Below are 72,089 nucleotides of genomic sequence, written 5' to 3'. Positions count from 1 at the left end.
AATAATTAAATTCATTAACATTGTAAAGTAATCTATTTCTTTTTTCATTCAATCAACAGGTTTTTTTAGTTCTAATAAAGTACTAATCACTACCTTAGTTTTAATTCCAAATAAAGTGTCGAAAGTTGTTAAAAGACGTTCAATGGAAAAAAAAAAGTAAAATGACAAAGTTTTCAAAGGTAATACAATGTGTAATATAGGGTAAAAAGTTAAATTTCCAGTAGCCAACCTAGAGTTATGTTCATCATATCATTCTAAAATTCACATCACCTTATATTTTACGTAAGAAAATCCTACATTGAAATTCACTCTAATTTATCACATTACGTTGAAACTACATAATCTTAAGCTTTTGTGTGTCTGTTCGTTTCATAGCAGAAGAAATTCTTGTGACGTTGTCAGTGCAGGATGTGAACTAGAATTAAACAAGCCTCATATGCCAAAAACCCTGGGAATGATACGATTCTACCACTGTGGATGCAAAGCATGTTAATATATTCCTCTCTCACCCACCATATGGCACATTATAATCTATAGAAGCCAAAAAAATATCAGGAATACATTCTAGAAATTTTTCCTTTGTTTTCCAAGACATCACCCAATTATACCATTTCATTGGTCATATAAATGTGAGTCCGGTCAATTTCAATGTATTTTTAAAAACATTTGTATTTTGAAAATACATCTTAAATTGGTTTATATGATGTTCTACATATTTCTTACACTACCTAAATATCTGCAACTAACTGGCAAGCCAATGGTTTTGGTATTCTGGGATAAAATAAACAAGGTGAAGATATTGTGTTGAATACCTCTGGATAAGGATAAAAAATTTGAAATCCTTCTTCTTCATCCCCCATAGTGATCTTTTTATTCGATAAATTCATTTCTCACAGTGGTGTTGCTTTATTCTAATTTAAAGTGGGGATACAAGTAAGAATTTTTGAGGAACTTAGAAATTATAGTTGGTGGTATATGAAAGGTGTAAGCACTTGTGAAGTGTGAGCAGTGTTTCTTTTGACTGAGAATGTTATTACATCATTTTTCAATACCTAGAAAAAGAGTTAGTGGACTACATTTTTGGTAATTAACCACAATACCCAGGTTTTTCCATAACCACTATCAGGGTCTATTAATTTCTCTTCTAAACCATGTCTGTTTGGTAATCTCCACTCTTACACTGGCATTTTGTCAGTCCAATGATTGTAGGACATTACCTAATAATTTTTTTATCTTAGCTGATAAAATGTCCTTTAATTACTGAACAGACTTAAACATCCTTAACTAAATTATTTCCAACAGTTTAAAATAAGACCAGGTTATAAATAACAGCACAGTGGAGAGGGTGTTAAATTATTTATATAAATTTAGACAACATATTATAGAATGCATGTGTACTGATACTGTGATTTAAAATTTTGAAAATATCTTTCCCATTTCATAAATCAGATCATTAAATTAAAAATATTTTAGTTTTTAAATACTTAAAACAAATAATTAAATCTGATTTGATTATTTGGTTCATGATTAATTTGATTAATTTAATTTAATGTGATTAAATTAAGTTCAATTTCTTTAATATATTTAGAAAATATTGATTTAAAATAAAAAATACTTTTGTAGTTAAAAAGTACATTTTGTATGTGGTAGGGTATATTTCCTGTAGTAGGAATATTGATATGCCCCTGTCTTTCATATAAAATTTTAATTATAGATTTTTATTTTGAATTAACTGCAACATTTGTCAGATGTTTCCATCAAAAAACACCTATTGGCAAAGAGTGAATTTGCATCCTGTAGAAATTCTTTCCCACCTCACCCCTGCCTCAGGCTTATATGAATGAGAATAATCAGAGGAAACACCTGCATATAAGGCAAGTTGTGAATTTGTGTGATATCATAAGTTACCTATTTATTTTCACTGTGCACTCAAAATTCTAGTAAAATATCATTTTTCAGAAAAGTGTTGAAAGCTTGTCTGGGAGATTCATATATTTCAGAGACATGAGGTATAGGCAATTACATTCAAGCAGCAATGAATTAAACTGACCGATGTGATAATTAGGTAATTGGAATAACCTTTCCCTTTTGATCTATGAGTGAGATAACTGATATTCACGTTTGATAGTGGGATGTCCTCATTGACCATGGCTATGTTGGGAAGTGTTGGGCAGATGGTTCTCCCATTTTCTATTGCAAAGATTCTCAAGTACAGCTCCCAAGAACTGGGGTGAGTGCTTGACTGGCTTTTATCTAACACTCAGACATGTAAGAAAAATACAGACACATTAGTGTATTTATTTTTTAACACAAAAAGGATTTATCGTTTGTATTATAAGATGATATCCTTTAAATTTGTGGGGGTTACAATGACCTTTTCATTTGACAAAGTAAAAAGTTATTCTATGTTAGTGAGAAAAAGTTTTGCTTTAAATTTTGCTCAACCAGGAAGTTTGAAAGTCTGGCAAACCCTCGTGTGTTGCATACTTAGTATGCAAGGAAAGGCGTGCTTTGCTTCCAGACAAAAGGGAAGTAATGAATGAAAGTTGGCAGAGGGTGATAGATACAAGAGAAATAGTGGTGTACCTATGTCTCCTCTGATCTTGAAATGACACTGGAGCTTCCAGTGAATGACTGAAGAGAAAAAAAGTCAAAGGAGCTTTCTTTAATGAGAAGAATCACAGCCATTTACTTCTGAGGTGACAAAGCACCGCACTGCATGGGAGGGGAGGATAATTTCTTTATCTCTAGTTTTAACTTGGCCCTTCTTGGGTATCTAGTGGGTTGGAAACTTCATGACATAGCACCCTGGGTATGTACAAGAGCATCCTTACAAGAAAATGGAGCTCCAGAAGTAAATAAATGAGAAGTGAACATTAACATTGGGCTATGAGATTGAAAAAGAAAGACCATAACTGTTTGCTGGAGAGAATATATAACAATGGTTTGTGATATACATTAAAAGTGGATTTAGGAAATGTCAAAGACAACTGAATTGGGAGCTGGAAAGTAATCATGAAGATTTTGCATGAATATTTCAATTTCATGCTACTTTACCACAAGTTTACTGATGTTCCCGGAATGGTGATAGCAGGTGACATTTGCATTAATAAATAGAATAAATCCTAAATATACTTGTATTCATCTGATTTCACACCACTATAAAGAAATACCCAAGACTGGGTAATGTATAAAGGAAAGAGGCTTAATTGACTCACAGTTCGATATGGCTGGGGAGGCCTCAGGAAACTTACAATCATAGCAGAAGGCGAAGGAGAAGCAATCACCTTCTTCATGAGGTGACAGGAAAACGAGAGAGAGAGAGAAAGGGAAACCACCATTCTAAAAACCATCAGATCTCATGAGAACTCCCTCACTACCACAAGAAGAGCAAGGGGTGCCGCCATGATTCAATAACCTCGCACCACGTCTCTCCCTCAGCAGAGGGAGATTAGAGTTTGAGATGAGATTTGGGTGGGGACACAACACCAAAACATATCAATACGATCTACACTTAAGTGATCAAAATTAGATCTACACTGAATAAAATAAAATAAAAATAAAATAAAATAAAATAAAATTTTATTTTATTTTTATAAAATAAAAAAAACATTCTATTTTTATAAAATAAAAAAACTATTATATTTCCCTATTCCTGTTCTCAGTTACTGGTACTAGCTTTAGTTCAGAAAAGGTAACTAGAAATCTCCAAAATATATTTAGTCTAACTATTTTCCTTATCTCAGTCTCAATATACTCACTTAAAGACCAAATTTAATCACTGTTACCCTTGCAAAACATTTTATTTATACCTTTTCGGTTTTTTTCTTCATGTCAGGGTTCTATAATATTCTTCCTAAACTATTTCAAGTAGTTTAAATTTGTGTAATATTTTTCCAATTCACCAGCAAAGCAAGCAAACTCTACAGATTAACTCATATTTAATTGTTTTTTAATTTTTTGTTTTAGTTCTGGAGTACATGTGCAGGATGTGTGGTTTTGTTACATAGATAAACGTGTGCCACGGTGGTTTGCTGCACCTATCAACCCAGCACCTTGGTTTTAAGCCCAGCATTTATTAGCTATTTTTATTAATGCTTTCCTTCTTCCCACCCAACCCCTGACAGGCCTCAGTATGTGATTCTCCCCTCCCTATGTCCATGTGTTCTCAATCTTTAGCTCCCTCTTACAAGTGAGAACATGTGGTGTTTGGTTTTCTGTTCCTGCATTACTTTGCTGAAGACAATGGCTTCCAGCTTCATCTATGGTGGTGCAAAGGACATGATCTCATTCCTTTTTATGGCTGCATAGCATTCCATGGTGTATATGCATTGCATTTTCTTTATCCAGTCTATTGTGATGGTCATTTGGGTTGAGTCCATCTCTTTGCTATTGTGAATAGTGCTGCAATAAACATATGTGTGCATGCATCTTTGTGATGTAATTATTTATATTCTTTGGTTATATACCCAGTAATGGGGTCACTGGTTCTAAAAACTGTTATTCCTGGTTCTTGATCTTTGAGGAATTGCCACAGTGTCTTCCACAACGGTTAAACTAATTTACATTCCCACCAACAATGTAAAAGTGTTCCTATTTCTCTGAAACCTCAATAGCATCTGTTGTTTCTTGATTTTTTAAAAAAGGCTATTCTGACTGGCATGAGATGGTATCTCATAGTGATTTGATTTGTGTTTCTCTAACGATCAGTGATACTGAGCTTGTTTTTATATAATTGTTGGCTGCATAAATGTCTTCCTTTTTTTTTTTTTCTTGAGATAGAGCGTCACTCTGTCGCCCAGCCTGCAAGCTCCACTTCCCAGGTTCACGCCATTCTCCTGCCTCAGCCTCCTGAGTAGCTGGAATTACAGGTGCCCACCACCACACCCAGATAATTTTTTTCTGTACTTTTTAGTAGCAGACACAGGGTTTCACCGTGTTAGTCAGGATGGTCTTGATCTCATGATCTCATGATCTGCCTGCCTCAGCCTCCCAGAATGGTGGGATTATAGGTGTAAACCACCGTGCCCAGCCCCTGTACAAATGTCTTCTTTTGAGAAGTTACTGTTTATGTCCTTTGCCCACATTTTAATGGGGCTGTTTTTTTCTTGTAAATTTGTTTGAGTTCCTTGTGGATTCTGGATATTAGACCTTTTTCAGATAGATAGATTGCAAAAATTTTCTCCCACTCTGCAGGTTGCTTGTTCATTCTGATAGTTCCTTTTGCTGTGCAGAACCTATTTAGTTTAGTTAGATCCCATTTGTCAATTTTTGTTTTTGTTGCAATTGCTTTTGATGATTTCATCATGAAATATTTGCCCATGCCTATGTCCTGAGTGGTATTGCCTAGATTTTCTTCAAGGGATTTTATAGTTTGGGATTTTACATGTAAGTCTTTAATTCATCTTGAGTTAATTTTTGTATAAGGTTTGAGGAGGTGGTCTAGTTTCAATTTTCTGCAAATGAATAGACAATTTTTCCAGTACCATTTATTAAATAAGAAATCCTTTCCCCATTGTTTGTTATTGACAGATTTGTTGAAGATCAGATGGTTGTAGATGTGTGCTTTCATTTCTGAGTTCTCTATTTGTTCCATTGGTCTTTGTGTCTGTTTTTATACAAGTACCATGCTGTTTTGTTATTGTAGCCTTATAATATAGTTTGAGGTCTGGTATCATGAGGCCTCCAGTTTTATTCTTTTTGCTAAGGATTGACTTGGCTTTAGGGCTCTTTTTTGGTTCCATATGAATTTTAAAATAGTTTTTTCTAATTCTGTGAAGAATGTCAATACTAGTTTAATGGGAATAGCATCGAATCTATACATTACTTTGGGGAGTATGGCCATTTTCATTATATTAATTACTCCTATTCATGAGGATGGAATGTTTTTCCATTTGTTTGTGTCATCTCTTATTTCTTTCAGCAGTTGTTTGTAGTTCTCTTGAAGAGGTCCTTCACATTCCTTGTTAGCTATATTCTTAGGTACTGTATTCCTTTTGTAGCAACTGTGAATGGGAGTTAATTTATGATTTGGCTCTATGCTAGTCTATTGTTAGGCTATAGGAATGCTTGTGATTTTTGCACATTGATTTTGTATCCTGAGACTTTGCTGAAGGTGATTATCAACTTGAGAAGCTTTTGGGCTAAGACAGTGGGGTTTTCTAGATATAAGATTATGTCATCTGCAAGCAAATATTTTTGACTTCCTCTCTTTCTATTTGAATACCTTTATTTCTTTCTCGGCCTGATTGCTCTGGCCAGAACTTCCAATACTGTGTTGAATAGAAGTCGTGAGAGAAGGCATCCTTGTCTTGTGCCAGTTTTCAAAAGGAATGTTTCCAGCTTTTGCCTATTCAGTATGATACTGTCTGTGGGTTTGTCATAAATGGCTCTTATTAGTTTGACATATGTTCCATCAATACCTAGTTTATTGAGAGTTTATAACATGAAGCTGTGTTGGACTTTACTAAAGGCCTTTTCTTTGTCTATTGAGATAATCATGTGACTTTTGGCTTTAAATCTGTTTATGTGATGAACTACATTTATTGATTTGCACATGTTGAACCAGGCTTACGTCCAAGGAATGAATCCAAGTTGATAGTGGTGTATAAGGTTTTTGAGATGCTGCTGAATTTGGTTTGCCAGTATTTTATTGAGAATTTTTGCACTGATGTTCATCAGATATATTGGTATGAAGTTTTCTTCTTTTGTTCTATCTCTGCCAGGTTTCGTTATCATTATGATAGTGGCCTCACAGAATGAGTTAGGAAGGAGTCCCTCCTTTTTAATTGTTTGGAATAGTTTCAGAAGAAATGGTATTAGCTTCTCTTTGCATTTCTGTAAAATTCAGCTGTAATTCCATCTGGGCCTGGGCTTTTTGTTAGTTAGTAGGCTATTTATAACTGCCTCAGTTTTAGAATACTTTATTGGTCTAGTCAGGGATTCAACTTCTTCCTGGTTCAGTCTTCAGTCTTGGGAGGCTGGATGTGTCCAGCAATTTATTCACTTCCTCTAGATATTCTAGTTTATTTGCATAGAGCTGTTTATAGTATACTCTGATGGTAGTTTGAATTTCTGTGAAGTCAGTGGTCCCTTTTATCATTTTTTATTGTATCTTTTTGATTCTTCTCTATTTTCTTCTTTATTAGTCTAGCTAGCAGTCTATCTATTTTGTTAATTTTTTTTTTTAATAAAACCAGCTCCTGGATTCATTGATTTTTTTGAAGGGCTTTTCATGCCTCTAGCTCCTTCAGTTCTGCTCTGATCTTAGATATATCTTGTCTTCTGCTAGCTTTTGGATTAGCTTGCTCTTGCCTCTCTAGCTCTTTTAATTGTGATATTAGAGTGTCAATTTGAGATCTTTCTAGCTTTCTGATGTGGGCATTTAGTGATATAAATTTTACTCTTAATACTGTTATAGCTGCATCCCAGAAATTCTGGTACATTGTCTCTGCTTTCATTGATTTCAAATAACTTCTTTATTTCTGCCTTAATTTCTTTATTTACCCAGGAGCAGGCTGCTAATTTTCCATGTAGTTGTGTGGTTTTGAGTGAGTTTTTTTTTTCTTTTTTTTTTTTTTTGACATGGTTTTTTGACACGAAGTCTCTCTCTGTCGCCCAGGCTGGAGTGCAGTGGCGCGATCTCGGCTCACTGCAAACTCCTCCTCCCGGGTTCACGCCATTCTCCTGCCTCAGCCTCCCACTGAGTTTTTTAATCTTGAGTTCTAATTTGTGGTCTGAGAGACTGCTATGATTTCAGTTCTTTTGCATTTATTGAGGAGTAATTCACTTCCAATTATGTGATCAATTTTAGAGTAAGTGCCATGTGGCACCGAAAAGTATGTATATTCTTTTTGCGGCGGGGAGTGTGGAAAGATGTGTAGATATCTGTCAGGTCCGCTTGATCCAGAGTTGAGTTCAAGTCCTTAATATCTTTGTTAATTTTCAGTGTCAATGATTTCTCTAATATTGACAGTGCGGTGTTCTCACACTATTATTGTACGGGAGTCTACATCTCTTTGTAGTCTCTAAGAACTTGTTTTCTTAGTCTAGGTGCTCCTGTATTGGGTGCATATATGTTTAGGATAGTTAGCTCTTCTTGTTTAATTGACCCCTTTACCTATATGTAATGTCCTTCTTTATCTTTTTTGATCTGTATTTCCTTAAAGTAGATTTTGTCAGAAGCTGGGATTCCAACCTGTTTTTTTCTGTTTTCAATTTGCTTGGTACATTTTCATCCATCTTTTTATTTTGAGTCTATGTGTGTCTTTGAATGTAAGATGGGTCTCTTGAACACAACACACTGATGTATTTTGACACTTTATGTAGCTTGCCATTCTGTGTCTTTTAATTGGGACATTTAGCCCATTTACATTTAAGTTTAATATTGTTATGTGTGAATTTGGTCCTGACATCATGATGCTAGTTGGTTATTTTGCAGACTTGTTTATGTATTTGCTTCATAGTGACAATAGTCTGTGTACCTCAGTGTGTTTTTTGTAGTGGCTGGTAATGGTTTGTCCTTTCTATATTTAGTGCTTCCTTCAAGAGCTCTTGCAAGGCAGGCCTAACAGTGACGAATTCCCTCAGCATTTTTTTGTCTGAAAAATATTTTATTTCTTCTTCACTTATGAAGCTTAGTTTGGTGGATATGAAATTCTAGGTTGAAAATTATTTTATTTAAGAATGTTGAATACTGGCCCCCATCTCCTCTGGCTTGTACGGTTTCTACTGAGAGGTCTGCTGCTAGTCTGATGGGCTTTCTTTCATAGGTAACTTGGTCGTTCTCTTTGACTGCCCTTAACATTTTTTCCTTTGTATCGACCTTGGAGAACATGATGATTATTTGTCTTGTGGTTGATCTTCTTGTGAAGTATTTTACTGTGGTTCTCTGGATTTCCTGAATTTGAATGTTGGCCTGTGTTGCTAGGCTAGGGAAGTTCTCCTGGACGATATCCTGAAGTGTGTTTTCCAACGTGGTTCCCTTCTCCCCATCTCTTTTAGGTACCCCTATCAGTTGCAGGTTTGGTTTTTTAATATAATCCAAATTCTTGGAGGTTTGTTTGTTCATTTTCATTATTTTTTCTCTAATCTTGTCTGCCTGTCTTATTTCAGTAAGATAGTCTTCAAGCTCTGATATCCTTTCTTCCACTTGGTCTATTTAGCTATTGATTCTTGTGTTTGCATTATGAGGTTCTCGTGTTGTGTTTTTCAGCTCCATCAGATCATTTATTTTCCTTTCTAAACTGGTTATTCTGGTTAACAGCTCTTATGTTTATCATGGTTCTTAGCTTCTTTTCAGTGTGATAGAATATAATCCTTTAGCTCAGTGACATTCATTATTACCCATCTTCTGAAGCCTACTTCTGTCAATTCATCCATCTCAGCCTCAGTCCAGTTCTGTGCCCTTTCTGGAGACACGTTGTGATCTTTTAGAGGAGAAGAGGAACTCTGGCTTTTGGAGATTTCACCATGTTTGCATTGATTCTTTCTCATCTTTTTGGGTTTATCTACCTTCGATCTTTGAGGCTGCTGACTTTTGGATGAGGTTTTTTGTGGGATCTTTTTGTTGATGTTGTTGCTTTCTGTTTGTTTTTCTTTTAGTAGTCAGGCCCCTCTTCTGCAGGGCTGCTTCAGTTCTCTTGAGGTCCACTCCAGCCCCTGTTTGCCTGGGTCCTTCCTTTCCCTGGAGTTATCACCAGTGGAAGCTGCAGACCAGAAAAGATGGCAGCCTGCTCCTTCCTCTGGGAGATCTGTCCCAAAGGGGCACTGACCCGATGCTGGCTGGAGCTCTCCTCTATGAGGTGTCTGTGGACTCCCGTTGGGAGGTCTCAGTCAGGAGGAGTAGGGTCAAAGACCAACTTAAATAAACAGACTGGGCTTGGTGTGGCGGCTCATGCCTATAATCCTAGTACTTTGGGAGGCCAAAGTGGGTGGATCACTTGGGTCAGAAGTTTGAGACCAGCCTGGCCAACATGGAGAAACCCTGTCTCTATTAAAAATACAAAAATTAGCCAAGTGTGGTGGTATGTGTCTGTAATCCCAGCTACTTGAGAAGTTGAGGTGGGAGAATCTCTTGACCTGGGAGGCGGAGGTTGCAGTAAGCTGAAATCATGCGACTGAACTCCACCCTGGGTGATAGAGTGAGATTCTGCCTCAAAAATTAATAAATAAATAAGCAGACTATCTACTCTTTGGCAGTGTGGGTGCACTGGTTGGGGGGAATCCCCATCATCTAGGCTGCCCTGACCCTCCAGAGTCAGCAGGCAGAAAAGACTAAGATTGCTGATCCATGATACCACAGCCACCCCTCCTCCTCGGGGTTCCTCTTAGGATTATCAGTGTACTGTCCATAAACCCCTGGCTGGAGATGCTGAGATTCCCACAGGGAGGCCCCACCCAGTAAGGAGGAGTGGATCTCGTCCTGCTTAAAGAAGCAGTCTGGCCACAAAGTGGTCCAGCCATTGTGCTGCAGTGTGGGGAACTGCTGTTGGTCCAGACCCTGCCTGGCTGACACTGGCTGAAAGGGAAAGCAACTGACTGTCTCAGCCTCCACAGATGCTAGGATTAGAGGCATGAGCCACTGCACCCAATTCGAGTTATGATTCTTTTAATTTGCTGTTGAATTTGGTTTCCTAGTATTTTGTTGAGGATTTTCGCACCTATGTTCACTAAGACTGTGAGCTTGTAGTTTTTGTTTGTTTAGTTTTTCTTTTTCATTGCAGTGTTACAGTCTGAATATGATTTCAATATAATGCTGGCTTCATAAAATGAGTTTGGAAATGTTCCCTAATCTTCCATTTCTTGGAAAAATTTGAAAAGTATTGGGTTTAATTCTTCTTTAAATGTTCTGTTAATATTTGCTTCATATACTTAGGTGCTCTGATGTTCAGTGCATATATATTTACAATTATTACATTCTCTTGATGATTTCCCTCTTTTCTCATTATGTAATGACTTCTGTGCCTCTTTAAGAATTTTTTTTTTTTTTTTTTTTTTTGAGACGGAGTCTCGCTCTGTCGCCCAGGCTGGAGTGCAGTGGCCACATCTCAGCTCACTGCAAGCTCCGCCTCCCAGGTTTACACCATTCTCCTGCCTCAGCCTCCCGAGTAGCTGGGACTACAGGCGCCCGCCACCTCACCCGGCTAGTTTTTTGTATTTTTTAGTAGAGACGGGGTTTCACCGTGTTAGTCAGGATGGTCTCGATCTCCTGACCTCGTGATCCGCCCGTCTCGGCCTCCCAAAGTGCTGGGATTACAGGCGTGAGCCACCGCGCCCGGCTCTTTAAGAATTTTTTAAAAGTCTGCTTTGTTTTATATTTACATAGTCATCCTTGGTTTCCATTTGCATGAAATATCTTTTTCCATCCCTTCACTTTTAGACTATTTGAATCTCTGAAGGTAAATTTTGTCTTTTACAGGCAACATATAGTTAGATTTTTAAAAATTCAACCATACTTTGTCTTTTGATTAAAATATTTAATTCATTTACATTTACAATTATTATTCAGAACTTAAATTTGCCATTTTGTGTATTGTTTTCTGTCTGTTTGGTAGTTTCTTCCTTTCTTTTTTTCTCTCTTGCTACTTCCCTTAGTGACGTGATGATTTTATGTCATGATTTTACTTTTAATAATATTTTGTGTATCTATTACGGGACTTTTCTTTGTAATTATATTTTAAGCTAGTCACAACTTAACTTCAATAGCATACAAAAACTCTACACATTTACTTTCTTGCACCCCACACATTACACTATTAATGCCATTATTTATGTCTTTTTATTAAGTGCACACATTGAAATTATTGTAACTATACTTATTGTTAGTATTCTCATCTTTTAACTTTCATACTGCTATTAAATGTGACTTACACACCACTATTACAGTGTTTGAGTATTATAAATTTGACTATATTCTTTCCATTTACATTTTATAGATTTATATTTTTTCATGTTGTATTTAGTGTCTTTTTTTGTTTCAACTTGAAGACCTCAACTTAGCAATTTTTTTTTTTTTTTGTGGTAGGACAAGCATATAGTCTTTATCTCTTCATTTCTGAATGTCATTAGCATTTATCTCTTCATTTCTGAATGTCATCTTTGTGGAGTAAAGTAATCTTGGTTGACAGACTTATTTTCTTTCAGTACTGTGAATACATCATCTTATTATTTCTTTCCTGCAAGATTTCTGCTGACAGAATACTGATATTTTTCTGCACCTTCCCTTATGTGTGATATTTCACTTTTCTTCTGCTTCTTTCAAAAATCTCTGTTTGACTTTCATGTTGGATAATTAGATTATAATGTGTCTCAGCACAGATCTCAAAATGTTGAGCTTATTTGGGGTTATTTGAGCAGCATGGATATGCATGTTTATCTTTCCTTCTAGACTTGGGGAATTTTATGTTATTAGTTATTTAAATAAGCTTTTGTTCCCTGTTTTCCCCCTCTGCTCCTTCTAGAACTTCCATAATGTAGGTATTGTTTCACTTGATGGTGTACCATAAAGCAAGTAACATTTCTTCATTCGTTTTTCTTTTTCCTCTGAGTGGATAATTCAAATAATGTGATCTTGAGTTTTCCAATTCTTTCTTTTTGATTGATTCTTCCTCTTTCTGCTTGATTCAGTCTTCTATTTTGAGATGGAGTCTTGCTCTGTAACCCAGCCTGAAGTGCAGTGGCACAATCTCAGCTCGCTTCAAGCTCTGCCTTCCAGGTTCATGCCATTCTCCTGTCTCCGCCTCCCGAGTAGCTGCGACTACAGGTGCCCACCACAACACGCCAGGCTAATTTTTTGTATTTCTAGTAGAGACTGGGTTTCACTGTGTTAGTCAGGATGGTCTCAATCTCCTGACCTTGTGATCTGCCCGCCTTGGCCTCCCCAAGTGCTGGGATTACAGGCGTGAGCCACTATGCCCGTCTTTCTTGTTTATTCTTTATGATTTCTATCGTTTTGTTGGTATTCCAATTTTGTTTATGTGCTGTTTTTCAGATTTTGTTTAGCTATCTGCATTTTCTTGTAGTTCACAGAACTTCTTAAGGATGATTGTTTTGAATTACTTGTGAGGTAGTTTGTTGGTCTCTGTGTATTGGTATCGGTCACTGAAGTTTTATTTTGTTCTTTTGTTGGTGCTGTTTCCTTGGTTCTCCATGTTCTTTGAATCCTTGCAGAGCTGTCTTTGCATTTCAGAAAGAAGTTCACTCTTCTTGTCCTTACTTATTGGCTCCAGAAGAAAAATACTTTTATCAATCAGTTTAGCTGGAGGTTTAGGGGTCTCTTGGGCCATTTTCTATGGATATGCCTGCTTCATTTCCTTTTTTCCTCTTCACTGGAGAGAAGTCTAATGGTTCTGTTCCCTTTCTCAATCCTGCAAAGCCAGGTCAGATGCTGAGAGAGTCCCCTTTATTTTCTCCAGGACAATGGCCTGAATTTTCAAAGTTGTTTGCCTCACCCAGTGGTGAAGGATTACACCAGGTGAATTGTCTGCAGAAGTTTGAACACAACGTTTTCAGAGGTGCATGCTTACCATCTTGGGGATGTATACAGAATTCTGATAGTATTTTTAAGTCATTTGGGTCGTTCAAATATTAGTTGTTTCACAGTGTTCATGGGTGGACTTATTGGAGGAATCTATGAGTCATTTAGTAATATACACGGCCAATTCTTAAGATCCTCAAAATGATTGCCATAAACTTCTGCTCCCTTTCCATGCTCCTAGCTCCTTACTGACTCTTCAGCTGTACTGATCCCCTCTTTGATTTGTGTTGGATATGGCCGAAGTGGGCCTCTTGGGCAACATCCTGCCAGACAGGGCAAGCCAGACACTTACCTACTCTAATTTTTCCTTCTGGGGAAAATCACAGGCTTAGGGGATTGCTCTTGGCGGTGGGCTTTGCTGCCTTGTGTGATGAAATTATGCAGATAAAGTGAAACTATTATTCTCACCAAATTCAATGCATCTATTCTTAGAATTTTTGTTCCAATTCAGTGATGGAATCTCTCCAGTGGCCTCCCAGGTTCACACAGAGTCATTGCTGTCAGTAGGTGATTGTTAAAATTGGTGTTTTTATGGGAGCATGAGGTTGGAATTTCCAATTCTACTGTCCTGCTGATTCACTCAGATGAATTTATCGTTAAGAAAATGTATTTATACATTTTTTTTTTCTTAAGGGCTGGTTACTGGGGGTTTATTTTGATCCTTTGGTTGTACCATATTTTCCCTAATCCTTCATGTTCCCTGTAGCTCTATATTGGTGTCTGCCAATTTGGAGAAACAGCCACTTCTCTCAGACTACACAGACTAAAATTGACAGGGAAAGCCCTTCATTAATCTAACCAGCTAGAGAGTCTTGGAGCCTTGTAAGCATATTCTATGAATGTGTATTCTCCATTGCTTCCTTTCTTGTAAGGGAGAAGTCTCAGGCTCGTGCACCTTCTCTGAATCTTGCTGAGTTGTGCTAGCTTCAGTTTGCCATGTGTCCCTTTTCTTTGTTCTTAGTTACCCTGCAGTGTTCAAGCTACACTAGTTCCCTCAGCACCCTGGGTGTGGTGTGACAGAAATAGGTCCCTCAGGCGGCAACCTGATAGGCTGAGAAAGTTGTATGCATGCTTTACTTTCTCTATTCTCCTGAGGGAAAAGTTGCAGCTAAAGTGATTTCTCCTGGCCCTGAGCTATACTGCCTTTTGGGTGGGGCTAACATGGCTAAAGGAAAAATGCTTTTCTTATCAATTTCAATGTGGCTGTTATTGATTTTTGCGTTGTCTTGGGTACTCCAACTCTTGAGTGAATTCTGGACCTCTTACAAAAGTGTTGTGTCCATATATCATTGTTAAATCAGTGTTTCTGTAGGGGATCGAGGGCTTGTACTTCCCATTCTATCATTTTGCTGATGTCACTATCCAGAGACATTTTGTGTGCATTGCCCTCTTCATCAGACCTTCAATTATTCTTTGTCAAATATCACAGTAATTTTTAAAGTTTTGCATCACATTTGTTATATTCTGAAATAATACAGCTCTCTCATTTACTTATAATTGTCTCTCAGAACCAGAACTTAAGCTACTTTAAGGCCCTAACTACATAGTATTGACACTTATTAATGGTGCCTTACACATTGAATAATTTAACATTTTAGCCTGTTCATGAAGAAATTACCAAGACTTGATGATGTTCTAGAAACAAGAACTTTATAAGAAAAAAGTAGTTTTTCTTCCTTGCTATAAAAATAATATAAAAAGCAACTTTCAATTATATATTTTACATATACATATAGCCTTTTGAAGCTAATGTACTTAAATGAGTTATGCAGCTAAGGTGTAAGAGTGGGTGAGTCTACTGAGTAGACTGAGATGATATTGAGAAAAATATCTCTAGGAGGAAGAAGAGAATATGAGAAAGCAGGGCTGTGTATAGAAACAGCATGCAGATAGTAAGATAAAAGGAGTATGAAGATGCTTCAAAAATATCTCTAAGATTATTACTTACAACAATACTCTTAGCAGGCATGTAATAAAAGGAAAACAGTTACATTAGTTCCTATAAAAAATTAAAGACGTTTTACCACAAAGTCAAATACTTGCAAATTCTCATGATACTTCATCTTTTAATTTCTAATTAAAAAAATATTTTTAAATTATTATAATAAATGACAAGTATTTATTATAAAAAATGACATGTCCAGATATAACTATATATATCTATATCCGTGTTTATGTTTATTTATAAATGTTGTCATCTATTTTGCTGAAAATTATGCATACAACGTGATGTTTTTGTTTTGCTGCTTTGTTTAAAGGTAGGTCAAAACTGATTAATAAAAATAAAAAGTTACTAAAAAACTGTATGAGGCCGGGTGCGGTGGCTCAAGCCTGTAATCCCAGCACTTTGGGAGGCCGAGACGGGCAGATCACGAGGTCAGGAGATCGAGACCATCCTGGCTAACGCGATGAAACCTCGTCTCTACTAAAAACACAAAAACAAAAACTAGCCGGGTGAGTTGGCGGGCGCCTGTAGTCCCAGCTACACGGGAGGCTGAGGCAGGAGAATGGCGTAAACCCGGGAGGCGGAGCTTGCAGTGAGCTGAGATCCGGTCACTGCACTCCCGCCTGGGCGACAGAGCGAGACTCCGTCTCAAAAACAAAACAAAACAAAACAAAACAAAAAACTGTCTGAATAAAGATTGTCATGTGTATTCCTTTTCGTGTAGAAATGAGATTTTAGGAGTAATTTTCTTGTAAAGGTGATCTCAATCAGGAAAACATTTTGGTGGACTCTTAATTATGCTCATATAAGGAACGTGCCTACCCTTTGTGAAGGGCTGCATAAAATAACCCAAGAACAGATGTTTAAGACGAGTATTCTGTTCAACAATATACACTATGCTTTTGCAAATTATGATGCTCATTAGAAAATGGATATTTTGTACATCTGGACTTGGACTAAACTATGCTTTTATGCCTTTAATATAGTATTCATTTATGTTATATTGTGCTTGCTGTTAGCAAATAATGGTTTATAGAAGATGTAGAACTTGAATATAAATGATGAAGGAGCAGTTCTTAGCTGGAAAAATCTATAATTTATTCTGAGTTTTGTCAGCTAAGAGTGTAAATCAGTGAGAGTATATTTAGTATTATAGAGACTATTCCAGGATTTTTTTTTTTTTTTTTTTTTTTTCCTTTTTGAGACCGAGTCTTACTCTGTCGCCCAGGCCTGAGTGCAGTGGTGTCATCTCAGCTCACTGCAAGCTCTGCCTCCTGGGTTCATGCCATTCTCCTGCCTCAGCCTCCCAAGTAGCTGGGACCACAGGCACCCACCACCACACCCAGCTAATTTTTTGTATTTTTAGTAGAGACGGGGTTTCACCGTGTTAGCCAGGATGGTCTCAATCTCCTAACCTCATGATCCGCCTGCCTCGACCTCCAGGAATTTTTAAGCCTAGGGAACTTAATTCAAGGAATTGGTTGAATGGGTTGATGAAAACACTGAGAGTTATAGTAACAGATAGTAATGCCACCCAGTAGACTAGGAACAGAAAATTCCACTGTCCCTAAGGCAGGAGGTACAAGAGAGGAGACTAGAAACCATAGCATTCCATATGGAACTTTAACCAAAGCAATGTTACCCCTGCAGGAGTCAGGGCCGCAAAATGAGTGTTAGGCCAATGAAACAGAGTAAAAGAGCACATAAAGCCATTGCTAGATTTATCACTGAAGGCACAGAAAAATGGTTAGAAAAATCCTGATTTCTCTTAATTCCTCTCATTTTCACTTCCTCCTTCTTTTCTTCCCTCAGTCGCCTCACATTGACCAAATATTTAGGAAAGCCAGAGAGCAAGAGAACCAGGGAAATGTAACTTACAAGAGAAGAATAAGAAATGGATCTGGAGATAAATAAGCTAATGGCAAACACAAGAGAGCATCTTTTGTGCTTTCACAAAAGCATCATTGAAAGTTTTAGCCAGATAATATTTTTTTGGTATAATCCAAGACAGACTTCTTAGAGAGCTAGAAGGATCTAAGTGAAGAACTTCGTGCCCTTGTGAGGTAGGTCTGGTGGTGTCAGTGGTGATTTAAGCAGTTACAGAATATACAACCTTCAGAATGGATTTCCTTAAAAAAAAACTTCTGATACAATTAATATTAATGGCATTAGTGATGCTGTTGTCCATAGTAAAGGACACTGGTAGCCCATGGCAATCTGTGGCAAATGGTCACTTAAATTATCATACTTAAATTAGACTCTTGTAATAAAATCTCTATGGGAGGGAAGACTTAGGAGACAAAGTAGTTGCTGCTAGTCATATTTTAGTGAAAATAAAGAGTATGATGTAATTGATTGGTTGTTTTTACTTGTGTTGCAGTGCTTATAAAAGAGAGAGAAAAACAACCCAATTAGTGCAAAGCTTTAAATCTAAAACTAAAGGCCTGAAAAAGTGATCAGAAAACTTTGTGATGACTCCAAAATAATCACTTACTCCCCATAGGCACAGAGCCCAAGTTATAAAAACCAAACCCACAGTCTCATCTTGTGGGTGATTGAATTGTAACACAAAATGAATTCATAGTCCCACAGGTCTCTTATGTTAAAATTAAGGCATTGATTAGGTAGAAGTGGAACACCAAAGAGTGGGATGGAGACATATGTTTGAATTTTTATATAACTAGGGATCTTGATTTTGTAAATTCTGCTGAGCCTCCTCTGCCAGTAGAAGCACTCCTTTGTCCCCTGAGGGATATAGTCTCCTTTTGTTTAAGAATCAATCATCATGAGGGAACTGCTGATTTTTCCTAAGGATTATACTCAACACCTCTCATTGTTTCTAGAACTAAAGCCGACTCAAATCTGAAAGCCTCGAGTAGTAAGTTATAAATTGTATGCTGTGAGGACAAGAATATAAGATTTTTCCAACTTATATCAATGCTTCCCGAGGGTGAATAAGAGTGAAATAAAATAATGTGGGATCAAGTCATATTTGTTGGTACATATTCTGGATTCTGTATTATCTGTGTTATCTATGGTAGTTGGTAGAGAGAATCTTTTAGGTTGTTTGACTGAAGCATAAATTGAAAGGTGACCTAGACTGAACTTCTCTGCTATATTGTAAAAGAAGGAACCCAAAGGTTCATGAAGGTTGGAAAACTAGAGCAGATTTTTCATGTGAAAACCGCTCACTCATTTCGTGTCTTGTCATGTGAGAGCATCCAGCAGACCTTCCCTTTACTGAGGCTATGAGAAATATGTGCGGGAGTCACTCATTGTTGAACAGCTCTGTGGTGGTTATTCTCTGTAAAGAGATGTAAAGTCAATTTTCATGCTGCTGATAAAGACATACCTGAGACTGTGCAATTTACAAAAGAAAGAGTTTTAATGGACTTACAGTTCCATGAAGCTGGGGAGGTCTCACAATCATGGCAGAAGGCAAGGAGGAACAAGTTACATCTTACGTGGATGGCAGCAGGCAAAGAGAGAGTTTGTGCAGGGAGACTCCTTCTTATAAAACCATCAGGTCTTCTGAGACTTATTCACTATCACAAGAACAGCAGGAGAAAGACCTGCCTCCATGATTCAGTTACCACAACTGGGCCCCTTGACTACTGAATACTGGCTGTCAACTGACACTAAGTCCTAGAAACCCAGAATGCCATCAGTCCACCAGGGAATTCAGAGGCTTATGAAGCATGGGTGATAAAACAGAATTGGCTCAGATTCATCTCTCAGTGGACCTAATGTGTCATGAAGCATTTTTAATTATTTCCCAACACAAAATAGACGTAGCTTCTGAAATAATCTCCATATTACTTCCCTGATCCAAGGTGTGAGGATTATTCTAGTCAAAGGGCCAAGTGGAAGACAATTGGCCTCATCAATGAGACATTCCTGGAGAAACTGCAGAGATAATTGCCACCATTAAGAATGTGAAAGAAAAAGGTTGGTGATTTCTACTACATCCCTTTTAACTTGTCAATTTGGTTGCTGCAGAAGACAGATGGATTATGACAAATGAGAGTGGATTATCACAGATGCAATCACATGAGGACTCTAACTTCAGCAGCCATTCCAAATTTGACCTTATAACTAAAGAAAATCAACACATTATTTTATGCCTGAAATTCCCCCTCCACGCATCCCCTGTATACCTGGTAATAAAGATCATCAGAAGAAGTTGATTTTAAGCTAGACAGTCAGATACACATCTTCATTGTTTAATTGCAGAACTAAATCAAATCTCCAACTCAAACTATCCTACGTGTGCTTTCCACCAATGACGGCATCATTCTGGCTCATTCGATTCATCAACAATTTGCTGATCAGACCAACTCAAAGGTAAATAGCAATTATTTTAGAAATTGCAGCAAGAGACATGTTGCAGAGAGTAAGAAATAAATCTCACCAGAAGGTGAGGGCCTCCTACCTTGGTGAAGTTTCTACAAATGGTTTGGAAGATATCCTGGTACCATCTGAAGTTGCTAGTTGCATTGCCACAGCCCCATGCAGGAGTGCCTATGAAGGACAAAAGTGAAGAAAAATCTTCCCAGTGGGCAGAGTTTTGAGCAGAGCACCAAGTAATTTACTTTTTAATGGAGGTAGAAACTGATCAGTACATAGATCTATGTTGATTGATGAGCAGTAACAAATTGGCTGCATAATAGGTAACTTGGAAAGGATATAGCTAAGAAATTTTAGGTAAGAATTTTTGCTGAATAAATCTATGGATAAACTTCTTTAGGTTGACACAGAATGTGAAGATATATGTGCCCAACATAAATGTTAACCTAGGAAAAACCTATTAGTAATTAGGTGGATAGGATACTCTGTTCTCTAGACATAATTCCACCTTTTCCTCAATGACTCTGTCCTTGCAAACTTGGTTCATGAGCAAAATGGCTGTGACAGCAGAGATTAAGTTATGCATGGACTCACTAAATAACACCTATTGCTGAGTGTCTAACTTGCCAACAGCAGGTTAGTACTCGCTGGGTGCACACTCAGCTGGCATACAGAACCTCCAATATGGTATTGTTCTCCAAGGGATTGATCTAGCTACATGTAGCAGTTTGCCTAGCTTGAGTACTACCATCTTAGAAGACATAGTTTTCACTTACTCTGTACGTGGATTGTGTAGTTACAGAATGACTAATGTGTATTCTACACTACATTGCTTCTGGTCAAGTAAACCATTTTATATAAGATGAAGTTTAACAATGATTACATGCTTATGAAATTGACTGGTCTTACCACATGGTGCCTCACACTAAAAATTGCTGTCTTAGTAGAATAGTGAATGGTCTTAATGTTAACTACAGTTACCAAGCTGTACATTAAATTTCTTGAAATTATTAATCTTATAACTGAAATTTGTACCTCTTGATCAACATTTTCCCATTTCCTCCAACCCCCATCTCCTGGAAATCACCATTCTATTCTCCATTTCTATGAGTTTGACATTTTTAGATTTTACATGTAAGTGAGATTATATATATATTAAAATATATAAAATTATAATATATCTTACAATTTGTTCATCCACTTATTCTTCTATAGACACTAAGGTTGTTTTCATTTCTTGACCATTGTGAATAATGCTGCAATGAACATGTCACTGCAGATAGCTCTTTGAGCTAATGATTTTGTTTTATTTGGATACATACACAGAAGTGAGATTTCTGGGTCTTATGATAGTTTATTTTAAAATTTTTGAGAGTCTTCCATACCATTTTCCATGATAGTTATGCTAATTTACATTTCTGCCAGCAGTGCACAAGGATTCCCTTTTCTCCTCATCCTTGCCATCATTTATTTCCTGTCTTTTTATAATGGCCATTGTAATAGTTGTGAGGTGATATTTTGTGATTTTGATTTGCATTTCCCTGATAATTGGTGACATTGAACATCTTCTCATATTCTTGTTTGCCATTGTGTATGCCTTCTTTGTAAAAATGTCTATTCCCCACACTCACCCCAAAATATTTATTCAAGTCTTTGGCCCATTTTAATTCAGATTGTTTTCTGCTATTGAGTTATATGATTTTCTTGTATATTTTGGGTGTTAGCTCCTTATTAAAGATCTTAAATGTTCTCACCACATACACAAATGGTAATTAATGGGAGGTGATAGGTGTGTTACCTAATTTTATTGTGGTAATTATTTTATATACATGTGTCAACTCTTCGTATTGTACACCTTAAATTTATACAATTTTGTTTGAGAATTTTATCTCAACAAACCTGGAAAAAAAGAAAAGTGAATGGTCTTTTGGAAACTCACATATAGTGCAAGCCTGTGGCAATGTTTTACAGGACTAGGATAATATAATTCAGCATATGTATGTGCTCTAAATCAACAACCAATATATGGCCCCCTTTATCCCATAAATTGTGTTCACAGGTCCATTACTCAGGTCCATGAAATGAAGAGCAAGTTTTTTCATCATTACCCCTATACAATTGGATAGCAATTTTAAAAAAATTCCACATCCTAGTTTCAGTGCAAGAAAGGCTTCCATAAGGGGACATGCGATGGTTTCATTAAACTGGAAGTAGGAACTGCCATACTGCTTCTTTGGACTCTTCACTCCAGTAAATGAAGAGGCAGAGAAGTGAGTTACTCTATTGAAATGGGATAAGTTTTGCTATAGACTGAATGATTGTATTCCTCTCAGAATTTATATTTTAAAGTTCTAACTCCCAGTGCCATGGTAATAGGAGGCAGGGCTTTGGGAAATAATTAGGTCATGAGGGCAGATCCCTCATGAATGGGATTAATGCCCTCACAAGAAGAAACACATATGCTTGATCTTGGACTTCCCAGCTTCCATAACTGTGATAAACAAATGTTGGTTAACCAATCCAGTCTGTGGCATTTTGTAACAGTATCCTGAACTGACTAAACCAACTCTCCCTTTCAGAAAGAAATTAGGTTGGTACTACACAGTGTGAGTATGGAATTAAATGTGTGAAATGAAGAATAACCCATGAGAAGCCTCTCAGGACTCCATATCTTGTGATAAAAATTAATGAAAAACTGTAACAACCCAGAGCAGGCAGGAATGCTATGAGCCTCACTCTGCAGAATAGTGTTCTGGACGTTGCAAGGCAAGAAATGTGGATAAGCAAGTTATGTGCTGGTGATAAAGGGACAATGGAATGGATAGTGGAAGAAGCAAATATAAGCAACAGCTGTGAAGTATGACAAGTCGAAGAAAAGAGAAATACAATAGTTGTAAGATTCTCCTTTATTTTTACATAAAAAATTGTGTATGCTACCTAATTGTTTTCTTTCCCCACTCTCATTCCCCCATCACCTGAAAAAAAATGTTTTTATAATGGTTAACATTAACATATCAGGATTTAAGGATATTAAATGATCTGTTACAACAGAAGTAGACTCTATCTTCAACCAGGGATAAAGAAATGATACATGAGAGTTTGTATACTATTTTGGGGAGTGAGTTAGCATGTTTAAGGGTAGACAAGTAATAACTGCATTATGAAATAATTGCACTGTGGAAGCATGATTTAAATAGTGCCTGAGTTTAGAATGTAAGAATAGCTAAGACAGGGTATTTAGTATGAATACCTACTTAAGTGATAGACTGCGAATGTTTTGTAATATGTTAACTTAGATAAGCTAAAACTACATTTCCAAGAATCCCCTTCCCTGTAGAGTTCTGGAAATCATCACAAAGGTAATGGCAGACTTGAGACTGTCTGAAAAGGCATGAAAGTGAATCACCACAAAGCATGGCAAAAGCAGGAAGTCACTGCCACCTCTGTGCCGGAACATTATTGGATATTCTTATTATTCAAACATGTATTTCAACTTCAAATTCTGTAATGTCTTCTTTTTCAGTTAATGGTGAATGTTAAAAAGAACCTTGATATTACTGTATGTTATATCTTTTCATTAATTTATTCAATGAATAGCTACTAACCACGCAAGAGATTACCCTTATACTAGATACGGGATGAATGAGTAAATAAAACATAGATATTTGCCATTTTAGGCCTTATATTTTATCTGAGGAATAAAGATGAGTGAACAAGTAAATACCTTAGTTTTTGGAACATGCAAAATGCTGTAGAATTAGTGAAAACACGTATAAGTAAGAGGACACAGGAGTACTAGGGTTAGGATGACCGCACAGCATTAGGTAGAGTCGTTAGGTAGGTCTCACTGATAAAGTGAGACGAAGCTTTAGCCTTAACGAAGACAAGAAAGTTAGCCAAGCAATTATCTAAGGAAAGAAAATTCTGGACAGAGAAAACAGCTAAGGGCAGAGACCCTTAGTTTGGAGTGTGCCTGGAGTGCCTGGAGACCTACAAAAAGTCAGTGTGCCTAGAGCAAAGTGAGTGAGAAAGAGAGAGATGACAATAAAGATTTTAGATGTGAAGGTCAGATTATGCGGACTCAAAAGAATATTTTTAAATGAAAGTCATTATAAGATGTTTATATGCTATTAAAAAAAAAATTCTAGTAAAGAGGAAAACAAAATGGTGACATAAGAGTGAAGGAGTAGTTTTTGGAGTTCTGTCCTTAATCAGGTGAGAGCTGACGGGACCAAATGCACAAGAGTGGCCCGGATCATAACTAGCAGTGCATACAGTTCCTCTTAGCTACAGGAGGGACAGCAGAGCAGATAGGCAGATATGAGTATGTTGTCAACCGCGGTGGTGTCCTCAAGGGGAAATTCTGTTCTGGAAACTTTTCTTTTCTCACTAAAATAGGAAATAGTTAATTAGAAGGAGAATGGGAGAGAAGGTGTAAATGTGTGTGGAAATATGACAAGGAACAGAGAAATCTAGAAGACTAGAAGAATGAATGGGCTAGGTTTATTTAGTAGAATTATGAAGCTAACATCTTAGAACAGGCCGGGTGTGGTGGCTCACGCCTGTAATCCCAGCACTTTGGGAGACTGAGGTGGGTGGATCACCTGAGGTCAGGAGTTCGAGATCAACCTGACCAACATGGTGAAACCCTGTCTCTACTAAAGAATACAAAAATTAGCTGAGCATTGTGGCATGTGCCTGTAATCTCAGTTACTTGAGAGGCTGAAGCAGGACAATCACTTGAAGCCAGGAGGCAGAGGTTGCAATGAGCTGAGATCACGCCATTGCACTCCAGCCTGGGCGACAAAGCAAGACTCCGTCTCCAAAAAAAAAAAAAAAAAAAAAAAAAAATATCTTAGGGCAGTGTTCTCAAACTTTAACATGCATTATTATCTCCTGTAGAAAATTTTAAAACTGGTTACAGGGCTGCACACTTAGATTGCAGGGCCACAGGATTCAGTTGGTGCGGGAAGAATTCTGAAAATTCACCTTCCTAACAACACCCCAGATGATCCTTCCTGTTCATTGATCACACCTGGAGACTCACTCATTCTAAAGAGATCTAAAGAGAGCCCAAGGCTATGTGATCTCTTTTTGTTCCTATTTTGTGCAATTACTCCCTGAGTACATTTCTCTGCATTTCATATATTTATTAATTGGCTCATTTATTCTTCATATATTAATGTTAATCTGTTTGAAATTCTCTGAAATTTCTCCTAAAAGATTTGAGATGAATACATAATCCGTAATGTTATAATTTTAAAATGGTAAAAAAAAAATTAATAACCAATTCAACATTTTTCCAGTGTCTCCTGTCTAGAACTTTGTTTAGCAGGGTACTTCTCATAATTTTAAACATTAATTTTGCAAATGATAATGTGATACTTATGAATATTAAAAATAATTCATAAGGTACACATTATTTTTTAAATCTAAAACTGCAAATGGATCTGAATATATTTTCCAAAAGAAAAAAATAATTTCCCAAAGCAAGCAAATATAAAAAATAACAGAAAAATTTTACAGATACCTGCTTATCTTTAGCCCTCATAGAAAAATCAAAAGAAAACAGAAAATTTGCATTGGAGCATTTAAAGGCAGTTTAAGCAAACATTACATTGTTCTGGAAAATGTGTGGTCACTTCTAAACTCCTGTCTGTGCAGGAAAATACACCAGGAGGTTTTATCTCAGTACAAATCAGCATGCCAAATCTGGCAATAGGATGGTGTTATCTTTGAAGAGAGTCGACGGGAGTTCCAGAAGGAACATTTGGTGAAGAATCTGCCAACTGCCTTTATTACTTTCTGAACTACCTCTAAGTTACAGGTATTTCCAGTTTTGTTCTGCAGATAATTTGAGCTCCATCTGTGGTTGATGAATATTTTTTAGTATGCTATTACAAATTATGGCTTTCGGCACTGTTGCAGCCTCTCTCTGCTAATTCAGCTACATAAAATATTGTGTTTCTTGATTCTGGGTATATTTCCATAGTGGGAAATGCAGTGAGAGAAATAGGAGTTCTATTTTCTATTGCAATTTGTTGGTTTGTTCATTTCCACATAAAATACTGTTTTTAATTTTATGCTGAAATAGGTGATTATTAATTCTAAAATATAAATTTCCAACAGAGTCTGTACAAAACTCCTTCTAAGGAAGTAGGATATATTTGGACAGAAATTTTAATTCATATCAATACCTACCTAGTAACCATATAGTTACCTAATTTGATTTGAAACAAGAAACATTTGATTATATTTATATTGTGAATAATTTAGACTGTGGTCAGTTAAGAATGAGTTTTAATCCATTTTGGTGAAACTATTTCTATAAATTAACAAAATTATGACATATATTGTAGTTTGATGTTGTAGTTCTTCCTAGATATATTCCTGATATAATTTTAGTACATGAACTGTTATATACTGAATCTGTGTATAGGCTCACAGGTCTGGCAGGTCTATTATAGCAGAGGTCAGAGTAAGGCAGAAGATTATGTCCTAATAGAAAGGAAGGTCAAGCTAGATGATTAAGGGAACAAAGTGTAGGCCCGGCACGGTGGCTCATGCCTGTAATCCCAGCACTTTGGGAGGCTGAGACAGGCGGAACACAAGGTCAGGAGATCGAGACCACCCTGGCTAACACGGTGGCTAAACCCCATCTCTACTAAAAACACAAAAAATTAGTTGGGCATGGTGGTAGGCACCTGTAGTCCCAGCTATTTGGGAGGCTGAGGCAGGAGAATCTTTTCTACCTGAGAAGCAGAGATTGCAGTGAGCCGAGATCATAGCACTGCACCCCAGCCTGGGTGACAGAGCAAGAGTCTATCTTAGCAAAAAAAAAAAAAAACAAATCAGGTGCGGTTGCTCACACTTGTAATCCCAGCACTTTGGGAGGCCAAGGCAGGTGGATTACGAGGTCAGGAGATCAAGACCATCCTGGCTAACACGGTGAAGCCCCGTCTCTACTAAAAATACAAAAGTTAGCCGGGCGTGGTGGTGGGCACCTGTACTCCCAGCTACATGGGAGGCTGAGGCAGGAGAATGGCGTGAACCCGGGAGGCGGAGCTTGCAGTGAGCAGAGATCTCGCCACTGCACTCCAGCCTTGGAGACAGAGCGAGACTTTGTCTCAAAAATAATAACAACAAGAACAACAACAACAAAAAAAAAAAAGAGAGAGAGAGAGAGAGGGAACAGAGAGTGTAGAGAAATTGGGGATTCATTTCGTATCAATTAGTGCATTTTGAATAAATACAGCATAGTACATGACATCATAAAAAATGGAAGGATTTGGATCTTTTCCTCTTTACTCCCATGGTGTCCTGAAGCACAAGCAAGCAAGTCTGGATTTAAAAGCATGTACTCTAGCTTGGACACTCGCTAAATCTACAACTTCACAAAATGTTTTCTCTGCCTCTGAAACTACCATGTTTATTTTTCTCCCTTAGTCTATAAATGTGGTAAATTTCATTATTACATATCTTGATAAGGCATTTTAAAATTCTATGGACAAATTTAGGGACTGTGATTTATGTTGGATAAGTGCTGGGTTTAATTTGCTAAGTTAAAAATTCATTTGCATTTATATTAATAAAGTGAGAGTGGTCTATGTGATTTTCTTTTCCTATAAAATGCTTCTCCAATTTTGTTACAAAGATTACATAAACTGCATAAATAAATCTAGTAGATATTTCTACTTTTATTCTCTGCAAAAGTTAGTGCAAGATAATTATAATGGGGTATTTGTTCTCTGAAGTGTTAGTGAAATGTGGTTCTGTGGGTGAGTAAAAATTTGCCTATTATACAACTTCTGTTATTGGTCTATTTTCAAGTTTTACATTTTTGAACTAATTTGGTCATTTATATTTATTTGGAAATTCCTCCATTTTGTTTATATTTCAAATTTAGATTCCTGAATTATTTCATAAAATGTTTCTATGACTTTTAAATCCCAAATGTACATGTAGATTGATTTAATGTCCTTATTTTATACTAAATATGGGGTTTTGATGGTATCTCTTCTGGGTTTGGCTGGTTATGTTTTGTTTTGCTTTGATTAGCTTATTTAATGATTTTTTCTATTCTATCACAATGTTTAAAGCACTACATTTTGTTCTATACCAAGGAAAAGACAGGTTATTTTATTTTTTAACTCAATACATTTTTGCATATGGATTGCTATAGTTACTCATTTGAATGTTTACTTAATTATAATTGGTTTTGCTTTCTCTAGATGTATGAAAGGCTACAAATGATTTATAAGTAACAATTTGCCTGCTTCTTGTACGTTTTGCAATTTAATGGACCCATTGTGATCTGGTTTTAAATATATCTTAAATGCTGACATAAATTATGGGTGATTTATGGGTACACTTTTAGGTTTTAAATGTGTTAGGATTATGTTTGAGCAATATGATTTTTAATAATTTCTCATTTTATTGCATTGAGATCAGCCAAATCTCCCAAATTTTTTGAGTCAAACTTTCTTGAATATAGATGGCAAATATTTACAAATGTTTCATTTCAACTGCGTGCATTTATCTGTTGGTTAAATGTTATCTCTGTACCTGTTATATCAGACTAGTTAATCATGTTTTTCTGATCTATAAACTTAACTTATTTCTTGCATGCTTGAGATATCATTTCTTGAAAGTTGTGTTAGCATTCCACTTATTATGTTGTTGAGTTTTAAATTGTCCTTATCATTCTGTTACTTAAAACTTTAGAAAATTTAGGCCTATGAAGTTAGGTACAAACATGTTAATTATTTTATATGTTTGTGCATTTTTTATTAGAATGTAATATCTCTATCTTAGGCCTTTTATATAATATCATGTTGATATGACATCTATCTATGTTTATTGTACTATTTTTCTCATCTCATTTTCAATTTTTTAAAATCCTGTTTCAGAAAATGATCTAGTATATTATAGATAAGTGGATTTTTATGGCCAATGTCAACCTTTTAATATCAATAAAGTTAACTTGTTTACAGTTACGTAACTACTGATATATTTTAACTGATCTGCTGTCTTATTTTACATTTTCTCCTTGCTCTATTTTTTTCATTGTTTCTAATTCCCTTCTTCTTTGAAGTAACCAACTCTCATTTATTTTCTTTTCCCTTATATTAATAAGTATTTCAGTTCATTGAAAAATATGAATTCCAGTTACAATCTTTAGTAGCTACCTACAAATTAATTCTAACTTACATGATTAGTCGTGTTTTTCCTACAAAGGTAGTAAGTTTTTTAGCGTTTCTCTTCTCATGCAGGAGACCAGACCATTTTGCACTGTTTTTATTCTTTCTTTCCATATTGAACTCTTCTGTTGTAATATTGTAGAACAGAATTTTCCAAAATCCATATGGTTATGCTTGTACAATTAGCCAATCTCTCTTCAACCCCCATCTCCCCACACACACCCTTTTCAGCCTCTGGTAACCATCATCCTACTCTCTGTCTCCATGAGATCAACTTTTTAAACTACTACATATGAAGGAGAATATGTAATATTTGTGTTTATGCCTTGCTTATTTCACTTAACATAATGACCGTCAGTTCTACCCATATTGCTGCAAATATCAATATTTCATTCCTTTTTCAATGGATGAAGAGTATTTCATTGTGTACATATACCACATTTTATTTATTCATTCTTTGATGGACATTTAAGTTGATTCCGTATCTTGCTATTGTGAATGGCGGTGTAATAAATATGGAGATGTAGGTATCTCTTTGATATACCTTGTTTTGTAATACAACATAGTTACATTGAATATTTATTAGATTTGCCGTTAGGATATTGAACATCCTTGCCTACCATTTGCTCCTGCATTTAACTTCTTTGATCTGACTTAACTTTTTCCTCTTAATTAAATTTATGTTAGGAATTTTTAATTAAAAGGGGATAGAACCCAGCCTAAATTTCCTTAAATAAAATAGGTTATTTTATAAAACATTTGGAATAGAATGGCTTTCATGAAGCTTGATAGCCATGACTAATTTTTCAACTTTGCTTTTACAGCATCAAAACTCATCTCATGTTTGAAAAAAAAAAATTGAGGCTGTCTGCTTTGTATTTTCATAGCTAAAACACTCTCCAGCAGTCTTATCAGATCGACAATATATTTAATCATTTAACAAATATTTGATAATCTACTAATCGTACAACATAATTGCAGGCACTGTGTGTCAGTTTAGGTTTTCCAAGAAACAGATGACAAGAAGCACAGGAGGTGTATTGGAGAAATATCTGCGTAGGATAAAATGGTGAGGAAACTGAGGAAACTGGTGAGTAGCTGGGGAAAGCTTAAGATCACATTGCAGGTTTGACATGTGAGTACAGAAAGACAGCAAAGGAGGACTGAGTAGGAAGACCTCAGAATGCAGTGCAGCGTAAGAAACTTTTATCTTTTCTCCTTTGTGAAAGATCAGTGGAATATATTTCTGTATGCCTATTTCTTTATTCTCTATTCTGTTCCACTCATCTGTTGATCTGCTCTTTTACTAATACAAGGTTGTCTTGATTTCTTCAGCATTGTAACTCTCGAAGTCAGGTAGTGTCAGTCCTGCAACTTTAATCTTCTTCAGTATTGTGTTGACTATTCTGTTTCTCTTGCCTTCCGCATAAACTTTAGAGTCAGTTTGCTGATACCCACAAAACAATTTGCTAGTATTTTGACTCGGATTGCATTGCATCTAGAGATTGTGTGGGAAAAATTTCTAATTTAATGATATTGAGTCTTTCTATCAATGAACATCTAATATTTGTCGATGTATTTATATCTTTTATATCTTTCATTAGACTTGTATAATTTTCCTTATATTGAACCCTGTGCTATTTTGTTAGATTTGCTCCTAGTAAATGTTTCTATTGCAAATTCTTATTGTTCATTGTTGTTATGGGAAATCATTTGAGTTTTTTGCATTAAGATTGCATTTGGGAACCTTGTTATAATTGCTTATGAGTTTCAGGAGTTTTTGTGGTTTCTTTGGGATTTTCTACACAGACAGATGTCATCTGTGAACAATGACAGTTTCATTTCTTTTTTTCTAATCTGTATACTTTTTTTTTCTTTTCTTTGTTTCATTGCATTAGCTAAGAATTCTAGTAAAATGTTAAGGAGTAATGAGAAGGGACATACCTGCTTTGTTCCCAGTTTTAGAGGGAAAGGATCTAATTTCTAAACATTAACATTGACGTAAGCCATATAATTTTTGTAAGTGTTCTTTATCAAGTTCAAGAATGAATGGTTTCCCTTCATTCTTAGTTTGCTGAGTTTTTATCATGAATAAGTCAACTTTCATTAAATTATTTTTCACATTTATCGATATGGTCATGCGACTTTTCTTCTTTGATGTAATAGAGTACATTAATTGATTTTTCAGGTGTTGAAATAGTCTCACATAATTGGAATACATTTTACTTGGTCATAAAGAATAGGTTTTTACACATTGTTGAATTTGATTAACTAATACTATGTTGATAATTTTTCCATGTATGTTGATGAGAGATGTTGGCCTATAGTTTTTCTTTCTTAGAATGTCTTTATCTGGAATACAGTCTTCAAGTATGAGTATGTAAATGTCCCCTCTGTTTCTATTTTCTGGAAGAGATTGTTAAGAGTTGGTTTTGGAAAGAGATTAGTATTTGAAATGATAGACTGAGTAAAGTAGATTGTCCTTCACAATGTGAATGGACATTCAGACAATCTGTTCGGAGCCTAAAGGAAACAAAATGGTGAAAGAAGGTTGCATTTGCTCTCCTCCTGACTGCTTAAGCTGGAGTGTTGATCTTCTCCTGCCCTTGGTGCTCCTGATTTCCAGACCTTCAGACACAGGTGGGAACCTACAACATGAGCTCTCTGGCTCTCGGGCTTTTGAAGTATACCACCAACTTTCCTGGGTGTCCAGCATGCAGGCAGCCATTTGCGAGGCTTTCCAGCCTCCATAAATGCATGACTCAACACTGTATAATACGTCTCTTTATTTATATCCCAGAGGCAGTATTTTATCTCATTGATTTTCTCTGTTTTTCTGCTTAAGATTGTATTGATTTATTCCCTGATCTTTATTATTTATTTTCTTCTGCTTATTTTGGATTTAAGTGAATTTTCCTTCTCGAGTTGGAAGCATAGATTATGCAATTTAGATTTCTCCTTTTGTAATATATGCACTCGATGCTATACATTTCCCTCTAAGCACTGCTTTTGCTACACTGCAAAATTTTTGATGGAGTTGTATTTTCATTTAATTCAAAATTTTAAAAATTTCTCTTAAGACTTTTGATCTCCAAATATTTGGGGGGTCTTTTCAGCTATATTTTGTTATTAATTTTCAATAAATTCCACTATAGTCTAAGAGCATATTTTGTATGATTTCTGTTTTTTACAATGTATTAATGTATGTTTTAGATCTTTAGATCTTTATTTGTGAATGTTCTTTGTGAGACTGGAATAATGTGTATTCTGTTGTTGTTTGCTAAAATGTCAATGAGATGTACTTTATTAATGATGCTATTCAGTTCAACTATGTCTTTACCGATTTTCTGCATGCTTAATCTGACAATTACTGGTAGAGGTATGTTTAACTCTCCAATAATGATATATTTGTAAGTTCATGCTTGCAGTTCTATGAGTTTGTCCCTCACTCTTTTATTCTCTGCATTTCAGTTTGGGATGTTTTTATTGATAAATCTTGAGGCTCACTGATTTTTTTTTTTTTCCTGGGCTGTGTCCAGTTTACTGATTAAACTAATCTGAGGCATTCTTCATTTCTTTTACAGTGAATTTGGTTTCTAGTACATTTTTCTGATGCTTTCATTGAGTTTATATCTCTCTGCTTACGTATTCATCTGTTCTGGCATGCTGTTCCATTTTTCAATGATTAGAGCCTGTCATACTAATCACAGTCATTTTAAGCTATCTGATAATTCCAAAATTTGTGCCATGGAAGAAAGACTCTTGTTCTGCTGCTTTGTCTTTTCTGGCTGTCTTTGTTCTTACCTCCTAGCTTGCTTTGTTATTTTTTTTTGTTGAATGTTAGAAAGGATGTATCTGGTCTTATGAGTGAAGTTAATCAGGCTTTTAGTGTAAGGTTTTATATTAATCTGTGTAAGAACTGGATAGTGCTTAATGATGACTATAATTGTGGGTGCTGGAAGCTTTAGCTTTCTCTAGACTCTGCGCTTTTTTTTTTTTTTTTTTTTGGTCCTATGTCATTGTTTTTCCCTAGGAACTTCTTAAATAGAATGTATGTTCTGTAGCTCTCTCAGTTTTAATCCACTGCTGTTATTCTAGAGCCTTGTTCCCATAGTGGTAAGGTGTTAGAGAGGGGAACCACTCCATAGTCTTATTACTCAATCTCAGTTTATTTTTTACAGGCCTTGGTCCTTGAGCTGTGGCCTTCCGAAGCATTTCTTGACCTTTTTACCATTTTCTACTCTTGTAGTTGTCTAATTGACCTCTCCTCTGTTCGGATAAGACTAACACAAAGTAGTTTTATTTGAAAGCTGGCCTTTGTTATGAGTAATTCTCTGGATGTATTTCAAAGTGATTACTTTCGCCTGATATCTTTCTAAATGCTTATTTTTCCCCTCCCCATACACTGAAGCAAGAGGGATTTTATTCTCCCATTTTTTACCATGAGAACCTGATGGTGTTCACGGTCACAAAACCCAGAAAAGTATCAGGACCCTAAGATTGTACCCACAGGAACATTTAACTATCAAGCTATTCACAGTCATCCTGCAGCAATTCATCAATTAGCTTTAAGTGCTCCTTCCAGTTTATGGCTCCCAGTGAATGGATGTAGGCTGTGTTTCTCTGTCCTTGTCTATCTCTCTAGCTGTCAGAGTAGTGGTTTGTTATGTATCCTTAACTCCCTGATGGATCTAAGAAACGTTGATTTTCAGTTTGTTTAACTATCCGTTTTGTGAGAAAAGGAATAATGACTTACAAATTCTTTACATTTTGGAGCCAAAAATCAGAAGTCAGATTATTTAATATTAATTTATGTATGTTACCGTTTATGCCAGAACAGCACATAATATAAACTTAATATCTTAAGATGTTTGTTGTATGTTAAATTATGTTGTTAAATGTTGCAGAGGTAATGGGATTATTTAACCAGAACAAATAAAATAGATTATTTCATTCTAGGTTTCTCTGGAAATCCCTACAGAAGTCTCATACCACATGTAAATAGACTATTAGCTCTTCTCCTATAGCTTGGGTAGTTGTTTGTTTAAACTGCGTCAACAAACCATGAGTTCCATGAACTATGACTACATTTCATCTATTTTTGTGCTCACAGTCTCTAGTCGAGTCTAACATATAGAATAATCTCAATAAGATTTGTTGAAAAAGCCATTTGCTTTACATTAAAAACTCCCAGACTAAAGAATTATATCCTAAACATCTTTATACTCTGCTCCTCCATCAAGCAATGTGGTTATATGAGTCACCAACAAATAATGAATATATGTATAAAATAGTAGATAAATAAATATAATTTTCTACCTTAGTCCTTAAAAATGTTGGTCTGTGGTACAGTAAATATAAGTTCCTCTATGAACCTAAATTAAGAGTGAATCAGCTGTGCTTGAACTTCAATCCCAGCTCCAAGTTTTTCCAATGGGCAATTTACATTCTTTCTCTGAAACACCTCAACTTGTGAAATGGAGATAATAACTTGACTATAATTTTGTTATAGATTAAGATGATAATATTCCAGTATGTAATTTCATACTGTGCATATACTTGGTGCTTAATAAATATTTCCTTTTCCTATAACTCATCATTCCTTTTTTTGTAAATATTAGCTAGGTATGCAGCAAGATATTTATGTAGATGGCATAAGAAAATTAAGTAACATAAAACAATCATTATTTTATTTTATTTTCTGAGGGGGGACAAATATACCTCAAAATCCACTGATACATTCTTTTATTTTTATTATTATACTTTATGTTCTAGGGCATATGTGCACAATGTGCAGGTTTGTTATATATGTATACATGTGCCATGTTGCCACTGATAGATTCTTATATTTTCCTCATAAAAGTAAAATCCTTTTAAAAACTTTCAATACTTCAGTTCATCTTCATTTCTTCCTCGGACGTGCTACTTCTCTCACTTCCTCTCCAGCTAAATGTTCTAGGGGATATGTGCACAATGTGCAGGTTTGTTATATATGTATACATGTGCCATGTTGCCACTGATAGATTCTTATCTTTTCCTCATAAAAGTAAAATCCTTTTAAAAACTTTCAATACTTCAGTTCATCTTCATTTCTTCCTCGGACGTGCTACTTCTCTCACTTCCTCTCCAGCTAAATTTCCTTCTCCTCGTGCCCTCACTCACCGTGTTCAAACTACACGCATGTCAGGTATGTTTCTTCCTCAAAGCCTGTGCAAACTTTATTTTATTTTCTGGCTGAAATAATCTTCCTCAAGATGATCTTAGATATTCCTGCATATCTTTCGATGACCATCTTTTTTAAACAGTAACTCCCTGGTACTTCATTAGGCCTCCCCTGTATTCATTTCCTCTCTGGAGTTTATTATCATCTGACATTCATGACATATCACAAATTTTATTTTGTATTGATAATGTTTCTCACCCTCTCCAATTAGAACCTAAGCTCCATGAAATCAGGGAATTTTGAGTATTTTGTTCATTGTTGTCTGGCACATGATAGACATTTCACAAATATTTGTGGTATGAGTAAATGAATATAGTGGCATTATAAGTAAAGAGTTCATAAGAGAAGCATACAGAATCTTTTAAAAATACATGAAGGTTATGACTTGCTTTATTATTCTTTATTCTAAGGTCAGAAGTTCTGATAGACACTCTAAAATAAAGTGGGGCAAGGACAGATTAATAGTGTTATTCTGAGCTTATGATTTTTCACAGAGGTTACTTGGGAGACTTAATTTCCAAAAAGAGAAAAAGAAAGAGACAGAGGTTGCATGTGAATGATAGTTTTACTGATACACACCAAATGTATATTGCCATGAGAATATATGTATTGCTTTATAGAAAATTTGTATTAATGGTTCATTTTAATGAAGTACCTTTCATTTGGCATCTCATATTGTCCAGACATGTAATCATAACAGCTAAATTTTCAAATAATATAACGTAGTCTCCCAAAGTGGCAGGCATTCTACTGTATAGTGCAGATTGTTGTGGGAAATGATCACATTTTCCTAAATATTCATTTATTTTTAAATGTTTCAGAAAAGAATAATATCCTAAACCAAATTCATTGAAGTAGCAAGTTAACATTATTGCCATAGACTCCCTTAGACAAATCAAATATATCTTTGAGAAAGTTTTGCTTTTTTATTTCACAAGCTGAGTGTCTACTCTGTGCTGTGTGCTATCATCTATGCCTGCCACTGGCGATAAAGTAAAACAAAATTCAATCCCTTGCCTCTAGCTTTTCTCAAACCAATTTGCCTTCCTCTCCTATTAAAGCAATGCTCATTTAGTATTGTAATTTATCTAGAATCACCATTCCTATTTCCCTGTAATCCCCCAAATCTCCATATTCCTTGTCATGATGGTTAATTTTATGTGTCAACTTGGGAAGGCTATGGTGCCTAGTTGTTTGGTCAAACAGCAATCTACATGTTTCTGTGAGTGTTGTTTGTTTTTGTTTTTGCTTTAACATATGATTAACATTTAGAACAGTAGACAATATGGAGATTTCTCTAAGAAGAGAGCTCTTCAAGACCACGACATAGAAAGTCTGCTTGAGTTTCCAGCCTGCTACCCTGTAGAATTCAGACTTAAGACCAGAAATATCAATTTCTTCCTAAATTTCCAGCCTGCCTGCTGACCTGCCCTACAGATTTAAGACTTGCTAGCCTCACAATTGTATGGGTCAGTTCTCCAAAATAAATAACTCTAGACATGAATATATAGATATAGACAGATACATCTTAGGAGATATAGATATAAATAGATACATATTAGGAGATACATCTATATCTATATATCGTATTTGTTCTTTTTCTTTTGATAATTCTGACTGTAACACTTGTATTCACAATATTTTCTAATTTTCTTGAGAACAGGAACTTCATCTGTTTATTTTGAGCTGTGAAACCTTGTTCAGTATATAGTGGCTTGACATTAATTTTTTGTTGAATTAATAAATGTATCTTCATCTTTTTTCCTGGATAAATGATATCATGTTAATGTACTAAAATTCCCTTTACATTGAAACTGGAAGAACATTAAAATAAGGACAATTCTTAGGAAAGGGAAGAATGTCTGATTTCCGAGTATATATTCTTAGAAAGAGCATGACTAGCACTTGGAAATCATTTGAAAATTAACACAAGCCATAATCATTTGATGCGAGAAGAATAAAAAATAAACATTACCCCTACATACATATATTATGCAAACTGCTAAGAGACCATGATCTTTATCTGCTATAAGTAGTGAGAGTGCGTGGAGATGTGAGAGTTTATGGTTCTCCAGGGAGTGTCAGTAAACAAGTGCTCCAGGCCAAAGATGAAGAAGGAACTGAAGCAATAGCATGATGAGGTTAGTCTGTGTTGAAAATGTTGGCTTTCTTCCCCAACTTGGAGTTGTGTACAATTCTTCAGAAGAGCTATGTAATAACGTTAAGTGTCCTTGGGGGTATTGAAACACTGTGGTAAGCTTATCCTCTATGAAAAAACTTTAAAGCTAGCTTTTTCTTTAAGAAGCTTATTGGTTGTTTCAAGAAAACAAACACAGGGACCTGAAAAGAGCTGCCAAAACCTCACAACATTATAAACTATTGCTAGTAGACCCGATATTTATTCATTTATTTTCTTGTCTATATATCATACATAATATTAAATATACATAAATGTGCCTTTTGGATTTTTAGTCTATCTTAGGAAAAATTGTGGTTCTATTAAAATATTTCCCCTTAATAATTGTTAATAAAGAGTCTTTGTTAAGGTCTTTTCTATTTGCATTAATATCAACATTACTTTAGCTTTCAATTCTGTAGCATATCATGAAATTATCATTTTGATTCTTTGCACTACTTAAAACTCACAATATTTCTGGTCCACTTTCTTTATATCTATTTTTCTATCACTATTTTAATGTATTAAAAACATATTTGGTCATTTTAATTGGCATTTTGGAGGAAGGGAATCAAATACCAATTTTAATCTTGATATAAAACCTTGTAGGGTCATTGCATTGACTATTAACACCAATATATGATTTATCAACTCTTTATATCCATGTACACTCTAATATTTCAATACCACCACTATTACCCACAAAACCTTACTAGTGCTAATGTAAAGATAAAGACCTAAATAATGGTCTTCTCAAAAATTATTTGATGGTATTTCTTACTCACATATCCCCCTACCATGATGAGGCTAACAGTATGTTTAAAAGATGGTTGTTAGTGCTAGTAGACATGGCTACTTTCTTCAAGGTAAAGATAACTCATTTGGAGGAATATAAAGGTAATGTGCTGAAAATATACGTTGGAAATTGTTGCTAGTCAGTTTGTAGAAAAATTATATAAAAAGTTAAAAAGAGGCCAGGTGCAGTGGCTCACACCTGTAATCCCAGCACTTTGGGAGGCCAAGGCAGGTGGATCACCTGAGGTCAGGAGTTCGAGACCAGCCTAACCAATATGGAGAAACCCTCTCTCTACTAAAAATACAAAATTATCTGGTTTGGTGGTGCATACCTGTAATCCCAGCTACTCGAGAGGCTGAGGCAGGAGAATCGCTTGAACCCAGGAGGCGGAGGTTGTGGTGAGCCGAGATTGTGCCATTGCACTCCAACCTGGGCAACAAGAGCAAAACTCAGCTAGAGTAAAAGACCATATTAGAAGATAGTCTCTAGTTCATGTATAATTTGAAAAAGTATATTTCATATTTTGTAACCAAACTAAAAACAACTATTATATTAATATATAAAATAGAGAAAGTGAAACAGATATTTTTTCTGATATTATTGGGAGTATATACAATAATTGACATCTATTGTGATGTATTTTTATCTATCCATAGAGAAGACAGGTTTTTAAAGTATTTGAAAAATATTATCTAAAGAGTTTAGTTATTAATAAAATAGGAGCTTCTGAAGTCCAAGAGGAATAAATAAATTTGTAAAATAAAGTTTTATTATAAATTCTATGCACCAAATATAATTTTTAAAATAAATACCTAAACTTATTTGCAGAAAGCACCAATAACTCTGCTTTATTTAACTTTTTGTATTTTTTTATTTCCTGAAAATGTGTCAACTATTTCCCTACTTAAGTTGGAGTTACTTGTTAAAGTGCTTCATTTCTTAAACATGTGGAGTAAAAAGATTTAAAAAAATAACAACCCTTGACAAAATACTCAGCGTATTATATCAAATGTGTACCTCAATTACCTAAGTAAATCTTAGCTGAATATAACTGAATATTGTTTTTGTTTTTCTGTTGAGAGAAACTTATGTCAACAGCCGTGAGTGTCAGAAATTATTTTTAAGAGTGTGCTAATTAATGGATATATAGGAAATATATTTAATCTACCTCATATCACTTACAGATTTTGTAATATAAATTTACCATAAATAATGGTACATAAATTTACTGTGTTCTTTACCATAAATCTCATTAATTCAACTAGTTGATAATAAAAATTGGAAATGTTACATTTTTAATAAAATAAAAAATATTGCGACATTAAATCAAATATTATTTTTAAAACTTCATAGAATGAAGTCTTGAGTCAAGTCATGGAAAGTCAATAAAATACACTTCCATTTGTGAGTGAGATTAGATTTTTTTTAAGAAAGCAATAGTGCCTTGAAAATTCCTACCAAGGGGATTTTGTTTGGAATAACAAGGCTTTGGTGTTTGAGGAAAATATGAGATAGAATAAAACAATGTTAGAATTTCCAAATTGCAAGGTAGCCATGCTGCTCTCCAATGGTGAAATTTTAAATGCTGCCTTTGAGTCGAAGGCCTGAGAACTCACTCAAAAAGAAAAAACACTAGACTCTGAGCAACTATGAGTAAGATGTTTTAACTACTATAGTCATATCATAACTATTTTATCTAACAAAAGAAAAACCAGAAGAATAACAAGGCAGTGACCTAAAATAGAGGACTAGTGAAATAAACTGACAATTAAGAATGAATAAATAAACATTAGTTTACCACATCGCATAACACATACTTGTGATCCATAGTGCTTCAATTTAAGTCAGAAAGATTGCCTCCTCAGGTAATCTACTCATCTTTATATGAAGGTAGATGGTGCATGGCTACATAAAATAGTAGACAACACTAGATATTTGGTAAGATAAGAAACCCCCTCACACACAAAAGTGCTTAGTGTTCTGGATTACTTCCAATAAACTAAATATTCTTGAATTAATCAAGGGCTGAGATAAAGCCCCCTCTTTAACAATGTTGGATTTCATAAGTCCTACAGCAGTATACACAGTTTGGCTACTTCCTACATATGCAACTATATCTCAGGCTCCATACACTCAAACTATGCTTCCCTCCTTTTAATTCCAAAAATATATATATTTTTTATCATCTCAGAAATGCCATTGTTTAGTCTCTATTCTAAATTTTTCATCTTCTATTATTCTCTACACATGGAAAATGCATGTTAGAAAATTACATTATTCTAAGAAATAGAAGAAAGTTCTAAGTGAAAACTTATTTAAATAAAATGAGTTTTAAAGTGTATGAAATAGTTGGATGAATACAGTACACTAAGAAATACTAAGAAAAAAATGATCATAGGATAACCAAAAAAGATGGAAAATCTAAGGAAAGCAATAGCTGAAAATAAACAGAAATTATATTGCATTAAAAATAAGAAACAAGAAATAGAATGAAGATGCATGAAGCTAAACCAGGTGGGAACTGGAGAGCAAGGTCGTTGGAAATTACTGGCCTCTTCAGTGCTGGCAAGGGCAAATTCCACTCACTGGGACCTGCTGTGCTTCACTCTTCATGGGATGGGGAGCACATAGGTGAGTGGGTGCAGGAGTCAGGGCAAGCGCTTTTAGGCACCAGCAGGAGTGAACTCTGTACTGGCCCTGTGGCAGCATCTAGGTGGGTTGTCCATGACCCCTGTAGCCCCAGAAGAAGTGTTACACTACTCTTTTCTGCTGTCTATGGACGGCTCAAGTGTTAACAGCTTAGTGGAGGGTCAATGTGATAGCCTTTTGCACCTGCACTCGTGGCACCAAAGTTTTCGTCCAGAGTCCAGGAAAAATGAGGTCACACAAACGAATCAAAGATAATAAATGTGGGGGATTTTATTGTCTATGAAAGTGGCTCTCAGTTGGAAGGGAAGCTAAAAAGGGACATGGAGTGGGAAGGTAATCTTTCCCTGAAGTCTGGCCATTTCTGGTTGGACTTCTTTCTCAAGCTATGCCATCAAGCTGTCCCTCTGAAGCTGAGCCACTTCTCTCTGACATTCGACTCTAGTCTCCATTGTCCAGCTGCTTCTCCTTTCTCTACTGGCTGAACCTGGGATTTTTATGGGCATAGGATGTTGGGTGGGATGTGCCAGGGGTGGTTTTGGAAAGGCAACATTTGAATGGGAAAACAGGAATGTAAATTCTCATTTTGGGCCATGGTATCAAGATTTTCAGCTTGAGGGTGGGGCCCTCACCCTCATCAAAGACCTACCCACCTAGGATTTCTCTGCTTCTTGTCTCTATCAAAACCAGAGACATCAATATAGAGCACAGTCTGTGAAAATTCACACACAAAAAAAGAAAATCAAAGGAATAAAGTGTATTTACAGGGATTTTAGTTATGGAAGGCAGAAAAGGACACAGATTGTATACAAAATCAATGTCATTGATTTTTTAAAAAAACAAGGACAGTACAAAATAGTCAAATATGATACACAAAATAACTTTTGTTCACTTTGTATTTTTAATTAACACTACAAACCAGAAGACATTAAGCACTCACTCTTATTTGCTAAGATAAAAAGCTGATAATGTAGGTCAAGCTGGGATGTATTTATTTTGTAAAGGCCTAACAACCATCCTTTTTCAGACTCATGGAGATAGCATCCCGATTAAGCTTTGGAGGGGTAATTCTTCATCGGTAAGCAATCTACTCATTCCTCCACTTAACACAAGGCTTTGTATGTCACATTTGTCAGACAGTGCTCTAGGTGCTAGGGAGCATCAAAAGCAAACAACAAACAAATTCCTGCCATCATGAGCTTACACAACTAATTTGAGTGTGAAGGGGGTAACAGAGATAATAAACAACATACATATATACATTAATGGTATAGTTTAAATAAAAAGAGAAGGGTGATGGGATCATTAGGAATTGTGGGATGTGTGCTGCAATTTTAAATAGGGTGATTAACATAAACTGATTGAAAAGATGATATTTGAGAAAAGATATTGAGGAAAGATGGAGCAGGTGACCCAAGAAAGCCTACATGATCAACATGATCATGGCATTCAGGGGTATAGCACAAGAGCAAGACGAGTAGTTCTTAAAGTTGGAATACCGGGAACTTGTCAGAAATGCAGATTCTTTGGTCTTATCCCAGACTGATAAGCCAAAACTATAGGTTAAGCTGCAGTAACCTGTGTTTTATCAAGCACACTAAACTGAGAATGACTAACCAAGGCTAAACTCACAGGTAATGAGTACACCAATAGTAGAGAATAAATCCGTTACCCCAAATATGTCAATCAGAGCCAAAAAAAAGAGTAATTTTAGAACTTCCTTTTGAACTACTGGTAAACAAATTTTTACATTAGGCAGAATGAAATAGAAACATGAACCTCTCTATGTCAGTAGCACAGAGGTGAAGTCTCAAAATTGAATTTACACAACATTCAGTCAAGGAATAAACCTTGAGTATATTATGTAAGCCCTGAATAAAGCTGACCTTGGGATGTTCTTTTTATGTTGTTTTCATTTTCACTTGAGTCAACTGGATTTTATTGTCGTCACTAGAAACACTCCTAAATGAGAAACAAAACTATTTAAATTTCATGTAACAAAAGCAACTAAGGGGGGGCGGAGGAAGATGGCCAAATAGGAACAGCTCCAGTCTCCAGCTCCCAGCTTGAGCAACACAGAAGAGGGGTGATTTCTGCATTCTCAACTGAGGTACCGGGTTCATCTCACTAGGGAGTGCCGGACAATCAGTGCTGGTCAGCTGCTGCAGCCTGACCAGCGAGAGCTGAAGCAGGGCGAGGCATCACCTCACCTGGGAAGCGCAAGGGGAAGGGAATCCCTTTTCCTAGCCAGGGGAACTGAAACACACAACACCTGGAAAATCGGATAACTCCCACCCCAATACTGTGCTTTACCAGGGGTCTTAGCAAAGGGCACACCAGGAGACTATATCCCACACCTGGCCCAGAGGGTCCCCACGCCCACGGAGCCTCCCTCATTACTAGCACAGCAGTCTGAGATCTAACTGCAAGGCAGCAGCGAGGCTGGGGGAGGGGTGCCCACCATTGCTGAGGCTTAAGTAGGTAAACAAAGCCTCCAGGAAGCTCAAACTGGGTGGAGCCCACTGCAGCTCAAGGAGGACTGCCTGTCTCTGTAGACTCCACCTCTGGGGACAGGACACAGCTAAACAAACAAAAAAAGCAGCAGAAACCTCTGCAGATGCAAACGACTCTGTCTGACAGCTTTGAAGAGAGCAGTGGATCTCCCAATATGGAGGTTAAGATCTGAGAACAGACAGACTGCCTGCTCAAGTGGGTCCCTCACCCCTGAGTAGCCTAACTGGGAGACATCCCCCACTAAGTGCAGACCGACACCCCACACCTCACACGGCGGGGTACACCCCTGAGAGGAAGCTTCCAAAGCAAGAATCAGACAGGTACACTCACTGTTCAGCAATATTCTATCTTCTGCAGCCTCTGCTGCTGATACCCAGGCAAACAGGGTCTGGAGTGGACCTCAAGCAATCTCCAACAGACCTACAGCTGAGGGTCCTGACTGTTAGAAGGAAAACTAACAAACAGGAAGGACACCCACACCAAAACCGCATCAGTATGTCACTATCATCAAAGACAAAAGGCAGATAAAACCACAAAGATGGGGAAAAAGCAGGGCAGAAAAGCTGGAAATTCAAAAAATCAGAGTACATCTCCCCTCCAAAGGAATGCAGCTCATCGCCAGCAACGGATCAAAGCTGAATGGAGAATGATTTTGACGAGTTGAGAGAAGGCTTCAGTCCATCAAACTTCTCAGAGCTAAAGGAGGAATTACGTACCCAGCGCAAAGAAACTAAAAATCTTGAGAAAAGAATGGAAGAATGGATAACTAGAATAATCAATGCAGAGAAGGCCATAAACTAACTGACAGAGATAAAAACCATGACATGAGAAATACGTGACAAATGCACAAGCTTCAGTAACCAACTTGATCAACTGGAAGAAAGAGTATCAGCCATTGAGGATCAAATGAATGAAATGAAGCGAGAAGAGAAGTCTAAAGAAAAAAGAGGAAAAAGAAAAGAAAAAGCCTTCAAGAAGTATGGGATTATGTGAAAAGACCAAATCTATATCTGATTGGGGTGCCTGAAAGTGAGGGGGAAAATGGAACCAAGTTGGAAAACACTCTTCAGGATATCATCCAGGAGAACTTCCCCAACCTAGTAAGGCAGGCCAACATTCAAATTCAGGAAATACAGAGAACGCCACAAAGATACTCCTGAAGAAGAGCAACTTCAAGGCACATAATTGTCAGATTCACCAAGGTTGAAATGAAGGAAAAACTGTTAAGGGCAGCCAGAGAGAAAGGTCAGGTTACCCACAAAGGGAAGCCCATCAGACTAACAGCAGATCTCTTGGCAGAAACTCCAAGCCAGAAGAGAGTTGCAGCCAATATTCAACATTCTTAAAGAAAAGAATTTTAAACCCAGAATTTCATATCCAGCCAAACTAAGTTTCATCAGTGAAGGAGAAATAAAATACTTTACAGATAAGCAAATACTTAGAGATTTTGTCACCAGCAGGCCTGCTTTACAAGAGACCCTGAAAGAAGCACTAAACATGGAAAGGAACAACCAGTACCAGCCATTGCAAAAATATGCCAAAATGTAAAGACCATCAATGCTAGGAAGAAAATGCATCAACTAATGAGCAAAATAACCAGTTAATATCATAATGACAGGATCAAATTCACGCATAACAATATTAACTTTAAATGTAAATGGACTAAATGGTCCAATTAAAAGACACAGACTGGCAAACTGGATAAAGATTCAAGACCCATCAATTTGCTGTATTCAGGAGACCCATCTCACATGCAGAGACACACACAGGCTCAAAATAAAGGGATGGAAGAAGATCTACCAAGGAAATGGAGAACAAAAAAAAGCAGTGGTTGCAATACTAGTCTCTGATAAAACAGACTTTAAACCATCAAAGATCAAAAGAGACAAAGAAGGCCATTATATAATGGTAAAGGGATCAATTCAACAGGAAGAGTTAACTATCCTAAATACATATGCACCCAATACAGGAGCACCCAGATTCATAAAGCAAGTCCTTAGAGACTTACAAGGAGACTTAGACTCCCATACAATAATAATGGGAGACTTCAACACACCACTGTCAACATTAGAAAGATCAACGAGACAGAAAGTGAACAAGAATATCCAGGAATTGAATTCAACTCTGCACCAAGCGGACCTAATAGATATTTACAAAGCTCTCCACCCCAAAGCAACAGAATATATATTCTTCTCAGCACCACATCACACTTATTCCAAAATTGACCACATAATTGGAAGTAAAGCATTCCTCAGCAAAGGTACAAGAACAGAAATTATAACAAACTGTTTCTCAGACCACAGTGCAATTAAACTAGAACTCAGGACTAAGAAACTCAATGAAAACCGCTCAACTACATGGAAACTGAACAACCTGCTCCTGAATGACTACTGGGTACATAACGAAATGAAGGCAGAAATAAAGATGTTCTTTGAAACCAATGAGAACAAAGATACGACATACCAGAATCTCTGGGACACATTTAAAGCAGTGTGTAGAGGGAAATTTATAGCACTAAATGCCCATAAGAGAAAGCTGGAAAGATCTAAAATTGACACTCTAACATCACAATTAAAAGAACTAGAGAAGCAAGAGCAAACACATTCGAAAGCTAGCAGAAGGCAAGAAATAACTAAGATCAGAGCAGAACCGAAGGAGATAGAGACACAAAAAACCCTCCAAAAAATCAATGAATCCAGGAGTTGGTTTTTTGAAAAGATCAACAAAATTGATAGACCGCTAGCAAGACTAATAAAGAAGAAAAGAGAGAAGAATCAAATAGACACAATAAAAAATAATAAAGGGGATATCACCACCGACCCCACAGAAATACAAACTACCATCAGAGAATACTATAAACACCTCTATGCAAATAAACTAGAAAATCTAGAAGAAATGGATAATTTCCTGGACACTTACACTCTCCCAAGACTAAACCAGGAAGAAGTTGAATACCTAAGTAGACCAATAGCAGGCTCTGAAATTGAGGCAATAATTAATAGTCTACCAACCAAAAAAAGTCCAGGACCAGACAGATTCACAGCCAGAGGTACAAGGGGGAGCTGGTACCATTCCTTCTGAAACTATTCCAATCAATAGAAAAAGAGGGAATCCTCCTTACTCATTTTATGAGGCCAACATCATCCTGATACCAAAGCCTGGCAGAGACACAACAAAAAAAGAGAATTTTAGACCAATATCCCTGATCAATATCGATTGAAAAATCCTCAATAAAATACTGGCAAACCGAATCCAGCAGCACATCAAAAAGCTTATCTGCCATGATCAAGTGGGCTTCATCCCTGGGATGCAAGGCTGGTTCAACATATGCAAATCAATAAACGTAATCCAGCATATAAACAGAACCAAAGACAAAAATCACATGATTATCTCAATAGATGCAGAAAAGTCCTTTGACAAAATTCAACAGCCTTCATGCTAAAAACTCTCAATAAAGTTGGTATTGATGGAACGTATCTCAAAAGAATAAGAACTATTTATGACAAACCCACAGCCAATATCATACTGAATAGGCAAAAACTGGAAGCATTCCCTTTGAAAACTGGCACAAGACAGGGATGCCCTCTCTCACCACTCCTATTCAACATAGTGTTGGATGTTCTGGCCAGGGCAATCAGGCAGGAGAGAGAAATAAAGGGTATTCAACCGGGAAAAGAGGAAGACAAATTGTCCCTGTTTGCAGATGACATGATTGTATATCTAGAAAACCCCATTGTCTCAGCCCAAAATCTCCTTAAGCTGATAAGCAACTTCAGCAGAGTCTCAGGATACAAAATTAATGTGCAAAAATCACAAGCATTCTTATACACCAGTAACAGATAAACAGAGAGCCAAATCAGGAATGGACTTCCATTCACAATTGCTTCAAAGAGAATAAAATACCTAGGAATACAACTTACAAGGGATGTAAAGGACCTCTTCAAGGAGAACTACAAACCACTGCTCAGTGAAATAAAAGAGGACACAAACAAATGGAAGAACATACCATGCTCATGGATAGGAAGAATCAGTATAGTGAAAATGGCCATACTGCCCAAGGTAATTTATAGATTCAATGCCATCCCCATCAAGCTACCAATGACTTTCTTCACAGATTTGGAAAAAACTGCTTTAAAGTTCATATGGAATTAAAAAAGAGTCCACATTGACAAGACAATCCTAAGTCAAAAGAACAAAGCTGGAGGCATCACGCTACCTGACTTTAAACTATACTACAAGGCTACAGTAACCAAAACAGCATGGTACTGGTACCAAAACAGAGATATAGACCAATGGAACAGAACAGAGTCCTCAGAAATAATACCACACATCTATAGCCATCTGATCTTTGACAAACCTGAGAGAAACAAGAAATGGGGAAAGGATTCCCTATTTAATAAATGGTGCTGGGAAAATTGGCTAGCCATAAGTAGAAAGCTGAAACTGGATCTTTTCCTTACTCCTTATACAAAAATTAATTCAAGATGGATTAGAGACTTAAATGTTAGACTTAATACCATAAAAATCCTAGAAGAAAACCTAGGTAATACCATTCAGGACATAGGCATGGGCAAGGACTTCATGTCTAAAACACCAAAAGCAAAGGCAACAAAAGCCAAAATTGACAAATGGGATCTAATTAAACTAAAGAGCTTCTGCACGGCAAAAAAACCTACCATCAGAGGGAACAGGCAACTTACAGAATGGTAGTAAATGTTTGCAATCTACTCATCTGACAAAGGGCTAATATCCAGAACCTACAAAGAACTCAAACAAATTTACAAGAAAAAGCAACCCTATCAAAAAGTGGGCAAAGGATATAAACAGACATTTCTCAAAAGAAGGTATGCATACAGCCAACAGACACATGAAAAAATGCTCGTCATCACTGGCCATCAGAGAAATGCAAATCAAAACCACAATGAGATACCATCTCATACCAGTTAGAATGGCAATCATTAAAAAGTCAGGAAACAACAGGTGCTGGAGAGGATGTGGAGAAATAGGAACACTTTTACACTGTTGGTGGGATTGTAAACTAGTTCAACCATTATGGAAAACAGTATGGCGATTCCTCAAGGATCTAGAACTAGAAGTACCATATGACCCAGCCATCCCATTACTGGGTATATACCCAAAGGATTATAAATCATGCTGCTAATAAGACACATGCACACGTATGTTCATTGCGGCACTATTCACAATAGCAAAGACTTGGAATCAACCCAAATGTCCATCAGTGACAGACCGGATTAAGAAAATGTGGCACATATACACCATGGAATACTATGCAGCCATAAAAAATGATGAGTTTGTGCCCTTTGTAGGGACATAGATGCAGCTGGAAACCATCATTCTCAGCAAACTATCGCAAGAACAGAAAACCAAACATTGCATGTTCTCACTCATAGGTGGGAACTGAACAATGAGATCACTTGGACTCGGGAAGGGGAACATCACACACTGGGGCCTATTACGGGGAGCGGGGGGGGGGAGGGATTGCATTGGGAGTTATACCTGATGTAAATGACGAGTTGATGGGTGCTGACAAGTTGATGGGTGCAGCACACCAACATGGCACAAGTATACATATGTAACAAACCTGCACGTTATGCACATGTACCCTAGAACTTAAAGTATAATAATAAAAAAATAAAAAATAAACAAACAAAAGCAACTAAATGGCATATTGAAAAATATACAGACTAATGCAGAGCAATTTCAGTTAATAAATATAGAAGAAACAATAAAATTTTTAATTCACCATTTTGCCACATATGTTATAATGAATGAAGACAATTATCATCAATGACGACGAAATAATTAGGTAAAGATTAATGGGAGAATTATGATAAATAGATCAGGCTAAAAACTTGAGCAATCTTAACACTATTGAAAATAAGTCAATCAAATACTTTGTTTGATGTAACAATAGGAAGTATGTTGAACCATGTATTTTGACCCCCCCAAAATGAAGCTGAATCTAGTCAACCTTCTGTATATATTCATCAGATTATTTGATATATGAGGCAAATAAATACCATGATTTATATTCTACAGATAAAAGGCCAGGATTCTCCTAAATAATTAGAATACAAGAGTTTATTTTCTTGCTCTAAGTCAGATCATTTTACTAATCATATGCAAATTAAAACTGTTACATCTTTCATGCAAACATACATTTTTGTATATTGTGACTCTATATATTCTAAGTGATATTTTCTTTTTTGGGGGGTTTTCCATTTGGTTCTTAATCAGTAACGACTCATGTTACTACAAGTGCAATTTTTTTAATGAATATTATCCTTCTGTTCTGTCTTTCTTGTATTCTTTTTTTGTTTGTTTTATTTTTGATGGAGTCCTCCTCTGTTGCCCAGGCTGGAGTGCAGTGACGTGATCCTGACTCACTGCAACCTCCATCTCCTGTCTCAGTCTCCTGAGTAGCTGGGATTACAGGTGTGCACCACCATGCCTGGCTAATTTTTGTATTTTTAGTAAAGACGGGATTTCGTCATGTTGGCCAGATGGTTTTGATCTCCTGACCTCGTGATCTGCACACCTCGGCCTCCCAAAGTGCTGGGATTACAGGTGTGAGCCACTGTACCCAGCCAAAGTCTGCAGGATACTTCAGAAAGGTCAGGTGTACTAGTGTAAGTGAAGGACTTGAAGCCAACAGAATTCTGTGAAAAATTCTGTATTACATATTCAAAAACCAAGATAAATGAATATTCTCCTCAGAAAGACTAAGGACTAAATAGAAAATCTAAGATATTTCTAAAACTATAAAATAAATTAATAATTTAATTTTTTTCTACAACAAAAGCACCTGCCCCAGATAATTGAACTAACTAGTCTTACCAACATTCAGAGAAAGAGAAGTCTTAAACTCATTCAAATTCTTCCACAGAATAAAAAAGAAAAAATATTCATTATTTTTAAAATAAATGACTAAATTATGAAACCAAAATTCTATGAAAATGGGAATATGACACACTATAACTAAAAGTTAATTAGAGATGGATTAAAAATATACATGTGAAACCTTAAAATTTTAGAATTTGGAAGTGCATATGGGAAACCAGCCCTTAGATCTCTGGTTATCCAGGTATTTCTTAAACAAGGTATAACATAATCAGAAAAAATGCAAAATTTACAACATAGATGATGTTAAAAAATTATCAAAATATAAAACAAAAAGTAAAAACAACAAACCCCAAATTTACAGAGATATTTGCTGTATATGTGAACAGCAGAGTTGATGTAAAGACTACATAAATATATTGTACAAATCAATAAGAAAAAGAAATAACCTAAATTTTAGAAATAAGTAAAAAGTATGAAAAAGTAATTCACAGAAGAGGAAATACTTGTGACTGATAAATAAATAAAAAGACGCTTACTAGTAATTCATGAAAATCACAGTATTAATTCAATTACCATTTCACAAGTTGCCCAACATGTAACAGTCAAAACTGCAAAACGTTTTCTAAGATGTGAAGAATGAGAACATTTATATATTGTTTCTGGATTTATAAATTGATATGAGTTTGCAGTCTAGCAAAATTTATGAAATTGGAGTTATGTCCTAGGACCTAGTAGCTCCATTCCTACATGTATACAGGAAGAGGCATATACTAGAATGCTAATTGAGGCATTGTTTTTATATAAAATACAACCTAAATATTTATCAATAAGGTAATGAAACAATAAGTAGTAGTACTTTTCTGCGATGGAAATATAGAGGCAGCAGAAAATATGAAGCAATTAGTGCTATATCTGTCAACATGAATTGTTTTTACAAATATAATACTATTAGGTGCACAGTGGTAGGTCCACAGGATTCAATTGCTAAAGAAAACTTACGATGTCCCAAATGACAATGCCTGGAAATCTACAGTCTACTGCAGGAAAGGATACAATATTGAAACAACAACTAAATTAAGGGTTTATATCACAGCATAAAGCTGTCTCACAGCAAGGGATCTGAAGATGCCAGGCTCCAGCTCATAGCCTATTTTCTGCCCTCAATAAGGCATATATATATATATATATATATATATATATAAAATCTTGGATTAGAAACTACTGAAGTGTGAACAAAATACCAACATGGAACCTCAGTCAGGGTTTGTTGCACCATACCAGGCATGTAGGCATACCTTTGATGTAGACCAGCTTAATGGTAAAGTCTTCTGGATGGCATCATCAATCTTACTATTTCAGTCTGTTTTCACACTGCTGTGAAGAACTGCCAGAGACTGCATAATTTATAAAGGAGATGTTTAATTGACTCACAGTTCCATCTGGCTGAGGGAGGTCTCAGAAAACTTACAATTTAAGCATAAGGCAAAGGGGAAACAAGAATCTTTTCCACATGGTGCCAGGAGAGAGAAGAGCAAGCAGGGGAAATACCAGACGCTTATAAAACTCTCAGATCTCATGAGATCTCACTCACTGTCACAAGAACAGCATAGGACTCACTGCCCTCGTGATCCAATTACCTCCCTCTCTTGACACGTGGAGATAACAATTCGAGATAAGATCTGAGTGGAAACACAGGGCCAAACCATATTACTTGCTGTGCAATAAATAATGCTGACAAGCTGAAATTACTTGTATTCATGATTCCAAAGAAATACTATACATCAGTATGTTCCATGACTTTACCAGTGTTAGTGACATACAAGAACTTTGGCAGTAAGTTCCAGGTAAGTCCGGGACTGCTGGAATTAACCTTCACAGAACACTGGGGTGTGGGGGGGTGTGTGTTAGGAGAGGGGATAAGAAAAAAAATGCAAAAAAAAATTTCAATCACATAAAGTCTGAAATCCTCCTAAACGATGGAGACAAATGATTGCATAGTGTATGTGTACTGAACTGGTTTTAACATATGTTGTTTAAATATAATATGTACAAGTTAACATTTTCTTAACATATCAATACATAAATATTATAATCATTAAGAATATGGTGGTGACAACCTTGCATAGAGGAAAGGGCATATGAGCAGGAGTTGTTCAAACTGTATTAATATTCTACTTTTATAATGTGTGAGAGTATATCTATTCACTATTTATCCTCTGTAACTTTTTTTTTTTTTTGAGACGGAGTCTCTCTCTGTCCCCCAGGCTGGAGTGCAGTGGCCGGATCTCAGCTCACTGCAAGCTCCGCCTCCCGGGTTCCTGTCATTCTCCTGCCTCAGCCTCCCGAGTAGCTGGGACTACAGGCGCCCGCCACCTCGCCCAGCTAGTTGTTTTTTTTTTTTTTTTTTTTTTGTATTTTTTAGTAGAGACGGGGTTTCACCGCGTTAGTCAGGATGGTCTCGATATCCTGACCCAGTGATCCACCCGTCTCGGCCTCCCAAAGTGCTGGGATTACAGGCTTGAGCCACCGCGCCCGGCCTATCCTCTGTAACTTTTATCTCAAATATTTTATAATTAAAAGACAACTATGATATAGAAAAGATATAGAATGAAAGAACTAAGGGTAAAAACGGAATCAGTTTAAATATAGAATAAAGCATAAACAAGTGTGGTATTTAATATAACTAAAAGAAACCTTGGATATTTATGTGAGAGTATCATGATTGTCACAAGAGTGATTGACAGAAAGATACATAAAAGATACACAGTAATCTTAATGTGAATTTAGGGTATAAGAAAATAAGAACATATATATGATTAGGCAAATTGGATTTACATAACTACTGAACTAAGTGGATATATAGCTACCATGGCATCATCAGGTTTTTATTCAAATATGCACAAATGGTGATGATGCCACAGACTGGGGTAAGAACCGAATCCTTCTTGAAGTTTCCCCGTAAACTCTGACTGTTGTCTGATACACTCTGCAGTTCAGACTCTTTTCTGCCCAGTTGGCTTGATGCAGTCCTCTGTAAACCAGACTGCATCTGTATCCCCGAGTAAGCATCTTATTCTGGATATTTACACACCAGTCCCTTTTATTAACCTGGGAGCTGTTATCAGTTATTCGCTGAGCTAACTGGTCTCACTTGAAATCCATGACACTAAATAGAAAATGGACTCTAAAATCTGCCTGGCAATGATTCTACATTTCCCTAATCTCTTTACTTTCCTACTCTCCCCTACTCTCTTAGAATGCTCAGTATCTCCTTATCTTTCTTCAATCTACCTGAATGTTCTCCCTGTTCCTAGCTTTCGGTTCATGAATTGGTGCCCCAGATTTTTTTGTTGTTTGATATTTTTTTCTGAGACAGAATCTGGCTCTGTCACTGAGACTGGAGTGCAGTGGTGCAATCATGGTTCACTGCCATCTCCGCCTCCCAGGCTCAAGCGATCCTCCCACCTCAGCCTCCCCAGCAGCTAGGGCTACAGGCATGTGCCCCTACACAGTTTAATTTTTGTATTGTTTGTTAGAGACAGGGTTTTGCCATGTTGCACAGGCCGGTCTTGAACTCCTGGGCTCAAGTGATCCACCCACCTCAGCCTCCTGAAGTGCTAAGATGACAGGTATGAGACATCATGCCCAGCCATTGGTGCCCTATTTAACTAATATTGAAGAAATCACAAAATACATCTTACACACACTCAACCCTGTCTGCCTGATGCATGGGTATACTCATCTTTTTTCTGATACTATGATTTTGTGCCTATACTAATTCTGCCTGTGGTCTAATTTTCAAATTGTGTGATTGATCTTATCCTTTCTCATTTACCCAATGACAGAGTGACATTAATTTTATTATCTTAAACATTATCAAGTTCTACTTTGCCATTCTCATCAGAAAAAGAGAAATTCTATCATTTCTTCCATTCTCATAAACTCTGTTGACCCCACTTCTCCCACCAGGTAAGCCCCTGTCTATGTTGCCCCTATAGTAAACATCTGGAAAGAATTGCTCATATTTGATATTCCCCATGATCTCTCCTTATCTCATAAACATGGCAGAATCAGTTCTTTTTTCTACTACAGTTACTTGGGACACGTGACTCTCTTGAATTCCAGATACCATACTATCCTTATTTTTCTCCTATTTCTCAGGTAACGTCTCGTTATCATTTGATTGCTGGTTCTTGCCCTTCTCCCTAAACACATTGGAGTAACTCAAGGCTCCATCCTTAAATGTGCATTTTAGATTACAGGCCCCTCTCAGAAACATTCCTCATTTTAAATCATTTAATTTTCTTTATAACATGTTTTGCTATCTGACAAAATGTGTTACTTGCTTAAATTTTATTACAAATTTTCCTCTACTGTATTATAAGCTTCATAAGAACAGTATTTTTTTTCCTTTAGTGCTCTATTTCTATTACCTGTAGAAGTATCTGGAAAAGGGTAAGTGCTCAACAAAAAATCCATTAATTTAGTGAGTGCTGAAAGTGCCTCTCCAACTAAGAATAGTGTTTCAAATTTTCTCAAAGCAGTGACCATTAAGTAGAGGTTAGGGGGTTGGGACAAGCACAGGAACCCTTTGTTAAGAACCCTAAAGCTTAAAGGCTATGTATTGATAAAAATGCTTGCCTACAGTTATGCTTACATAAATTGGCCTTACTCTTCACCTACCCACATACAAATAATTGAGGTGAAGTAGTGCCAAGTACTCCTAAGGCCTGATGGTTAGTAAATTTTACTTTTTACATGATGATCTTATTCCTCGGCCCTCAAACACACACTAAAAATGTGCGTTGCAGCCGGGAGTGGTGGCTCATGCCTGTAATTCCAGCAGTTTGGGAGTCCGAGGCAGGTAGATAACAAGGTCAGGAGTTCGAGACCAGCCTGGCTAATATGGTGAAACCCCGTCTCTACTAAAAATACAAAAATTAGTTGGGTGTGGTGGCACGTGCCTGTAGTCCCAGCTGCTGGGAAGGCTGAGGCAGGAGAATCGCTTGAACCTGGGAGGCAGAGGTTGCAGTGAGCTATGATTATGCCACTGCACTCCAGTCTGGGCAACAGAGCAAGACTCCATCTCGAAAAAAAAAAAAAAAAAAGAAAGAAAGAAAGAAAAAACTGCATCGCAAAATACTTTACTTGTCTGAGACGGAGAATCCTCCTCAATGCCCAAGTAAGCTATGACAGTAAAGAAAAATGAACAGAGCTTATACTCAAAAGGTAGAGCAAATAAAGGTAAAGGAACATCCTTTTAAATTTTACAACCAACAGCTTCTAGAAGTCTAAACAATGGGCTTAGTCCACCAGTGTGACATCCTTGCTATTCCTGCGAAGGAGATATGATTTCACATTTAAAATCTTAGTAATTCTTTTTCTTTTTATTGCTGCCTAATAGATGAGTTGAGAATGCAAAACTTTAATTTTAGTTATAAATCATCAGATTATATGGAATCCCTAGATGAATAAAGTAGAAACCCATCAAAATAGTTAAATATATTACAATTACATTGCAATTTAATTGTAATTATATTACAAGTTAAATATATTGTAATTGTTAAATGTATTACAAAATAATCCCAACAAATGTAGAGGGATTAGAATTTCCCAATAAAGCTTTCATCATTATTAAATAAAAACCAAATCTGTTGTTTGCCAGTGACAGGGCTACAATATAAAAAGCAACATGAATTTAAGTAGAAATAAGAAGTCATAGCAGACAAATTGTAGGCAAAATAAGACAGTTGTTTCAAGAGTTACATCATACAAGACTTTAAGACAAAAATAAATTTAAAGATAAAAAGTTAATACATAATTATTAAAAAATCGTTTTATCTGGGATTGAATAGAAGTTCATTTATATCTGCTTTCCCCCCAAAGCCTGACATTTTGGATATGGGATTTTAGACATGGAAAATAAGTAATAGTATAATGTCAGATGATTTAATGAACTAGAATTATTTCAAATATGGTCAGGAGCAACTATGACCTGGACCAGGAAAATATATCCAAAGAGTATAAAAATTATTTCAGAAATACTTTGCCAGTCATAGCCTAATCTGTAAAACAGAAACCATTATAAATATTTAAAGCAGGTTCCCACAACAGCATTGAAAAGCCTAGAGGAGTGAAAAACAACAACAACAACAACAACAACAACAACAAAACACCTTGGCTTTCGTATTAACTGCCACAGCTATGAGCTGGAGACTAGCCACGGTCAGAGTTTCCCAGGAAATTGCAGCTACCTACATGTGCAGGCGAGAAGAGGATGGCTGGCAGGACAGACAGCTACAAAATACCTCCACATCTGTCAAAATCCACCTCATGTATCATTGTCTTCTAATTCTTTTATATTATGTATCACTGACAGATTGTAAGCTACATTTAGAACATTAGATACAAGAAAGTGAGAATAACATAATCCTAAGATTTCTGACCCCTACAATATAGGGAAGAAAATTAATGTAAAGAAAAAAAATTCAGAAAAATTAACAAAAATCTTCCAAGTGCATTGTTCTCATTGTTCACTGTGTGGTGACATTCACATTTCACACATTTACTTTTAAATTGTCCTTATCCTAATGTTACTTAAATTCTATATATCTACCTCTATCTAGGAAATTTTTTAAAAATAACATAAATAAAAATTGAACTTCCAAAATGTTCAAGATGAAGTGTCTAAGAATGCTTTAAAAATAGAAATTAATTAATACCTATAAAATTCACACAAAAGGGATATCATATGTGGGAAATTGACAGTTAAAGTACCTCACATAATGTTATCGTACACAGATGTGATAAGTGCGAGATTTAGACCTCAATAACATAATACACTGCTTATGCTAAGCGTTCGTTAAAACTCAAGAATTTTTCCTGTGAAAAATATGCTTTATATGTAAGAGAAGTAGCTAGTATAACTTTTATGAAATGTTTACCTAAATAAGTAAAATGTTAAAAATTAATTAATGCATAAAACACTAATAAAGAGTTTGGAAGTATTGCTAGTGCACTTCTCTTACAACAACTAAAGTGATCTCATTTTTAATTGTGTATTTAAAAATTTTTTTATATTTTATATTGTGAAACATTTAAATTAATATTACCAATATAGAAACTTCTTTTTAAATTTTTTTGATGTAAAGTAATTTGCATACATGGGAGAGTCTTCAAATAGAAATTTATAGAATTAAAATCCCATCCATGTTTCTACTATCTAAATACTAACAATTTCCTTATATTTCCTTTCAAGAAAGGGCTGTCAATTTTATATACACAAATAAGACAATATAATACTTATTTTTATACATTTTTTTTATAAAGTACAGTTTTTCTCTATCAGCCCATATAGAACTGATTTCTATTTTGTTTTGATTCTCATGTTCGAATAAGTACATAATTTAAGTATGAAATCACACAAAAAAGAATATATGTTTAAGTTGCCCTATATATTAACATTTTAAAACTTTTCATATAGCTCAACCTTTTTTTTCACTGTTCACGTTAACACCAGCCATGTGTAAAAGTTCAGTTATTTCACTTCCTCGCTAACTGGTATTCTCAAGGTTTTTCATTCAAGCAATTCTGGTGATTCTCTAAAAGTGTATCATTTGTAATTTTCATTTGCATTTCTCTAGTGGCTAATGAGTTTGAATATACTTTCTTGGCTTTGGCAATATGGACAGTGTCTTATAAAATTGTTGTTCAAGTATTTATTAACTTTTTCATATTGTTCTGTAGATGGTATTACTATTCTAGATAAAAATCCTTTATTCCAATGTGTTGCAATTGTGTTCTCATAGTCTGTGGTTTGCCTCTTCTCACCTTGCATGCATCTTCTGATGAACATTCATCCTTAATATTAGCATTGTCTAACTTATTAATGTTTACCTTTAAGATAAGTACTTTTGGGACTTCAAGATCATGAAGATTAATTAGAGTAATCTTCTATAATTATTATTATTTTACTTGTATATTTAAATCTACAATGTGAATTGTAATTGCTCATTACAATCTAAAATTGTGAACCATGTGAATTCGAAGTCAATCTCCTTTCTTTGCCTAACTATCTAATAAATTTAGTATCCATAAAAGACCTTTATTTTTCCAAAAGTTATGCTATTCCATCTTTGTCACTCCCTTGATAACTAATAATTGTAAATTAATTAAAAAAAACTGTTGTGTCCTGGTTTTTATTTTTTTCTCTGCAGGAGGAGGATACAAACAGATCATCTTGTGTGGTCTGTATGGGTGCATTATAACTTACTTTTTACTTTCTTATTGATGGATTATTATGTTGTTTTTACTATAATTAAAATGATTACTACTGTATATAAATGCATTTTAACAGTATACATATTTTGCATATTTTTGGTAGTTATGATCATTTGAAGTGCTAGGTTCTACTCACTTAGAAATTTTGCTGTACATATTGTGATGTCTACATTTTATGTGTTTATTTGTCAATTGTGTCCATTTTATGTTTCAATATGGTGCCCAGTTTTTTTCCAAACACTAGCCTAGTTAAGGCTGTGATGGCATTTTGTACATTTGATTAACATCTGAAACAAGAAGAAGAAATTCTATCTCAATGATGTAATTGAAATACTACCTGAATTTTATCCAGCTTTCCCAACAAATTTTACATCAAGTCTAGAATATCTCTTGCCTAAGTTTCCAGCTTACTAGCTTGCCCTGTGAATTTTGGACTTGACAACATACATGATCATCTGGTTCAACTTTCAGTTCCTTAAAACACATTTCTTTACACATACATACTATTGGTTCTGTTTATTCCTACAGAATCCTAATATCCTTGTCTTAGACAAATTATATTAAATGACCTTCATAATTCTGTGGAAGGCAGGCAAAGTCCTAGGTAAGGACAGAATTAAAGGGAGAAGATGTATAATATCACAGAAAGTAAAAACAAAAACAAAGAGGTAGGGGGAGAGTAGAATTTTTAAGTTGATTTTATGTGAGTGCTGTATGTCTTCTGTTATCCCTTAATATATGCCAATAAATTCAACAGTATGCTTTGATGAGCAAGTTATTTAAATATCAGAAAGATTAGATTCTACAGGAGATTATCATTAAAGCAACTAGGTGGGGCAGCAGAAAGAGCTCAGGAAAAAGAGAAAAGCCATTATGTAAATATATGGCCATTTAAAGTAAATTAAAGTTACTTTTAGAAATTGCAGGCAGACACTGAGCAAGGAGAATCACCAACTAGAATTTTTGTGTTCTTATGTTTTTAAATTTTAATATTAGACTTCAGAAATTTAATTGCATATATTCTAATTATGTAACTTATCTCTTACATACATGAAATCAATCGGCATTCTAAACATATGTGATCTCTATCATATCCATCAATTTTATCTTTAAGGGACTACATAAGAAGGAAAATGCCATCAGCTTAAAAAGAAATGGGACATTACTGTATTTAAAAATAAAGAAATAATATGACTTATATATGATTTAGGCATTATGCCAAGACACAGAGATTAACCATTAAAATATGAAACCATCAGCAAATATATCAGGATCTCCTGTTGAGAACGAGGGTAATTCTTCTGAAGTTTTTCACCCTTTGGCTCTACATTTGTTAAGAGGGTCTAACTCTCTGGATGCAAGCTTAAGAAATAGAGGATAATTATTGGAGGGTCAAGGCAGGAAAGCAATAATGTCTACGTGGTGAGATAATTTTAAAAAGCAACAGTGGCTGGACGTGGTGGCTTACGCCAGCAATCTCAGCACTTTGGCAAACTGAGGCAGGAGAAGACCAGCTGGGGCAACATAGGGAGACTCCATCTCTACAAAACACAAGAGGAATTAGCTGGTCAGAGTGATACATGCCTGTAGTCCCATACTTGGGAAATTGAGGCAGGAGGATTTCTTGATCCCAGGAGGTCGAGGCTGCAGTGAGCTGATTTGGTTCCACTGCACACCAGCCTGAGTGACAGAGCAAGACCCCATCTCAAAAATAAAATAATAAAATAATAAATAAACAAATAAGCAACAGGACTGCAAACACATGGATAATGTGAATTTATACTTTCCTGAGTAATCTTCACCAAAACAAATTCCCACCAAGTGAGAGAAAAAGAAAGATCAATAAATGAGAAACAGAAAATGTACAGAATAAAAATATTAGCAGTGAAAAAACAACAACAAAAAAGGGAATATATGTGTTTATGGAGAGGTAAGCAATAATCTGTAAATGCTCATTATATGTATTTCCTCAGTGCCCAAGTTAACCACAGAAAGGAAACCCATTTCAGGTTATATTTATAAATCATGCACATAGTTTAATTAACTATTCAACATTAGGAAATTTATCATTTCCACTGGATTTGCACATCCACTAAAAAGGAATGATGTATTAATGACCATGGGTAACTCTTCTTGGCCTTTAACTTTACTGACATGAATTTATGTCAAGACCCCTCTACATGGAAAATTGAAGTAGTAAGGTAGGTCATACAGTTCTTTTGTAGTGTAGCTCCATAACTCTGCTTTCAGTAACTTTTATTTCATATCAGTCTGGCTCTCCAACAAATCTTTATATTTCATGTCTGTCACAATAAATGAAAATTTATCCTTGGCTTTGATTGATTTCTACAGCCACTCAGAGAAACCAAATTCTAATTATGAATAACTCAACAGTTGTATCTTACTGGTAAGATAAATTTTAACCTATGTTGACATGTAAAAGATTTACGTTGTAAGTTAATACAGGTTGGTTAAAGAATATATTTCTCATTCATGTATACCATACACAAAATCAAATTATGATCAGTATATTTATATTTGTTCTTCATATCCATGCTCCATTAATATTTATGAAGATATAATATCAAGTGACACAATTTAATAGATTTTAAAAGTAATAAAAGTTACTTCATATTTAAAACTCTAGAAATACATGAACAATCATGAAAACTGGAAAGAAGCTTAAAAATGATAAATATTCCTTATATTACTTATTAAAAATCAGAAGATATCCTTTCTTTGTTTTTGATAATTATAAAAATAGGGTGACATACTTACATTTGAAAATTTTAAACAAGCGGAATTTAAAATGTAATTCTTAATTTGAAAATAATACAAGATAAAAGTGGACAAATACAATTCATATATCAAGGTATAAGAAAAATTTCGAGTAAACAAAAGCAGCTCTTCCAGCCTGAGCAACATGGCAAAACCCCATCTCTACCAAAAATACAAAAATTAGCAGGCTTGGTGTTGCACACTTGTAGTCCCAGCTACTTGGGAGGCTGAGGTGGGAGAATCGTCAGAGCCCTGGAAGTCTAGGTTTCAGTGAGAAAATATCACACCACTACACTCCAGCCTGGGTGACAGTGATGCAGAATTTCTGCTTCTTATCTCAGCTAGGTCCAGGTTCGCCTCAAGACCAGGAAGAATTAGGGATCCGGACACCAGAGGGTGAGTGGAATACAATTTATTAAGCAAAAGGAAAGTTCTCAGCGAAGAGAGGGGTCCTGAAAGCAAGTTGCCATTGCCCCCTTCACAGTTGTATACCAGGACTTAAGGTGCAAATTCCTGGTGGCTCCACCCCATCCTTCCAGTGTGCTTGCAGGCCCTTAGACTGAGCCACTCCATACTGATTTATTTCCCTTACTGCACATGTGTTAAGGAACAGAATTTTCCACTGCTGTCATATTTAGGCAAGACCCCTGTGCAAGTTCCCTTATCTGCACAAAGTATCTAGTGTATGCACTTATGGGATGGGTTGCAGGTTTTTCAGGGACCCATGTTTTACTGTCTGCCTAAAGCAAGCTGGCTAACTCCTTTCAACAGAGTGAGACCATGTCTCAAAAAACAAACAAACAAAACAACAACAACCAAAAAAAAAAAAAAACCAGCTGTATATCAGTCACAATAATAAGTGTAAATAACCACAGAATCATTTACAACATTGTGTAATTAAATATATGATTCTCATATAAAAATATTTTTAAATAACTGACAAGAAAGGTAATGATTATAACTGGATAAACATAACCAGGGAAACATAAAAATAAATAAGATCAGTAAAATCAGAAACACACAAAAGCAGAATTTGAAGTGAAGTTTCTTACATGTAATAAAGCAGATAATTTTATATCACAGTTAATAAACAATGAAGGCACTGAGATCATCAGTCATAATGTGCCAACAGAAATTCAGCAAATAATTATAAATAAAAAACCTTAAGATAAAAATGAGAATTGGCCAGGCACGGTGGTTCACACCTGTAATCCCAGCACTTTGGGAGGCTGAGGTGGGTGGATAACCTGAGGTCAGGATTTTGAGACCAGCCTGACGAATATGGTAAAACCCCGTCTCTACTAAAGATACAAAATATGGTGGTGGGTGCCTATAATCCCAGCTACTTGGGAGACTGAGGTAGGAGAATCAGTCGAACTTGAGAGGCAGAGGTTGCGGTGAGCCAAGATTATGCCATTGCACTCTAGCCTGGGTGACAGAGTGAGACTTTGTCTCAAGAAAAAGAAAAAAAAAAAAAGAGAATTGACAGAATTAAATATATATTTTCAATTTATAATTACTACCATTAGTATGTGTCATATCTTATATCCAAAAATAAAATACACAGATAATCTGAGAAAAAAACAGTATGTTTCAGAAATTTATGAATGGATAGCACAGTTTGTATCTTATAAACAGCAAAAAGGCCATGTAATACAAGCAGAGTAAGACTTAAATTTTCATGAATAATCAAAAATGGAAGTGAAGTCAAATGCTGATTCCCAACCTGGTGTCCTGTTTATATGAAATCTGCATAATCAAGGACTTAACACTTTCCCCACTCACTGATGGAGGATGAAATGTAAGTTAAGATATGTGTCTTAAATACTAGTTGAAAGTATAATTATTGAAATTTGTTTGCAAGGAAACACATTAACTCATTCATTCCAGAAATGCTTACTTAACATCTAATATGTGTTAGACAATGTGGTAGCAGCTGGGAGCACAATAAAGATGTTACTCTTAGAGGAACTTATGTTCTAGTTGGGGAAGATAAATGATAAACAAATAAAACGTGTACTCTGACATCTGGTAATACATTAAATGGAAAAGAGGAATGCCGAGAACAGAGACTACGCAGAGCAAAGAATGGGATTTTCCTTCCATATAGAATAGTAAAAGAAGGACTGAAAGCATAATGTCAGCATATAACTGAAGGAAAAAAGTTACAAATTATGTAGTGGCCATGAAAATTCATGAGAGAAAGGCAACTGCAAAGGCAGAAGTTAAAAGGACTCAACCTGGTTGAAGAACAGCGACGAGGCCTGCGTGACTGCAGCACAGAGAGCAACTTTGAGGGAAGTATGTCTAAGTCAGGGTGGAATCAGGGGCCAGACTTTGTAGGATTGTATAGGCAAAATTAAAGATTTTGAATTTTACTTTAAGTGACATAAAAATCTATTAGAATGTTTTGTGCTACAGAGTGTAATGGTTTCACTTACAGCATTCTTTCTGACTTTTGTGTCGAAAAGGGATGTAGGAAGACGGGGGTAAAAGTAGGGAGACCTCTTGGGAGGTTATAATGATAATGCGTGGAGGAAAAAAAAGACATGGTGGCCTGAACCAGGTTGTTATTGGTGAAGGCAGTGCCAAGAGGACATATTTTGTATGTTTTTGCGTGTAGAGTAAATCTTAATTGATGGGTTGAGTATAAAGCTTAAAAAGAAAATGTGGATGCTAAAATAAATTTAAGATCTATTTTGCCTAAATGGAAAGATGAACTTTCCATTTCCTCAGCTACAGAAAACTGTAGGACAATTTTTAGGTGGAAATCAAGAGTAAACTTTTATACTTGTAATATTTAATGCATTCAAGTGAAGATGTCAAGTAAAAATTTTAATATATGAATCCAGAACTACGGATATATATTCCAACTAGAAGTATTTGTCAATCATCCACAAATAGACGGCATTTAAAGCCTGTCAAATTGCATGCAGCTGACAGAGTAAGTAAAATATGAACAGAAGACCACCCATTGAATTTAGCAAAATGGATAAAAGTGAAGATTTTATTGTTGGGTAAGAAAAGTGAAAATTAATGAGTTCAAGAAAGACTAAAATAGGAAGACAATAAGGTTTTTCACTGTAAAGTGGTACAGCAAGTGAGGCAGTTATATTGTAAACAAAAAATAAATATTTGATGTGAAAAGAGAAAGGAATAAAACAATGAGAGAGGGAATGATTCCTGAAATTATGTCCCCAAATACAGAGAAGTGAATGATATCTAGTGAGCAGGTGGAACAATCCACATGTATTAGCAAACGTAAGCACAGAACATACAAGAAGAGGGATGGGTGAGTGGGAAATGGGAACTGAGTATGTCCAAAATTTCTTTTATGTTGCTCTTCCTATTTTCTCAGGGAAGTAGAAGAAAGCTAAGATTGGGATAGAAGCGGTAGTGGTGTCACATTCTAAGGAATGAAAAAAAAGTATAAAATATCTTCTTGAAGAGAGTGGGAGAGTTAATCCGCTGGGAAATTGTAAGAGGATTGCCAGGCCACGTTAAGGGCTCACCTGAGGTGAGGAGTCATGATTTAAAATGAGTCCAGTCAAGCAGGTTGGGTATTTTACTTCAAGCACAGGGTGGATGGAGGATTCCCAGACTGGGAATTCTCTAGGCAATTTTATGGGTAAAATAGATTATGTAGGCTAGTGAGGATGTTTCAAGGGAGTGGCAATAATGATCTGCCATGAATTCTAATCTGGATGTGGAGAAAACTGAGAACAGTACAGGTATGAGGACTGGGTAATAGGTACAGGATCAATGCATTGTCAGTTCCTTTGGGGCCAAATAATAATAGAGTCAAGGTACTGCAAGAGATGATTGAGATCTGAAGAGCTGTCACCAGGGTAAGCCCAGGAAAGGGAATGAGGCCCATTTTAAGAAAATGACCAAGAGACAACTGAGGAAATAAAAAGAATATTTACAGAATAAAAAAAATATTTCTGCCTAAGAAAGTAACTTATTAGCATTAAAAATCCACAATTTGGATTTTACAACAAAAACAGAATATGCTTCTTGTTGAACTTTTCATACTTCAAGTAAGATATGTGTGTATCTTATGTATATTATAGGTATTATGTATATATATCTTATGTATATCATACCTCGAGTAAGATATGTGTGTATCTTATGTATATTATATGATTATCTTATGTGTGTGTGTGTGTGTGTGTGTATATATATATATATATAGGACTCTGAGGATATAGAAATAGCTTCAAACTACTTATTCCATTTTAAGTATATACCAACTGCCATAGCCTAAGAAGTAAAAGACAACATTTTTTATTTACATTTTAAAGGGAAAAACAAAAGTGGTTTCTGAAAGAATGGGGGAGTTAGTTTTGAATATATAAGAATAAATACAATAAAAATATAAAGAACCTGGTAACTCCAAAGAAAAATGAAGTATTTAAACTCACACTGTATAGCAATAGGAGTGAGGACATATGGAGCAAATCACTAGCCCAAATGAGAACCATACTGAAAGCTTAGTGTATTCTGGGAAGAGCATCACTGTCTTCTTTGTGCTGTCTATTTCTTCTTACCAGGGGATAAGCCAAGGAAGAAAAGCTTACAGAGCTTAGGTGAGAGATATTATAAACATCCAGGACCAAAATTCCAAGTTACATGTACATTTGACAAATGTAGGAGACCATTCCTAAAGAATCCTTTAAAACTGAGCTCTGCTCAGGACAATACAATGGCAGTAGCTCATTATGCAACACAGAAGACCAGAATTTGACAGCTTTCAGCTACGTTTTCCAACAAAAGACTGTTATCAAGATTTTTCATGGTAAATGCTTTTAATGAAGCCCCTGTAGGCAAGTTGTCAAGGTTTACACATGTCATTTTGCATGTTCCTCTTTAAAAAAATACGATGAAAACTGCTAAGAACATCTTGGCTAGCACACTTCCACAGAACAGGAGTCTGCTGCTGACTTTAATGACCATATCCATAATACCTTTATAATGATACCATTTCCTGCTGAATGTCTTGTTGTTGCCCCACAGGGAACACACTTACACTGCTGTGTCAGAACTGTTTAGTGACAATGCCTATTGTTACAGTCTCCATTTTCTACCTTCTGAGTTTTAGACACATTTTTATTATGTAAGCATTTGTAAAGTACTACAAAGAAGCTGCTGTTTATTCCTCAGCTGGAGCAAAGGTGGCTGGCGTGAGAATTTAACCAAATAATCAATTCATTACAACTCTGTGATAAGTTTTATTATTGAAAAAACATATTTAATCTAAAGAAAACGTTTTAAAAAACACAAGTGCTATGTTTTTGTTTTAAAAAAATATACACAACATATTCCACCTGTGTGAGGAGTAATAACAGAGTTTTCTAGTTTATTCTAAGAATATAAAACAAAAGGATAAAAAACTTTCTTCATTTCCGTTGTTCTTTCTCTATAATTTTTGAAATGTTATACTTGGCTTTATTGAAATAATGTCTGTATGCAACATATAAATATTAATATGTCATTTATTGATAATATAGAAAAAGATAACAGAATCTTTTCCGTATGCAGGAAGGATTAATATACTTCAACATAATTGATATATTTCAGATTTTTATAAGAAGATAGCACATCTGCAGTGCTGAGGAACAATTCTAGAACTTATCAAATATTTGAAGAGGTTTATTCTGAGCTGAATGTGAATGACCATGACCCATGACACAGCCTCAAGAGGCCTATAGCCCATGTACAGGTGGTTGGGTTACAACTTGGTTTCATACATTTTAGGGAGACAGAAGCTATAGGCAAAGACGTAAATCAATACAGGCACAGTATACAGTGGTTCAGCCCAGAACGGCAGAACATCTTGAACTGGGGGCCTTACAGGTGATGATAGGTGAATGCAAAGTATTTCTGATTGGTAATTGTTTGAAAACATTGAGCTTTGTCTAAAAGGTTGAAGTCGGCAGAAAGAAATGCCTGAGTTAAGATAAGGGGGTTATGAAAGCCAAGGTTCTTGTTAGCTAGATGAAACCACTAGGTAGGAGGCTTCAGAGAGTTGGTAAATGTCTTTTATTGGACTTTAAAGGATGTCAGTGTCATCGTTAAATCTCTCTGGGATCAAGAAAAAACCTTGAAAGGGAAGAGGATACTCCACAGAATGCATATTACCTGTCCAAGAGATAGATTTGCAGGGCCAATCCAAAATATGTCAAAGTAATATATTTTGGTGTAAAATACTTGATTTCCTATTGTAAAATACTTTGATAGGACCAACTGTCTGTTATGTGATGCCATAGCAGGGTCAGGTTGGAGTTGGGTACCTCATTGCTACAAACAGGTGTCCCTCCCCATACAATGCCTGAGGTCAACCAGGTGTCTCTCCTGTTAGAATGCCTATGGTCAGCCAAGTGTCTCTCCCCATATAATGCCTGAGGTTAACCAGGTGTCTCTCCCATTTTATCAGTCTTAATATTTCTATTTTAATGTTAATGCTGGTCAGTTGTGCTTAAACTCTGGCAGGGAGAAGATATAATGAATGAGACTTGTCCTTCCACCCTTCTCACAGTCTGAACTAGTTTTTCAGGTTTTCACGGGGATCCCTTTGGTCAGGGTAGGTGGTCCATTCAGTTAGTTGAGGGGCCTAGAATTTAATTATTGGTTTATAGCAGTTAGGTTGATACTACTAGAGTCATAAGTAATAATGTCAGAGGCATTTGAAACAGAGCAACTCTGTCTTAAATAGGGCCTGGGTAAAATAAAGCTCAGACCTACTGGGCTGCATTCCCAGGAAGTTAAGCATTCTAAGTCACAGGATGAGATAGGAGGTTGGCACAAGGCATAGGTGACAAAAACCTTGCTGATAAAACAATGCAGTAGAGAAGCCAGCGAAAATCACCAAAACCAAGAAGGGGATGAAAGTGACCTCTAGTCATCTTCACTGCTCATTACACGCTAATTATAATGCATCAGCACATTAAGGGACACTCTCACCAGTGTCATGACAGTTTGCAAATGCCACGGCAACATCATCAGTAAGTTATTCTATATGGTCTGAAACAGGGAAGAACCTTCAGTTCTGGAAATTGCTTACCTCTTTCTTGGAAAGCAATTTTCCCCTTGTTTAGCATATAATGAAGAAGTAACCACAAAAATAGCCAACCAGCAGCCCTAGGAGCAGCTCTGCCTATGGAATAGCCATTCTTTCTTTACTTTCTTAATAAACTTGCTTTCACTTTACTCTATAGACTCGCCCTGAATTCTTTCTTGCATGAGATCCAAGAACCCTCTCTGGGGTCTGGACAGGGACCCCTTTCTGGTAACATCTTCCTGGGAAATTACAAAGGGATGACACTGAGGAGACCCCTGAACCAAAGGAAATAGACTACAGCACCAATTGTCCCATGTTGGGTAACTGGTGGGCTACTGAGGTAAAGAATGGCATTGGGTTAAAGGCCCAATTTAGGGTAGTTAGAGTCTCTCCTAAGACAGAGAGGGTTAAATGTCCCTCTCAATCAATGGCAAGGACACTTGGCCAAACTTGTGTTCAAGTCCCAACTTAGGAGGGTTAGAGTTCTTTTTAAGATTTAGGAGGTTAGAGTCCCCTCTCAGTAAAGTCCCTCTTGATTAAGAACAGATTTGGAATTATGGGATGTTAACCATTTGTTCTCTTTGGATTAATCTGCCTTGCACTCTTTGCTGATGGCTGTGGGTGATAGGATTAGGTATGTACAGGACCATGGGAAATGAGGAGCTTTTTCTTCCCCAAATGGGGGAAACTTGAGAACTTACAGGACTGCCGGAAAAGATCCCTTCATGACTGACAAGCAGCTGCCTGAACTTTCCAGTGTCACTGCAATGGGTGGGTCTTTCTGTGGCCTCTCTGAGTTTCTTGCCTTTCCTCACCCTGCTGCATACAATATTTTTTTCTCTTTCTCTCCTATCTCTTTTCCATATTTTCTGTTACTCAAGGCAAAGATCTTGCCCAGAGACCACATACTGAAGCTCCCAGTTGGAGGTTGAAATAAAGATGACAGGGCTAAATCAGGGGCACATTTGATCCTTGCCAGTTTGATATTGGGTGCTAAACGAAGTGGCTAATGTCTATGTTTTGTCATATGTATTCTGCTCTGGCTGGAAGGAAAAATGTTTATTTGGTTACCACATGCAACTCCTTGAGTGGCATCTTGGTGATGTGTCTTGGCCCCCAGGAATGTGGTGTGTTGCACAGGGTCACTAGGGCTGCTCAGGAAAAAAGAACCCAGAAATCTGGTATTCCAGTAAAACTCTCTGTGCAAACTGGTTGAATGAATGGTAAAAATCACTGTTTATCTCCTCTGTAAAGTTTTGATTAATGGGAAAAGGATTTGTGAAGCTTATCTTAAGCTGTGACAAATCTGTTGTGCTTTGTGCTATAAATTTGTCTCTCCGTATCATTCTTCCATAAAGAGGAATACCTTAGGATAGAATATGGGCTTAGGAGCCCGTAAGTCTGCTGTTCAAGATGGCCCAGCAAGCTGGTCAGTTGCAAAGTGTGCTGCAGATTCTTAAAAAAACTAGACAAAGTTTTCTTCTAATCTTGTTTTGCAACCTTCAGAGCTTGACCTTCCACCAGCTGGCAGTACTTTCTCTTAGTCTTTGCTATCTGCAGGACAGGAATTTTGAAATTCATGTCATAGTTAGCCCTAAACATTGTCTTGAGCAATTAAAAGCCTTTTCAAGGTGAAAATTGGCTGCTCTAGGCTCCTTCTGGGAAAGGTAGTGGGAAATGTCCAATGCTGTAGCTTAGTAGCTAAGGCTTATTGGTATTGCATGGGAGGTTATTTTGGTAAAGTTTAAAAGTCAGAAGTATCACACATTTTGTCTGGCTAGAGTTGGGTAATAAGAGATTTAAAAGTGTTTTTCAAAAGAGTGCTATGGTTAAAATCAACTTAATTAAAAGCAGATGTTCAAGCTCTAACAACCTTGGACTCCTTGTGAAAAACAGATGAGGCACCACAGACCCAGTTTTGGGAAAAGCCTCTGCTTTCCTCATGAAACCCCAGGAATTGAAAGTAGATAGATCTCTCTCAAAAACTAAGTCTCTGTTCATTTTTGCATTGCATTATCTGAAGCTTTCAAATTTTGGGGTCATCAGAAATTACTTTGCATTATGATTACACTTTGGTGCATGATAACTAAGTAGGAAATATACCTTCGGGGATAACTAATGGCAGTTATGGGGCAATATGCATCTCTTTGCATGTTTGGATCAGAGAAGCATGCTCTTAGCCACCTAGAAGCTATGGAAATGTCCCCAGCCTGCACTGAGAGATAAGACTCCTAGAGGAGATGGGCTGATTCCCTCTGTTTGGGATTCAGGAACTGGTATAAAAATGAGACCCTGAATTTTGGGGAATCTGTTTTGCCTTCCAGCTGTGCCTGCTTATTAGGCCATGGACACTACATGCTTTAAAGAGAAACAAAAACTGGAAAATGAAAAATCTTGCAAGTACTGGATCTTTTTCTGTCTGTGTGCTTATATGTGTTATATGTGTGATATTTATATATGAAAGAGCTTTGACTCATTGGTTCAAAAATAAAAAGGGCTTAAATCAAATATTTTGTCTGAAAAGCAAAAAGAATATAATGCCTTTCAATTCACATGACTTTAGTAATCTTTGGGGAATAAAAACAGTTTTACATGCAAGGTGTGTAAGGAAAATGAAATGTATTTTCAGTAAACGATTATAAGAAGGCATGGGAATGTGGATTTTAAAGAGTTAAAGGATTGTTTTAAGTTACATGAAAGATGAAGGTTTGAACAAGTTATGGAAGATTTGTGAAAAATTAATCTTTTAAAAGAAATATGTGTATGAACATATTGGCTAAAGTTAAAGACACAGTATTTGGTTTTTCTGTAGACTGAACAAAGGAATAAAAGAAAAACATAGTTATTTTTAGGGCACTGATCTGCTCTTTAACATAAAATTTTAAAGGGTTATTCAAAAAGTGTTTATGAGACTCTTATGGTCAGACATTAAAATTGAATAGATTTGTCTACAAGATTTTATTAAGAATTGTTGTTGGCTGGGTATGGTTGCTCATGCCTGTAATCTCAGCACTTCAGGTGGGTGAGGTGGGTGGATCACGAGGTCAAGGGATCGAGACCATCCTGGCTAATAATGGTGAAACCCCATCTCTACTAAAAATCCTAAAAATTAGCCAGGGGTGGTGGCATGCACCTGTAGTCCCAGCTACTCAGGAGACTGAGACAGGAGAATCACTTGAATCTTGGAGGCAGAGGTTTCAGTAGCCAAGATCGCACCACTGCACTCCAGTCTGGGTGACAGAATGAGACTTCATCTCAAAAAAAAAAAAAAAAAAAAAAAAAAAAAAAAAAAAAAAAAAAAAAAAAATTGAGGTTGACATGAATAGTAGACTAATGCAAAGGCAAATTTCAAATATCTCTTGAACAAAATATTCATGCAATATTTTAAAAAATGAAATATTTTTGATTGCCTTTTGAATAAACTCGGGAAAAATAAGGAAAAAAAGAGACAAATTGCCTGGAAAGTTAAGTCTTCCCTCTATTAATGAGTAAAGATTTTTGCCTTAAAGTTTTTGCATTATAATTCTGGCTAAATGAATAAAATAGTGTTTGACTTTCTTTGGGGTGTGTTTGTATAAAAACGTTATTAGTATGTGTTCCAAAATTAGGAAACTTCTGTAATTCCGATATAACTTAATGTACAGAATGTTATTAATAATTATAATTGTTACGTAAAATTGCTGTATCCCATAGAAGTAACCAAATTCCTAGTCAAGTGTGGCT

Source organism: Macaca nemestrina, chromosome 3 (genome assembly GCF_043159975.1).
Source record: "Macaca nemestrina isolate mMacNem1 chromosome 3, mMacNem.hap1, whole genome shotgun sequence".
In the NCBI taxonomy this organism is placed as follows: Eukaryota; Metazoa; Chordata; class Mammalia; order Primates; family Cercopithecidae; genus Macaca; species Macaca nemestrina.
Note: the sequence above shows the minus strand (reverse complement) of the source record.